The 64825-nt window shown below is 52.7% G+C and overlaps 1 protein-coding gene across 1 annotated transcript; it reads right to left on the bottom strand.

Moving 5' to 3' along the window:
* Positions 1-4679: 4679 nt before the first annotated feature.
* On the bottom strand, positions 4680-55045 carry FOXP4 (forkhead box P4). Its single transcript, XM_030465461.1, has 8 exons — positions 54982-55045; positions 33686-33905; positions 21995-22084; positions 13313-13435; positions 11323-11409; positions 5694-5841; positions 5033-5237; positions 4680-4788 (listed from the first exon to the last, which is right to left on the bottom strand). Exons 2-8 carry the CDS (start codon positions 33887-33889, stop codon positions 4680-4682), a joined length of 966 nt encoding a protein of 321 aa, XP_030321321.1. The 5' UTR covers positions 33890-33905; positions 54982-55045.
* Between the last annotated feature and the right edge of the window lie 9780 nt (positions 55046-64825).

Below are 64825 nucleotides of genomic sequence, written 5' to 3'. Positions count from 1 at the left end.
GCAAAGCAGGTGGTGAAGGGTTTGCAGAAGGGGGACTTGCTGGGCTCAGCAGGGATGGGATGCAAGCATGGGATGGGGATGCAGCCACAGGGTGGAGATACAAGCACCAGAGAGGATGGAATCTTGGGAACCAAGGGATGGGATGCAACTGGGGAAGAGGATGCATCCACAGGGGAGGATGCAGCCACCAGGATGGGATGCATTCATCACCCATCCCAGCCAGTGGAGCAGCACAGCACATCAGGACAGGGGGCATTTTGCTCTTGCTGCCTTACAGCAGCACAAGGGACCAGGCTGTGTGTGCAGGAGCAGGGTCAGGACATGCCCATCCCAGGGACCTCACCCAGCTGGGCTGTGCAAGACCGTGGTGACCACGGGCAGGGCTGTGGTGACCATGAGCAGGGCTGTGGTGACCTGGGGAGGGGGTGGCAGCCAGCAGCAAGAGGAAAGGGGAGGAAAGGGATGCACAAGGGCAGGAGGGGGATGCAGGCTTACAGGTTGGCTGAAAGGCTTTGGCTCTGAGGGTCTCATGTGAAGATGGGCCATCATTGCTTGGAGTCGCTCACTCTCCTTTGCCAGCTGCAGGAAGCAAGAAGCAGAAGGGAGCAGTCAGGCAGTGCCAGCAGTCACCACAGAGGTGCCACCTCCTGCCTGACCCCTCCAGAGAGCCCCAGCAGGACCTCTTCTAGCCTCTCACCATCTCCTGCTCGCCAGCAGCTCCCTGTCCATCCATGCATCCCTCTGTCCCTCCATCCACCCATCCACCTGGCTGTGTAACATTGCTCTAATTGTCTGCTCCCTCCTGTTTACTCCCTGGCGAGCGGAGAAGGTGAAATATTCACTGTGGCATCAGGAGAGATTTTGAGGCAGGCGGAGGTGATGGGATCTGACACCCACTCTCTTCCCATCACCTTCCCTTTCCACCACGACCCCTCAAGCTTGGGACTCGCCCGTGTCCCCGCACAGTGCCGGCTGCACCCCCCCCAGCCAAACCCCCTCCCCGGGCAGGCACTGGAGTCAGGACTTGAGAGAGGAAGGAGTTAAAGACAGGAGCTGGAGTGGAGTTTGCTGCAAGTTTGGAGCAGCTCGGATGCTTTCTGCTGTCGTGGTGCTCATTAGAGCTGACAGGTCTCCCCTCGTGATGCAGACGCTCTCCGCCGGCACAGCGGGGGCTCCGTGCTGAAAACTTTATAATTGGTAGCTCCAGTGGCAGGTTCTCTTCTCTGCACACACACTTTTCTGCTCGCCCTTCAGCTTTTTTTCTTTTTCTTTTTTTTTTTTTTTCTTTTCCCATTTCCCTCTCCTCTTTAAGCCCCAGTAATTGCTTTCAACCTCTCCCTTTAGCGAGGGCCCGGGAGCAGGATGCGATCTGCGGCTTCGCCCGGGTGGCTCTGCAGCCTCTCCAGTCGGGGGGAAAAGGGGGTTTTCTATGCCTCCCCAACCTTCCCCGCAGTCCCTGATATTGTCACTCTGTGTGAAGGGTCCTAAGGCTGCTTCATGTAGTGGCCAATTGTCCCCAGAGCTGGCATTCCCTGTGCTGGCACCCATCACCCTGCACGGGATGGGGACAAATCACTTCGAGCTCCTGCTGCAACTGAGCAGCCAAACACCACCACACCATGGGGAGGGGGGGCTTGGTGAGCAACCCCCTGCCCCATCCCACTTTCCTCCTCCACCCCTTTCAAGTCCCAAGATGAAAACTCTCAGTTTTCCTCCCGCTTTCCCTCCTCCCCTCTCTGTTAACCAAATTACACAACAAGACGCCGGGGAGTTGGAGATGCTGGGAAAGGCACTATTTAAAGAACTGGCTTTCCAAAAATAGTTGGGCTCCAAAGACCATGCTCAGCCACCAAAAGAAGTGGCCTGGTTTCCAGAGAACCCAGAAGCTCTGTGGCTCTGACTGTGGTGGCATGGCTGGGACACAAGCTCATGTTCCTCCTGCCCAGGCAGCAGGTGCCTTCCGGACCTGTGGCATCTTCTTGTATCCACAGGGACACTTTGGGCAGGAGGGATGGCTTGTCCCTTCCTTCAACCTCACCCTAATTGTGCAGGGATGCTGGTATGGGAGAGGAAACCAGTTTGAGAGTCCCACAGGTCTTGATCCCTACCAGGATGTGGCACAAGACCAGCACTTCTGGGGGGAAGGATGCTGGAAAAAGCCCTCAGAGGGGCTGGTTGTATCATCATGGTCCCCAAACTCACTAAACCCCATCAGCAGAGAGCAGCCAAGGCATGGCACATGGGTTTGGAAAGGAGATGGCTTTTTAAACCCATCTCCTTGGGGCCTGGGGTGGTACCCACCTGTATTTCCAGCTGCTGTACCACTTGCATCTGGACTCGACACTGGGCCGTGCTTCGGTCATCAAGTGCATGTTCTGTATTGAGGTGTCTGGGGAGGAGAACGGGGGGGGTTAGGCCTGGACGTGCCCAAAATGTGGCCCCTCCACTGGGGTAACACCTGGGATCAACCCTGATCAAGAGGGAGTTGCCCCTGCCAAGGATGCCCTGGCACTGCTGCCCAAAGCTTGATGAGCAGATGGGAAACTGAGGCACAAAGGTCAGCCAAAAAAACTGGGCTTTGACTCCTGCCAGGGCTGGTGGCCATAGAGAATCAGCAGTGTCTGTGGCAGCTGTGTTTAGGAGCAGACTGATGGGAAGTCCTCAAGAAGGCTGCTGGCAGGAGGTGCCCTGGAGGACCTGAGGTTTCTGGGACAAATGTGGTGTTCTGGAGGTTTACTGACACCCTCTAAGGAAACCCCCGAAGGCAAAAGGTGACATTTCCAGGGTGCTCCTCATCCCACTGATTTTGTGCCTTCTTTAAAGGCACTTTATGTTCATAAAGCACAAGAACCTCCCTCCTCAGGGAGGGGAAGGCTCCTGGCAGCCAGTGACAGGGACACCACTTACTACAGAGCCAGGGACATCCCAGCATCACCTTGTGGGGGTCCTCACCCCCAGACTCAGCAAAGCAGTAGCCTGGGGACCATCCCCAAAGCCCTCACACATTTGGGTTATGTCCTAGGTGGGCTGGGTATGAAGCCAGGGGGGTCCTCACCAGGGGTGTGAGACAGGTTGGAGGGGGGACACAAAAAACCACCCCAGTAACACCCTAAAAAAGGTGTCACCCAATGCTGGGAAACACACAGGCATCCCAAGGTCAGCACTCTGCAGGACTAAACTGGGATAGTTCTGCTCCAGGAGAAGGTGTCTCAGGAGTACCTGCCCTGGTCCGGATGTGGAAGATGTTGGGAATTTCACCTGGCTGTTTGCCAAAGACTTCCAGCCCCAACCTGCACAAACAAGTTGGGTAACTGGGCTGAGCTTCCATGCCCACGGGTGAGCAAACCCTGCTGGTGCCTCAGCCAGCACCATGGGGCTGGACCATGCCCACTCCTCTCTCCACACAGCAGCCCCCAGGCATGGCCATTTCTCCAGGGAAAAAGCTACCCAGGGTCTAAGTTGCACTGAGCTGCATGGAGAAATCTCCTGCTTCCTCTCCCAGACTTCTGTCAGCCCCTTCTCAAAGGACACGTTGCCATTTTCCACCCCAATGCTGGAGCTCCCTGAGCTTTGTGGAGGTGATGCTCAGAGGGGACTTGTGCCCAGACTCAAAGCAAGGTCCACACTGCACCTGGGCCCAAGCCTTGGGGATCTGGAAGGTTTCCATCTCTCTGTCCCACACCCTGACATGTGCTGGCATTGGCAGAGAGGGGACAGAGACCCTTCCCTGGAGCCATCGGGGAGGCTGCCCCTCAGGATGCTTCCTCCTGTGGGTACCAGGGGTGCTCACGGGGACAGGCAGGTGGGATATGGGGTGTGAGGCTCTCCCTACCCTGTGCCCCAGCCCCTGTGAGGCAGAGGAAGGAGCAGGAAGGACCCTGACTCCTTCATACACCCAGTGGCCATCAGGCAACATTCCCTCAAGCTGCCTTCGCACCTCCTCATCCTCCTCTGCGAGGCCTCTCTGCCCAGCTCCTTTCCCTGGGAACCAGGAGGCCAGGGGCAGGCTGAGGGATTTTCCCACCAGATTTGGCCCCCAGTGCCAGGCAGGGGTGGGGATCAGTTTGTAAAAACCCCAAATCTGGCTGATGGAGAGGGAAAGGAGCACCGGTGCATCCCTGCAGACAGCCGGAGAGGCGGGAAGGGAGGAAGGGGGGTGTGGGGTGGGAGGGTGAGGAAAGAGTGAGCAAGCCCGTCAGTTCCTTCTGATGTCTTTGCTAAAAATCCCGGCTACAAAGAGATCTAATTGCAAATGAACTAATTAAGTAAACCTCTGACGAAGCGTGAAAACAATTTGTTTGACCCTGACGCTAGCAGAGGGCTCCTCGACAGCGGAGTTAATCAGTCAGCGCCGGAGCCCACAAGCGGTGTCAGCGGGGCTGCCGCGCTGCCATCTGCTTCCTCCCCTCCTCTCTCACCCCCCAGGAGGGGAGCTGCAAAATCCCCTCGCCTGCTGCCTGCTCCTGCCCGCTGCTCTGGATCTCTCCTAGCAGAAATTTCTGGTGTTTTCCCCTTTGGTGTGAGCCCCCTTCCCCCCTTTCCCTTTTTCCCCCCCTTCAGCTCTGATCAGACAGACTTTGAGGGGTGTTCAGACCCATTTTGGGTGTTTCCCCCTTCCCCCTGCTGTCCCAGCTTCTCTTCTCCTCCAGGAAAATGTCCCCCTCCCAAAAGGGGAACACTTACTTGACAAACTGTCCCAAGTCCTCACAGAGGGTTTCGCAGCCGGGCCACTTGCACTCTCCGTGGCCATAAAGCGGGTGGGAGCTGGGGGTCTCTTCGTGGGAAGAGCTGCAGAGGATGGAAAAGGAATGTCAAGTGGGGCAGCCATGATGCTCCAGCCTCTCCTGTGCACAGGACCCACGGGAGAGTCCTGAGTGATGCCCTCCATGGGCAGAGCAAAACAGCAAGAGGACTGATTTATAGGGTAGGCAGAACCCCCACTCCCTCCCAAGTCCTCCCAACCCTATTTCCAGCTCCATGGGTGACAGATCCCAACCCTTTCCACCTCTCCAGGGGGTTGACCCAGCTCTACCTGTCCCTTCTCGGCGTGTGCATGGTGCTCTGTCCATTGGGCAGAGGGTGATGGGAAATGGGAGGCGAGACCTTGGCGGCCGAAAACGAGGTAGAGTTGGAGGTGTTGGTGGTGAGGTCGAGACCTTCTTGCTTAATGCTGTCCTCGACAGGCTGGGCAGCTGTGACCTCCTTCCAGAGCTGCTGGAGATCCGAGGGGCACACAGCTAAGGAGTGGGGAGAAAGGACTCGGTGTCAGCAGGGAGATGGAGCAGGACCCCCTGGCACCCAGCACCCAGCTGGATCAGGACCCCTCCTCTCCCCGCTGGGCTCCCTCCCTTGCCTGGCTGGTGCAGCTGAAACTCAGGCACTGGGAAAATCATCACCCAAAGCTGGGTCTGCTGGGTAAGGAGTCTGCAAAGCCCCATTGGGAAGCCCAAACCAACCCCACCTGCAGAGCTGCAACCCAGCAACCACCCTGCCAGAACCTGCTGGGGGCCCAATCCTGCACACCCCCCACCCCCCACTCTTCATGCGATCAGGTCCCAAACTTTAGTCAGGCTCCTAAAGAAAAGCAACACCCCAGCCCCCTCCCCAGCCTTCCATCACCCCAGAGAGGGAGAAACTGCAGCCCTGGGGGACCCCTCAAAATACACCCAGCACCCCCAAGGCAGGGTCCTTACCTTGGGGCAGGGTCTGCAGGGGGACAGTGCCCTGCCCTGGGGGGAGGCTCACCAGCCCCTGGCGTTGCAGGTTTAACAGGTGCTGCTGCTGGAGCTGCTGCATCTGCAGGAGCTGCTGCTGGAAGGCCAGCTGCTTGTTCCCTAACGGCTGCCGGGAGACAAAAGGGAGGAAAAAAAGAAAAAAAAAAAAAAGAAAAAAGAAAATAAATAATAAAAAAAAAAAAAATCAAAGCGGGTTATTTCCAGCCTCCCAGCAGAAGCCTGGCAGGCAGGGATGCTGGTGGTGGTACCACAGCCCTCTTTGCCTCTGGGCTACTGCCCGGCTGCTCCACCGGGCTGAAGCTTTGATCTACGGGAAGAGGAGGGGAAGAAAAGGAAAGGGGAAGGGAAAAATAAAGCACTGAAAAGAGAGGGAGTGGGTAGACCCAGCTCTGCCTGCCAGGCAGGCGAATCCGCAACCCTGAGCTGTGGGTTCCCAGCACCCAAAAGCATCCCGAGGCTGCCCAGATTCATAACAATCTCATCTTAAGCTGGGAAACTGCCCCTGTTTCCAAAAAGTAACCACTGCAAACCCTTTCTTAATGAGAGAAGAAAACAACCATCTGCAGGGGACTGGGTGCCCAGCGCTCCTGGCCTCAGGGCACCCACACCAGTGCCCCCACCCCAGCCAGGAGCATCCCCCAGGTAACTGATTCTCTCAGCCATCCCCAGGAGCCAGCCACGCTCTGACCAGCACAGCCAGCCCTAAACTAGTTAGGCAGGATGGGTCCCTGGGGAGGCACCAAGAAATCCATGAGAATTAACTGAAGGGGAGAGAATTCAATTAAGGATGGGGACAGGCAGCTGCTAATCCGAGCCGGCCAGGAGAAGGGAGCTGCCCCGGGTCTGCCCCGGCCTCATTAGCAGGGCAGGCATCTCTGTAACCCCTTGAACCCCTCTGTTTGCACAGACGTTGTTTGCAGGTTGTGAGGAGCCGGGCTGGCAGCAGAAGGAGCTGCCCCCACCCCTCCCCAAGCAGCAGCTCCTTTATTCCCAGCAAGAAAAATGCTGGGGTCCCCCCCTTGGCAAAGCAAGCCCCTGCCTTGGAAAAATCCATCAGCAAAGGTGCTGATCTTACTGCACTCCTGAGTGGGGGAACTTGACAGCCCCTTTGCTTCACCCAAAAAGAAGTATTTGCATGCCCATGTGCTCACTGATGAGCTCAATAAGAAATGGCCTTTTCTACTTTTTTTTTTTTTTTTTTTTTAAATCATCCCACTGAGTCTGAGCACCGTGGGGATTCAGGCTCCTGGCACACCAGGGATCCCAGGGACCTGGCACCTTTTTCTTGATGATCCCCCAAGGCTGCACCTCCAGAGGAAACAGCAGACAGACTCTCCATGGAAAACCCAGTTCATGGCTTAGCCTGGAATCAGGTCCTACTGTTGCACCCAAAGCAGCACCCTGGGCCCTGCAGGACACAGATGGGTCCCTCACAGATGGGTGAGGATGAGGAGGGGCTCCAGGCACTGCCCTGCAAAGCCCCTGGGGTCTGCATGACCGAGTCCTGTCCAGGGCACAGGGAGTTTCCACCTGGTATCTCAGACACAGAGGAATGAGCAGGATTGTTGCCCCCAGAGTCAAGTTTGGATCTTTTCTGGCTTTGCCTCAGTCCTGCAGTTCTGATGCTTGAAGATGAAGGCACAAACCAAAGCCATTTCTGCTCAGAAATCCCTGCACTGCCCCAGCAAGGTGCTGAGCCAGGAGGGCTCCAAACAACGGGACCAGAAGAGCCCACGGACTGTAGGGCCACAGAGGCAAAGAGGCTGTGAGCCCAAGGACCTTAACAGGGGCAGCAATGTCCCTCATGGTGTCCCTGTCCCTAGGGATGGACACACACACGTCCTTGCCTTGGTTAGAAACAGCAGCTGGGATGGGATGGGACGGGAAGGGTTGGGCTTCTCCTCCTTTTCCCAGTTCTGCCACCGCCCTCCCCGGAGGCCCCCGGGGCAAGCCCGGGCTCGGTGCTAACACAGCCTCATTCATGGCACTTCCAGGCTGTGGAGCAGGAGGAAATTGGGAACGGATGAAGTCATGAGGATCCCCGGGGCACAATGCCTGTGCCTCACAGCCCTGCTGGGCTCTCCTGACCTGGCCTCACCGGAGCTGGGACAGGAGCAGTGGAGCTGAACCCCCTCCCCCCAAGCTCCCCCTGGTCCCCCTGTGTTGTGGCAGAGATGCTGCTGTTCAGGTTAAACCAGCACCTGGGTCAAATCCAGATTTTCATCCTTCCAGCTTCACCAGACCATGATCACAGGGAGCAGGTCCAGGAATATGAGTCCTGGTGGCCATCAGATGGACAAAGGTCTGGGCTAAGGCAAAACAAGGACCAAATTCTCCCTGGGGATGCTGATTTCCCAGTCCCTAGAGAGCACCCACCATGCTGCAGAGCCAACAAACTACTGAGTGCAATGGGTGAAGAGATGCACCCACAGGAACACCCACCCACAGCACCCATGAGCCTGGAGGATCCAACTCAAGAGCTTGGCCAGGAGAAGGCAGGGTGGCAAAAGCCTGAATTTCAACCCATTTTACCAAAATCCTCCTTTCCCAGCCACCACCCCACGCTTGGCTCCTCTCTCCTTGGCAAACCCCAGCCTGGCAAAGCTTTGCTGATGCCTTCCCAGGGCACTCACCGGAGGAGCTCAGGAGATGTTAGGGAGCCTGTGTTTTGCCCCCCCCCACCCCAAAACATCCCAGTGCCAGGGTGGGGGCTGAGGGTCTGGAGCTTTTGCCTGGGTTGGGCGTACATTAGATGCAGCTGACTGGGTGCAGCTACCAGGGTAAGAGCCACTGTCACTTTGATTTATGAGCACATCAGGAGGAGTTTCGGCGTGACACGCGGGACTGACAGGAGCAGTTCATTAAGCTGACACCAAGGTTAGGCAGCAGGCAGCACCCCCCTACACCCCCCTCCCCCTTCTCTGCCATGTCACCCCCTCCCCTGTCATACTCAGGAGAAACCCCCCCAACCCCAGGAGCTTTGGGGGCACACAGAGACCTTGTCCCCAAAGCAAAACTGGGGTCCTTGCACCCAGACATTGCTTGCAGCTGGGCTTGGAGAGGGATGGCAGACAGCTTGGCTACCTGGAGCCACCCCAGCTCCTTGCTCCCCCAGGATGCTGCTGGGGGTTCACCCTTGCACCCTAAGGCAGAAAACACTCCAAGTTGCAGCTCAGCCCCATCCTGTCGGGATGCAGGGATCAGCCTCACTCTCCCTACTGCACCACATCTCCCAGTCACACCACACCCCCCCCCCCACATCCTCTGGGACAGGACGCTGCCACCGGGAGCTTCCCACACATTTCCATCCCTCTTTTCCTGCTCTCCCCTTCCCCATGCCTGCTGGGGAAGGGGGAAACCTCCAGCCATGCTGCTCCTCCTGGGGAGATCTGAGCTGCTCCTCCCGGAGACGCTGCTGCCGGCACAAAGCCATCCCCACCTGCTGATCCCCCCCTTCCCCGTGCTGGCAGATGAAGCCTCTGACTTACAATTACATCCAGGAGAATCCTGGAAATCCAGCAGATGGAAAGCAGTAGGCACTGGGTTTACAAACCCTTGCAGCAGGGCTGCAATTAAAGAGAGCTGTGAAGGAGAGGACGACGGCCAAGAGCAGCTCTGCGGCGGCATCCCCGGCACTTCCCCAGGCACTGGGGAGAAACCATGGCATGGCCATTCCCAGCAGGAACAAGCAGGGTTTATTAACAGCAGCTGCCCAAATTCACGGGGTGAAGCAGACCCCACAAAACCCAGCTGGGGGGTTTTGGGGAAGGGAAACATCTATGCCATCCACTCCCGGGATGGTTTTGCCGGCTGCGGGATGGTGATACTGCTGGGAGCTGGACACACACCCCCTTCCAGCAGTGTTTAATGCCCTTTCCTTCCCTCAGCAGCCACTCAGACTTTCATAGCGGATGAATTTCTCATGTCCTCTGTACCATTTAATTAAAAGTTAACATGAGCTTTTAAAACCAGGAGCTCACAAAGCGAGCCCTTTGTTAGAGCTTAATTATATCCCCGGTCGTTGCTGCAATACAACATCGTCACAGCCAAGAGGAAAAGTCCTTGAGGAAGCTCAGATTTATGCCTCCCCCATTCCTGGAGCACAAGCAGCTACTCCAGCTCCTGGAGATGGCTCTGATAAAGCCTGACCCCACACACACTGTGCAAACACCAACATCCCACAAGGAAAACCCGGGGTCAAAGTCTACAGAAAGCTCCAGTGGGTGCTGCCCTGACCCCCAGCTGCTCAAGCCACCCTGTTCCCTCAGCACTGATGCTTTAACTTTGCAATCAAGCCCCTGCTGCAGCCACCCAAAGGTGCAGTCTGGGCTTAAATGTTTCCTTCCTGGCAAGAAAGGTGAATTTTTAAGCTCTGAGGATTGGTGTCCATCAGGGCATTGGATTTCAGGGTGATTGCAATGCTCAGCCCTGCTTGCTCCCAGTGCTCAGCTGGGGACAGGGACTGGGCAGCTCAGCTCCACATCTTCATGTTGGACTCAATGATCTTATGAGATCTTTTTAAACCTTAATGATTTTATCCCTCTGTGTCTGGAGCCCAAGGGAAGCTGCCTGATCGTGATGCCAGACACACAGCAGTGTGCACAACACAAAATAACCCCCAGCAGTACCACGGGCACCCATCTAGGAAGAGAGAGGGGCAAAAATCTCTAAAAGAAAGGAAAAGAATAGTGCTATCTGCTCACTGCTAGTCAGGGATGACCTCCAGGCTCCCCTGCACATCACCAAAACACAGCACATGCCCCAAACTGATCATAGAATCATAGAATTGGCTGGGTTGGAAGGGACCTCAGAGATGCTGCTAGAGCTGCAACACCTTGGAGCACGTTCCTATGGGAAAGGACAGCAAAATCTGCTGGTGAAGGGAGTTATAAAAAAGGTTGATGCAATCACACCAGCACAAACACTCCTCCACCAGCCAACTGCCCCCCCAGCAAAAGGGCCACTACAGCTGACCTGGCCATGGGGGGTGCTGACAGCATCCCCTGCCCGAGTGTCTCTCGTGGGAAAAGCCCTTTGCTGGCCTCTGCTCTGGCACACAGTGCTGGGGTTTTGCAGAACAGCCTTTCCTGGCAGGAACAGCCCTGCTTTGGGTTCCTGTCTGCTTGCCAGGGTGCTGCTGTGCCAGCTCAACCAGAAGAGGACTGGGTTGCCTCAGCCAAACCGGGCGAGGGCTGAGCCCAACCTCTTCTGCCCCCCACTGCCAGGAGGATTTTGGGGAGCCCCTGCCCTATGCCAGGGAGGGTCTTGGTGGCTCTGCTGGAGCTGCCATCCCACCCTCTCTGACTTCACCACTCCAGAGCATCCAGATGTTCAGAGGAGGAGGTGGTGCTGAGGACAATGCAGCTCAGTGCACGTGCCAGATGAAAAATAAAGAGGAGGAACAACTTGTAACACCCAGACCAGCCACCCCCCCCACCCCAGAAGCAGAATACCCTGGAATCCCACCCCTGCTGCCTCCTAGCAGGCTGCCCTGGGTGCTGGGATTCACTCACACCCTGTTTTGTGCTGGTCCCCCTTTTATTTGCTGCCAGATCTGATGGCCCAGAACCCATCAGGGTGAGCTCACCTCTTTGGGTTGCTGCTTTCCGGCTTGCTGCTGTGTCAATAGCTGGAGGTGAAGCTGCTCCTGTTGCTTCTTGTAGTATTCCTGCAACTGGGAGGGAGAAAGCAGCCCGGATTAGAAGCAGAAACACCCTGTTCCCATCTCCCTGCCTGGCACTGCCTTGGTGCCAGCACTGGGCTTTGCCACAGCCCTGCCAGCTCCTGGCATCACGCACACCACCAGGGCAGGCTCCTGGCTGCAGGTGAAGAGGAGCAGCACCCACTGGAGGGGTCAGGGCTGCAGAGGAAACCTGGGGCAGGTGCTCTGAAGGGCTCTGCATTCCCACAGCAAATAAAATGCCCAAATGCCCCCACCCCCGGTGCCAAACTTGCAGATGGTTTTCAAGCCCAAAGGTTGCCCTGAACTTCTGCCACCCAATGATGAGGGAACCTCTGCCTTGCCCAGCCCCAGGAAGAAGGGTGGTAACCCCCAGTAATTCTTTTCTATTTTTCCCCCTCTTATCTTTTCTATCCTGGGAGTTTTGCAGCTGCACTGGGGGGGGGGTTTGGTGCTATCTGGGGGTGATATGAAACACCAGGAGGGGGATGAGCCCCTTGAGAGAAGTGGCTCCAAGCACTCTGGCCCATACCACAGTGCCCCAAGCAGTGCAGAACCCCCCTTTTGGCATGGTAGGACCCCCAAAACACCCTTGGCAAGTGTTACAAGAGCTGAGGGACTCCCACCTGCATCCCTTTTCATGGGCACCACGGGAAAGCATAGGCACCCCCCCTTTTTACAGTTGAAACAGGGGGGTATCCTGGGCCAGTCAAAGAGAGAAAAACCCCTGACCCCACAATGAGCCACCCCAGAGGGTCCCAGTCTGCAACAGGCAGAGCCTGGACCTGCTGGTGTTGACACCAGCTCTCACCCCAGCCCCTAAATAAACTGTTGGTGATGGATTTGCTGCCCAAAGGAGGGGGTAGAGGCACGGGGAGGTCAGCAAGACCCAGCAGCCCCTTCCCAGCCATCCCAGGCTGAGGAATGCCCCTTGGGATACCGGGAAGCCTTTATCAGCTCGGGGCTGACAGCACTGACAGCAGCAACTTGGGTTTTTTTCTGTCGGGGAACAGGTTTGGAAAGGCTGGGTGTTTACCCAAAAGCCAATCAAAGCCAGGTCTCTGCAACGTGGTCGAGAGAGGCTGAGGGAACATTGGGTCAGGGGTGAGAGGTGTGATGTTTGGTTTTCTGCTGGTGGAGAATGCGAGCTATTCCGGCCTGGGTTGTTTAATTTGCAGTCAAACGTGTTTCTTTATCCGGCTGCAAAGAGGCTGGGAGAAGGACCCACCCAGGGTAGTGTTTACCCTTTGTTCTTTCCCTGGGGCCAACCTTGAATCCTTATCAGCCTGTTTGGAGTAAACAGGTACTGGAGGCAGGAGGAAGGGTGTGGAGGATGCTTGTGGGATTTCTCCTTCTCTCCCTCCCGCTGGCAGGAGGTGTTTACCCAAGCAGACCTGTTTTGTTTCGGAGCTGAGGCTTGGGGTTTTTTTTTGTTGTTTTTTTTTTTTTTTTTACTTCTCCTCCTTTTTCTTCCCTTCCCTGTTCATTTTACATTTGACAGAATGCTCCAGAAAAAGCCGTGAGAAACAAACCCACACAAACTCCACTCTGGAGTCAGCCCCAGGCACCTGCCCCAAAGCCAGGGCAGTGGTCCTGGGGGATTTATTTGGGATCTGTCAGCCCAAGAGCATCCTTCCTGACCTCAGCTCTTCCCAAGAGGCCCAAACCAGCCCTTGTGTGGGAACTTTTGAGGCTTTGAAACCCTGTCTCAGGGCAGCAGCAGCACTTAGACCTGCTGCTCTTTTTATCCCTTGGTGCTGGACATGCTGGGAGACCCCAAGGAAACATGGGGGGAATGCAGGAGCCTAAGGAAGAACAGAACCATCTGCCTGTCCCCACAAAACTCCAGCATTCCTGGACACCAGTGAGAAATCCCTTAGGCCAGGACCTGCATTACCTGTTGCAGCATTATTGCCTGCTGCTGCTGCAGGAGGGCCTGGAGCTGGGGTGGTGAAAGGATCTGCTGCATCTGCTGGGGTGTGATCATCTGTGGGGACATCATGGCCACAGACACGGGGACCTGCAGAGACAAAGGAGAGGTCACCACCCCTGATTCCAATCCTGGAAAACCCTCCCCAAACACCAATAGGATTCCCACCCCCAGAAGCTCCTGGGGCATCCTCCATGCCCCTCATCCCTGGGTCACCTTTGGGTGAAGCTCTTGCCCACTGGTCTATCCTGGAGTGCTGAGGCCACCCCTGGGGACATGGTGATGGCACAGAGGTGTCCCACGGTGCAGCTGGCACTGGGGCAAAGCTTCCAAACCACCAGCTCCTTCACCCTGAGGGCAGGATGCTTTTAGCCCACTGGGTTGTCTTGAAATACCATGAGCTGGGGGAGAGGAGCAGCCACTGGCAGCCAGGTCCAAACCACAGTTCCCTCCCCTTCTGCAAGCATGGGAAAGGTGCCGGGCACCACTCCTTCCCTCGGGGTCCCAGAGGATTCAGGGAGGAGGGAAAACACCAAGGGAAGTGGGGAAGATACCAATCACCCAAATAACTTTGCAAAGCAGAGCACGGAGGAAGAGGTTACCAGGTTTCCATAGACACATCAAAGCTTTACCTCCAGTTGACACCAGTAACTCACATAATTACCATGCCAAGGGGAGGGAGGGCTAAGAAAACCTGCCAGCCCTTTGGTTGTCATACCATGGGTCCACACTCCCACGTCCAAGTGCTGGAGAAGGTGTCAGTGATGGATCCCAGCCCTGCCAGTCCTGTCCAGGTGGAGCAATCCTGCCTTCCCAACCACAGCCTTCAAGAGCTGCCTTGTCCCAGCCCTCTGCTGACCCCACCAGCCCAAAGCCCTTCCCAAGGCTGTGGCCAGGGTTAGGGTTGTGCTGGAGTTGAACAACCCTTCCTGGATGCTCCTTTTTCCTAGGAAGGGAGCTGAGCACTGCTGGTTGGGAGCAGAAGACACAGAGAGCCACCAGCAGCCTCCTGCACAATCAGGTGGCCTTGGGCTCTTCCAGGGGACCTCAGGAGGAGGGAACTCCTCAGGCACATGGGAACAGAAGAGCCTAAGCCCAACTCCTCCTCAGTGCAAGCCAAAACCCCAGTTTTAATCCAAAGCAGACATCTTCTCATCCCTTCAACTCTCAGGACCCCAGAGACCAAGGAACAGAGGAACAAAGCTCCACAGCACACAGGAATTTTAAGAACCTGGTATTTGCCAGTCCCTCCTGCCCAGGACCCTTAGGGATGTCCAACCTCCCAGTCGGGACCTGCTGCCCACCCTGGGGGGTGCAGAGGAGGGTGGGGAGCCAGGAGGAACCCCGTGCAGTCCCTCCCATCCATGCGGGCAGCCGGGCTGGAGCAGGCTGACCTTCAAGGGAGATTGCAAAAGCTTATCTGTTTACTCAGGCATTTTGCTGGAGGGAGGTGTTGCAAGCAGGCTGAGTTTCATTTGTCGCCAGTGATTCTCCCCCCCCCCCCCCCTTCCCCTCCCTCCTGGCTGCCTTCGTGTCAGAGTTATTGATTAATTGCTGCCTCTTCACACCCAAGAGCTTCTGCTGGGGATCACCGGCCGGTGGAGAGCTCAGGAGGATGCAGAAGCATCCCCAGCAAAAGAGCTGCAAAGCCCTGCGAGGGCTCTGGGTGCTCGCCAGAGAGCCTTGAGCACCCTCAAACACCGGCACAGAGCTGCTGTTTGGGTGATCAGGTGCCGGCAGCCAGCTGTGCAAAGCCCTTGCTGAACATCTGGGCTCGGAGGGAGGATGGAGAGAGGAGAGGGAGCGGGGTGGGCGCTGACTCGCAGGGAGCTGAGCGTCCTGCTAATTTCCCTTTGCCAATTCATCAGCTGGCAACGTGCTCGGAATGAGAGCCCCTAATTAATTGCTCATCCACATCCCCCCTTTCCTCCTCCTTAAACCCAATCCGGGCGGGCTCTCCCCACCCCCATCACCGCCGTGGCCCCTGCTCCACGTTTGCTGGCATTTTCAAATCGGAGGCATCCTAATTACCGGAGAGTTATAACACCTTCCATTTCTCGCCCGACGGACTGACACCCTGTCAAGAGCAAAGAGAATTGCCAGAGGTTTTGACAACACTAATTGCCCCTATAATCTAAAAACACAAAGGAGAGGCGATTAGTCGAGAGGGCCCCAGCGCTCGATCCGACACGAGGTTTTCACAACGTTACAAGAAAACAAAAGCGACGCTTTTTAGAGTTTGATGGCTGCTAACAAAAGCAGAATTATATTTTCATACAACCTTTGTCTGCATTAAATGGCTTTTTTTTTTTTTTCCTCTTATTTTTTTTTCCCCCTTCCCCGTTCACATCCAGAGCGACACAAGGGGGGGGGAGGGGGGGGGGCAGGGAAACGGTGGCGGCTTCGTGAGAGGGTGAGGTGTGAATGGGGTAAACTGGTGCTGGGGGGGGGGGTCTGGCCTTCATCCACCTCGGTGGATGCTGAAACCACACTAAGAATTTCTCCAAAGTGTGGAAAACATCTCCCTCCTGGCTAAACTATCCATGGAGGGCAGGAAATTCCCATATCCAGCAAGTTTTGCTCCTGTTGCAGCCACTCACCACGTCTGCCGGGAGCTGCAGAGCTGCTGGCAGCCAGCTCGACCCTGGTGTGACAACCCCAGCTCTGGTGACAACCCCAGATGCATCTGTTGGGGACAGTGACAGCTGCTGTCCCTGCAAAATGAGATGGGGATGGAAATGTCCACCCCTGGTTGGGCTGAGAGCCCTGTGGGGGCACCCATCAACAGCTGAGGTGCTACTGGGGAGGGGGACAGCACAGTGCAGACCCCCGGGACACTGAGGAGTGGGGTGCAGCCCCAGCACTTGGTGACAGCCACTGGGTGAGCTTCCCCATGGCAGGGGACAAGGCCAGCCTGGCATCCCTGGATAACAGGAGGCTTTGAGCAAAAAGGCTCAGATTTGGATCAATACCACAAGAGAGAGCCAAAGGGCATTGAGCAGAGCAGCATGGAGGGGCATGAGGGGTTGGCTGTGCCCCGCTGCCTCCTCTCCATCCATCTATCCATCCATCCACCAGAAGCAAAATCCATCCCTGAGCTCCAGAGCAACATGGAAGGGTATGAGGGGTTGGCTGTGCCCACCTCTCCATCCATCCACCCACCTGCCAGCAGCAAAATCCCTCCCTGAGCTCCAGAGCAGCATGGAAGGGTATGAGGTGTTGGCTGTGCCCACCCCTCCATCTCTCTATCCATCCATCCATCCATCCATCCACCCACCCACCAGTAGCAAAATCTCTCCCCAGGCACCAAAGCACCAGGGACCATCCCCGCAGGGCACCCAGGGCATCCCTGGGGACTCAGCTCCTGTCCCCAGAGCAGCTCCCAGTCCCTGGCCAGCACGTCACCAGTTGGCATCTGCCAGACACCGACTTGGGAAGGGTTTGACTCACGCCTTGGCCGGCTGCCACGCCACAAAACTGCTTACTAACAGCTCCAGCTGCCTCCCAGAAAAATCACCCCAGCACTGTGGCTCTGGCCGGCCAGAGGGCTCTGGAGGAAGGGAGAGGGAGGGGGGGGGGATTTTCCAGGAGGTCCCGGTTGTCCTCCCTCCCTGCCAAGAGGATGGGGATCATCAGGCAGAGAGGGGGGGAAAAAAAAACCCAGATGGGTGTTAGAGGGGAAACTCAGAGCTGAGTGTAAGCAGGGAGCAACTCTGCCAAAGCTGGCTGAGAGCATCAGGATTTGGCCGGGTGGAATGCAAGTGGGATGGGGAATGCTGCTCTTATTTCAGTCTTTCTTGGGTTTTTTCTATTTGATTTTTTTCTTTTTTCCTTACGGGAAGAGGATTGCAACTCCCAGCCACGAGGCAAGAGCAAGGAAAGCCATGGCCTGATGACCTGTCTTGGCTCCCAGCACCTTGGAGCTGCCATCAGAGGGATGGCCACACTTGTGACACCACCACCCCCCTCCTTGGCACAGTGCAGCAGCTGGGACATTCCCCATCAGCCTCAAGCCTGTGGTTTGCTCAGCCTCAAAGCATCCCTGCACTGCCTGTCACCTCTGGGCCAGCCTGTCACCCCTTCTGGGAGGCTGCTGTGTCCCCAGGGAGCTGGGGGCAAGAGGCCACCACTGCTATGGGAAGGAGCAGCTCCAGGTGCCCTCTGCAAACCACACATCCAAGCTCCCACGCCAGGCACAGCCCAGACCTCGTCCTCCCTGGATCCTGGGGAAGCTCCAGGGCCACCAGGATGAACAAACCTGTGGTGGGTGCAGCTTCCCAGGGTGTTCAAGGCTTCCTGCAGAACCCAAAGTGCTGCACATCCTTGTTTCTGATCTAATCTCAGGTTTTGACTCCCAATTAGAAGCAACAGCAAACTTGCTTGTGCTGTTTTTTCTTTTTTCTTTTTTTAACACCCTTCCCAATTCCAAAACCAACAGTATCAAACTAAAGAGGTTGGTGTGGGAGGCCAGGAGCAGGGAATGGGAGGGAAATAATTATCCCCAAGAGCAGCTTCAGCTCTGCTTCTTTTTAGGGGCAGGGGAAGAGCAAACCCCTCCCTGAGCACCCACTTCTTGCTGCTGCTGCAGCTGGAGGAGAAGCAAACCTTTCACTCTGAGTCCAGAGCCACATCCACACATCCCTTCCTACCCCCAAGCATCCCCAGGTGAGCTCCAGAATTCAGCTGGCTCAGAGCATCTGCAAGAGCTTCAAACACCCAAGGCCTGGCAATGATGCTTCTCACACCAGCATAACCCTAGACACGGTTTTACACCCTGATGGGTGGCACAGGGCCACCCAAACCCTGCTCTACCCCCCTCTGCACCCACCATGCTCTGCAGGGACCTTAGCAAGATGGGACAGAGACAAGGAACCAAAACCTCCCCAGGGTCAGAGAAAAAAACCAAACCCAGACCTGCCAGAGAGCTGCCCCCCAGCATCACCCACATCCCCTCCACGGGCACAGGGTGCTGGCCCAGCTCATCCCACTGATGGAACCTGCAGGGATCCCAGTGCCCCCTTTGCTTCCCCGTGGATGGCAGAGTGGGGTGGCAGCAACAGTGAGGGCACGAGGAGGAGGGGTTGGATGGGGGATGGATGGCAGCACTGCTGAGTTCAAATGGAAAACTCAAGCTCTGCACGAGCCGAGACGGACGGGCTGCTGGATTATTTTTTTTTTTTTTTTTTTTCCTGGAGAGGGAACCCAGAAGGGCTGGTATTGATCTGTCTTCATTACCCATTTCACTCAAGTTTCAAATCAACAAAATACACTTTTCCGCTCCGCTGCCCTCCCTGCCACAGCAGACAAAAGAAAAGCAATTTCCCGCACTTTGCTCCAAACTCCTCTCCCCTTCCCTCAGAGCCCTTCGGCCCCTCTCCCATTTCAGAAGGTTTTTTTTAACCTCAGCAAGTTTGCTCCAGAAGCTGGGACACCACCAGCTCCCGGGGCTGAGCTGGGGATGGGACCCCAGGGATGGCACCCAGGGATTTGTTGGGTGTCCTCAAGCCAGATGTTGCCCAGCACCAAAAATAGGAGGCACAGACTGGCACCTGCTCTTCCAAACATCCTCCAGCCCCTCGTGCCATGGGCTTTACTGGACACCAGCAGCATCTCCTCATCCCTGGGGGATCCCACTGCAGCCCAAATCCTCGAGTGCAACATTTGGTCGGCACCCACCAAGTTTTGAATAGTTTCCAAGTCATGAAACCACTGAAAAAAACCACCTCAGAGTGGGGGTTTTTTTGGCCTTTTTTCAGGTGCAGCTGTAATGGGAGCATCAGCTGTGAGGATCTGCACCCACACCTCCAGGCACTTGGGGGGCTGAGAGGGTTCATATGCCAGAAAACCCCCCCTAAAGATCTCCATCAAGCCCAGCAGCACCTTGTTTGTTTTTAAGAACATGCTGTCAGCAGCTGGCATTAATATTCCCCCTGGCTTGGTGCCCCATAAACGTCCCCTCCCCACCCACAAGGTGACAGGGTGGCCACAAAGACATGAGCCTGGTGTTGGCACATGTGGGGAATGTGCAGTACCCCTGGGTGTGTGTTTGGGGGGGGTCTCCTGCCCCCACTGCTGACCCTAGGACCCTCCTGCTCCCTTTTTGTGGGCAGTGAGCACTGAACCAGCTTCTCCCCCAAACACCCAAGTGATGGGGAAGCCCAGGGCTGGCACCTCCAGGGTCCCAAGCACCACTATGCACCCCCCACCCTTGGTTCAGCTCTGCCCCACGCTCCATCCCCAGCCAGGGGCTGCTGTGCTGGGATCCAGCCTTCCTCCTCCTCCTCTTCCAGCCGTCCTGGTGAGTCTCATCCACACTGCTCTGCCTTAGATAAACTTCCTTTCAAAGGAGTCTGCTTAATCCTCTATCTCCCCTCGGTCAGATCCCACTCCAGCTGCTCGGCGGGGTTGGGGAAGAGGAGGGGGGGGAGGAAGAGGCCGGTTGGTTGGTGGCTGCTGAGTTATGAGCTATTTCTGACTCACGTCTACAACTTTCACGAGTCCTTTTTGCAACACAAAAAAAAGGGGAGGAGGGGAGAGGAAAGCAGAGCCAGCTCACTCCAGCAAACCCGCCGGCCAGATGGGCAGGGAGGGGAGATGGGAGAAAAAAGGGGGGGGAATGGGATATGGAGGAAGCAAAAAGGTCTGGAGCTGAGCCAGGGGAAGCAGCAAAGGATGGGCAAGGGGAAAAAAAAAGTGGAGGCAAAGAGGGATGAAAGTGCAGGCAAAAGAAGTGTAGGCAGGGACAGCCACCCAGGGAGAGAGTGACATGGAGGGAGCAAAGAGCTTTGGAGCTGCTGAGCCAGGGGAAGCAGCAAGGGGAAAAAAGTGGAGGCAAAGAGGGATGAAAGTGGAGGTAAAGTGGGATGAAAGTGCAGGGAAGGGGACAAAAAGAAGTGCAGGCAGAAACAGCCACCCAGAGAGGGGAGCGACATGGAGGGAGCAAAGAGCTCTGGAGCTGCTGAGCCAGGGGAAGCAGCAAAAGATGGGCAAGGGGAAAAAGAAGTACAGGCAAAAAGGGATGAAAGTACAGGCAGAGAGGGATGAAAGTGCAGGCAAAGAGGGAGGAAAGTGCAGGCGAAGAAGGAAGAAAGTGCAGGGAGGGGGAGAAAAGAAGTGCAGGCAGGGACAGCCACCCAGGGAGGGGAGCGAGGCGCCGGTTACCGGAATCTGACTTCACCCTCGCTGCCTTTGTCCTTCGCAGACATTTTCCATGCAGTGACTGCATTTCCTTCCTGCAAGCACCACTGGAAAAAGCTGCCTGTTTGTGCAGCAAAAGCCCTGACTAATTCCTCCGGGCTCAGACCTGGCTGTTGCTTCCCAACCTGGTGGGACAGTTGAGGGGCTCCAGGCTCCCCCAACCCCCTTCCCAGCTCGGTATTGGGAGCACTGGGATGGCTCTTGCTGAGGTTTGGTTGTGCCCTGGGCACGTGGAGAGGAATCAGTGATTGCCCATCCCAGCCCCGGTACAGCCTGGCATAGGCAGGACCTCCAGCTCTGAGAGTGCTTGTGCTAATTACTGTCCTTTGTTAATTAAACCCACGTGGCTCTAATAAGGTAACCTGCTGTTCTCCAATAAATTTAATTAGCCTGAAGGGAGAGCCCCTCCACACAGCTATTTAAATTGTCACTTTCCATTGCTTGGGCTTTGCTTCTTTCTGCCTTCTCCCTCTCTCTGGGTTCACATCCCTTTTTTTCCCCCATTTTCTGCCCCTTTCCTGGGGCAGTGGAGGGCAGCAAAGGAAAGGTTCCCCCCCTCTATATGGGAGAAGGATGCCACCCATGGGTGCTGTGGCCACCCAAAGCCCTGTTTTCCTGCCAGTACCACAAAACCCCACCCTAGATGAGCCTTTGACCTGTCCCTGGACCTGCCCTGGTTCTAGCCCCAAGGGACTGTCCCTTACCCAGCCCCACGACCCCATCAATCCTGGTGTGCTCTGACACTGGGAAACTCTGCACCTCTTTATCCAAAATGCTGTCCCAAGGTACAGTGGCACACAGGGGACTTTTCTCCTTGGTCCTTACCCCACCTGGAGCCACCCTTTCCCACCCCATCAGCACCAAACAGGGACCCCAAAAACAAACAAACAAAAAATTCCAAGAAACTTCTGGAAGATTACAGGGGATTTAACTCTTGGTGTGCTTTAGCCTATCCAGAAGATGGAGGTGACACCTCCTGCACACCCAACTCTGCCATAGCAGTGGGTTACAGTCAAAACCCTCCCTGAAAAAGGGGGTAATGGGGGGTTTAGGGGGACACAGACACAGATTTGGGGGCTCACCTGCATGACTGTCTGCTTGCCCTCATTGCTGCTGGGGGAGCTGAGCCCCGTGGCTTGCTGCAGCAGGAACTGGCGAGCCAGTTCCACCTGGAACTGGTGGAGGGTACTCCACCTGGAGCCACCCTTTCCCACCCCATCAGCACAAAACAGGGACCCCAAAAAAAAAAAAAATTCCAAGAAACTTCTGGAAGATTACAGGGGATTTAACTCTTAATGAGCCCCTGGTGTGCTTTAGCCTATCCTGAAGATGGAGGTGACACCTCCTGTACACCCAACTCTGCTTCAGCAGTGGGTTACAGTCAAAACCCTTCCTGAAAAAGGGGGTAATGGGGGGGTTTAGGGGGACACAGACACAGATTTGGGGGCTCACCTGCACGGCTGGCTGCTTGCCCTCATTGCTGCTGGGGGAGCTGAGCCCCGTGGCTTGCTGCAGCAGGAACTGGCGAGCCACCTGGAGAGCCTGCAAAGAGAGACACAGTGGGGTGGGCAGGAGGAAGGCAGCCCCCTCTTCCTCCTCTCCCTCCTCCAGCTCCTGGATGGGGGGCTGCCTGGGCTGCTCTCCTCCATGGATCTGCTTCCTGGGGTATCCTGAGAGATACACAGGGAGGGCAGTGCTCCCCAGCATTCCCTCCTGCTGCACCAGTATGACCAGTCCATCCCCTTACAGACCACCACTCTCCCTACTTCCACAGGGATCTGGGAAGAAACCTGTCTTCTTCCCCTCCAAAAAAACCCCAAAAAACCAAAAAACCACCACCTCATCTTTAGCAAGTCACCAGGTCCAGCATCTTTGTGTCTCTGGCAGGTTTCACCTGGGTCATCATCCCCAGCATCATCCCCAGCATCCCAAGCATCATTCTCAGCTTCCCAAGCATCATCCCCACCATCCCAAACATCATCCCCAGCTTCCCAAGCATCAGCCCCAGCATCCCTCAGCCAGGCACAACCAGCACCCAGCCAAAGGCCTGGATTCTGCCTGATTTATCCCCCCCCTGCACGGAGCCACCCTTTCTGCTGCAGCTGACATCTCTTTTGTCTAAAGCTATATTTAATTTTGTATATTTAATTTTGCATGTGACTCTTTATGCTGGAGCACTGAAAAGTCCCACTCCCTGCCCAGATTTGGGCCAGGATGTGACACCCTGAATTAATAATCCACAAATACATCCAGGCAGAGCTTAGGGTGATGCAGGACAACTCATCCCAAGATGAAACCTGTTGATTTTGATGTGTGTTTGCCTAACATGAGCCCTGGGTTTCCTTCACTTGCTCGTGGTTGTCCTGCTGAGAAGCTGCACATAATGCAAAAGGGGGAGAAACCAAGAGAACTTGATAAAAACCACTCGTGGAAACCCACGCAGGCACCAGCAGCCCCGAGAGAGCCGTGCAGAGCAGCTCCAGCAGCTGAAGGAAGTGAAATGAAGAAAAATGCTGCAAAAAGACAAGGAGGAGAAGAGGAGACTGCAGGTCACAAGCTCAGCACCAGTGTGTGTGCATTCCAAGAAAAGGAGCTTCATTCAGCAGCCAAGAACCAGGGGAGGGAATAAAACCCTAACAAAACCAAGCCTGCAGCACCCTGCTGCTGCTCCCAGACCTGCTTCCTCGGCTGCTCCTTAGTTTTGCTTTTAAGATCATTTTCCTTTTTCTTTATTTATTTTTATTATTATTATTATTATTATTTCTTGGTTTTATTTTTTTTTTTCTGGGTGTATTTCTGAACAACCAAACCATTGTAACCCTGCTGTGGGACAGGTTTGCATTAGGGCCTGGTGGTGCTGGGTTCCCTCGGCTGTCATCACCCCAGCAGTAAATCACTGCCCTGGCTTCCAAGAGGTGGCCGAGAAAGGGCCACTTGTTAATGCTCCACATTTCCAGCTATAACAAAGAAAGCCCCCAGGCCCCTTCCTGCCTGCTCCAGCCCTCCTGGACAAATCCACTTCCACACCAGAGCAGCATCACCCACAGTGAATGCACCCTCAGCACCGCCCCAGTCCACTCGCTGCTTACTGAGCCTCTGGGAACCAAGGAGCACCCACAGCACCCTAAAACAGCTGCTCCATAGAGGACCTGTGAGGACTCATTACTCACATTTTCATCAAAAAGTCCCATTTCATGCTCCCCTCTGCAGGGGATGCTCAGGAAAATGTCCATGGTTTGAAGCAGAGGTGTGCGAGCTCTGCCACATCTTATGTGGGTAAATCCATCCCACCCACTCCTTGCACATGGACAAGCACTGGAAGTGCACTTGGAAAATGAGAGGTAATTTTAAAGTCGTTGCTGAACCTGCAGGCTGTGAACTGAGGGTTTAGCAGATGCAGCTTTCCTTCTTTCCCCCCTAAAAAACCCCATTTCCCAGCAAGGGGAAACCCAAACCCGAAAGTTGTGCCCCAGGCACAGCACTGGCACCCTCTGCCTTGTGTTTGTCACCACACGTGTGAACTAAAGAGCCTTGAGAAAGGCAAAATCCAGGAGATTCAAAGACAGAAAGGATCCTGAAATGATGCTCCTGGAACACATCACCTGGGATGCACCCAGCAGAGCTCGGGGTGCCCAGTGCAGACCCCCCCAGAGCTGCCCCATGCCTGTCACCTCTTCTTCCAAAAACTGCATGACCACTAACTTGCAAACTCACTTCCTCCATGATTAAAAACTCACTTCATCATGATTAAAAAATAAAATCCTTGAGGATGAAGGCAGTGATGTGCTGGGAACCACTGATGGTCTGCACCCAGGGTCTGAGTCCCAGAGCTGCCACACGTGGGTGTGTTTATTTCCCTCTGATTACCAGGAAAAGATGTGAATGGGTAATGTGAACACAAAAACCTTCTGACAGTTATGACAGCTCTAAGGTCTGATATTTTAATTACTTTTCCAAATGAAAACAGTAATTCCAGTTAAAAGCCAAGGGTGGAGGAAGACAAACAGCAGCTGCTCAGCACCCGCGTGCACCAAAGCCCACAGGTCCAAGGCACCCAGCTGAGGATGGGTGCTGGTCCACCACTTGCCTGAGCCTGACCTGGATCTCCAGGTGAGCATCTGACAGGAGTTTACATGGATTTGGTTTCCCCACCACATGAAATTTCACCTTGTGTTTGCAAGACCCCATCACCCAGAGGAGATCTGGGGAGGGAGGTCTCAGCCCCAACAACAAACCAGTGCAGCAGGGAGGGAAAAAAACCACAACAAGGTGGGGCAAACCAGAAGAGATGTGATGCCAGCACTCAGGTAACATGCTGTAAAGAATCTCTCTTTCTAAATCCAAATTCTGGTTGGTTTCAGGGTGCCACCAAGTCCCCAGCACCCCACCAGCTCAGCCCCCCCACCCCGCGTCGCCTCTCAGGGGGGAATTTAATTCACTCCCCGCTGGCTCTCTCACTTTGTTGTGCTCTGAAGCACGAAATTACAAGATTTACAGGGAAAAAAAAAATGACATGGCCTTACAATTGCACACAGGGGCCTCCCCAGCAGCCCCCTGGAGCTGCCCCTCTCCCTCCTCCCCCACCCAGCAGTGATTCTTGCTCAGCGCTGGTGAGGCCACACCTCGAGTACTGTGTCCAGTTCTGGGCCCCTCAGTTTAAGAAGGATGTAGAGGTCCTGGAACAGGTCCAAAGGAGGGCAACCAGGCTGGTGAAGGGACTCGAGCACAGACCCTATGAGGAGAGGCTGAGAGAGCTGGGGCTGTTCAGCCTGAAGAAGAGGAGGCTCAGGGGAGACCTCATTGCTGTCTACAACTCCCTGAAAGGAGGCTGTAGCGAGGTGGGAACTGGACTCTTTTCACAGACGACCTTCAACAAGACAAGAGGACACAGTCTTAAGTTGTGCCAGGGGAGGTTTAGGTTAGATATTAGAAAGGATTTCTTCACGGAGAGGGTGATCAGGCTATGGAATGGACTGCCCGGTGAGGTGGTAGATTCTCCGTCCCTGGAGACATTTAAAAACAGACTGGATGTGGCACTCAGTGCCATGGTCTAGCAACTGCTCCGGTGGGTCAAGGGTTGGACTAGATGATCTCTGAGGTCCCTTCCAACACGGCTAATTCTATGATTCTATTCTATGATTCTATGATTTCCATTTAAGCCCCAAGTTCAGCTCAGCTGGAACATGAAGGATGCTCCAGTTTGCACCTCCCAGGCTCTGCAAACCTGTTGCACGACTGCAGAAGTCAAGTGGAGCCCCCAGAACTGAAATGTGGGGGATGCAGAGCCCAGCACCATCTGCATGTCACCCCAGAGAGTAGGAGAACCACCCAGGTGCTGGGGGGGACCTTTCCCTAGGGCTAAGCAAGGGGGGATGTCAGCCACAACCTCTCCTTAAGGCTGAGAAGGATAAAGAAAGGCAGAAAGAATAAAGTCTCCTGTGTAGGAGTGGATGGGTTTTTAACTCCTGGCACTGCAGAGGAAAAAAAAAATGATTGAAAAAAAAAATAAAATTGTATCCTGCTGTTATTCAAGAGTCATCAGTGTGTTATTTGTAATTAGGAACGAATGGGTTGTGTCAAATTCATCATGCTCCTGGATGGCTCCCTTTGATCAGCAAATTATCCCATAAAAAAGTTTGCAATGTCTCAGCTGCTTATGTCAAGAACTGACTCGGTTTGGCTTCCCCTCCTCCAGAGCAGCAGCCACATGTTCAAGAGCTGAGGAAGAGGATGGTGACCTGGACTTTGCTTGGGGTGTCCCAAACCCACCCCAGGCTACATGGGGACACAGTGGAACAGCAGCTCAGAGCAACACCCAAAGCCCCCTGCCCCACTAGAGCCATGCCTGGGGTAGGGAAGCTTTAAACCTGGTGGGATTTTGACTGGTTTGGGCTCCTCCAGCCCACAGGGATGCTCTCTTCTACCCAGAAACACCAAATTCCTCTTGATTGATGGATAAACCAAAGCTGGATCCTCACCCTGACTTCAGGAAAAAGCATCAGCAGGGAAGCATCCTGTATCCCAGCTTGTACCAAGGGATAAGCATGAATTCTTCCCCAAAAGACTCAGGCTGCTGGGACCTCTGTACATGATGGAGATGTCCCAGCACAGCAAATCCTACAAACTTCCCTTTTTCCCACAGGGAACACCAGGTCCTGCTTGGCCCCAGGGATGGAGAAGCTGGGGAGAGGGTGGCTCCTACCCCTTGTAGGGTGGCTGCTCCAGACTGCAGCCCCTACATTAATTCCTCACCCATACCTGGCTGCTTTTTTCCCCCAAAATCCTGCTTGAGAGAAGCTTCTCTGAGGGCTCTACTGCCTGGTAAAATTGGGTAGAAAAAGGTTAAAAATAAATTGGGTGAGGATGGAGATCTGAGGGCTCTCAGTGCTGGGTAAAATTGGGTAGAAAGAGGTTAAAAAAAAAATAAATTGGTGAGGATGGAAAGAAGCAAGAGTCTTTCTAAAAGCACCAACAGCCTTCCCCAAATCAAAGAGTGCAATGGAAAATCCTGCCCAAGGTAGTTTTCTTTTTATACCACCTTATTCTAGCAGGTATTTCATTTTATGAGGTTGTAGTGTTTAATTATGCTCAGTGGTGCCCCTGATACTTGGTGTGCTGGAGCCAGAAAGCAGGAGGGAGAGGGACTGCCCAGCTCAGGATGGGAACCACTGCCCCAAAAAAGCCCAGGGATTTTCCACCTGGATGGGATCAAAGCTTTGCATGGGGTATTAAACTCCAGTGAGTTAAAAACCACCCTAAGAATGATATTAAAGCAACAAACTTGGAAGGAAGGGGATCTAAAAAGAGAGCCTGGATCTTCCCTTTAAACTTCGTTCCTTTGGGAGGGTGGAAAAAGGTTGGGAAGGGATGAAAAATGTAATAAAAAAAAGAAAAAAGGATATTTTTTTTTTTTTTACACTCATAAAAATGACATTGTCACATTCCAAAAGGAGAGGGATTAAAACAACACCCAGAGGGCTATTTTTAGATGGATATTAACAGTAAATGATGCCATATTGAGAAGCACTTCCACCCAGCCCAACCCTGCTCTTGCTTAACCAGAACCAAACAGCTCCAAGAGATCAAAATTAAGGAAAATGAAAGAATTTTCTCATAAATGGGGAAAAAAAAATAACTACTAAAAGTCCTTGTGTCCCAGCCCCAGCTGCTCTCCTTTTCATTGCACACTTTAATGCTGCTGGACTTTAATCCCTGACTCTTCCATTCTCAGAGCTGAGGGGTTAAACCTATTTGTACTAATGAAGAATATGAGGAATAAGGTCCTGACAACCACACCTCATGGAAAAAAAGGAAAAAAAAAGGAGAAAAAAAGGGAAAAAAATAAAGGAGAAAAAAAGGAAAAAATAAAGGAGAAAAATGGGAAAATAAAGGAGAAAAAAGGAAAAAAATAAAGGAGAAAAAAGGGGAAAAAAGGATAAAAAGGGGAAAAAAAGGAAAAAAAGAAAAAAAAAGGGAAAAAATAAAGGAGAAAAAAGGAAAAAATAAAGGAGAAAAAAGGGGAAAAAAGGATAAAAAGGGGAAAAAAAGAAAGGGAAAAAAGGAAAAGAAAGGAAAAAGGAAAAAAAGGGAAAAAAGGAAAAAAGGGAAAAGGAAAAAAAAGGAAAAAAAGGAAAAAAAGGAAAAAAGGAAAAAAGGAAAAAAAGGAAAAAAGGAAAAAAGGAAAAAAAGGAAAAAAAGGAAAAAAAAGGAAAAAAAAGGAAAAAAGGAAAAAGGAAAAAAAGGGGAAAAATAAAGGAAAAAAAAGGAAAAAAAGGAAAAAAAAGGGGAAAAATAAAGGAAAAAATAGGAAAAAGGGGAAAAAGGGGAAAAGGGGAAAAAGGGGAAAAAGGGAAAAAGGGGAAAAAAGGGGAAAAGGGTAAAAGGGTAAAAAGGGGAAAAAGGGGAAAAAGGGGAAAAAGGGAAAAAAAGGGAAAAGGAAAAAAAGGAAAAAAAAGGAAAAAGAAAAAAAGGAAAAAAAGGAAAAAAAAGGAAAAAAAGGAAAAAAGGGAAAAAAAAGGAAAAAAAGGAAAAAAAGGGAAAAAGGGGAAAAAGGGGAAAAAGGGGAAAAGGGGAAAAAGGGAAAAAAGGGAAAAAAGGGAAAAAAGGGGAAAAAAGGGAAAAAGGGAAAAAAGGGAAAAAGGGAAAAAGGGGAAAAAAAGGGAAAAAAGGGGAAAAAAGTAAAAAATAAAGGAAAAAAAGGAAAAAAAGGAAAAAAAGGAAAAAGGGGAAAAAAGGAAAAAATAAAGGAAAAAAAAATAGGAGAAAAAAGAAAAAAGGGAAAAAACCCAACCCAAACACCCTCCTGCTTTTGCACTCAGGAAAACAGAAAATCTAAATCAAAGAACCTAATAGAGAGCTGAGTTTCACTGAAGTGCTCCAGTCTCGTTTTTATCTTAAATGCCCTAATAATAGCAGATTACACAATACAGTGGAGATGTGATCACATGGTTTATGGGATGGGATCTTTCCTCCAGCAGAGCTCTGCCACTCCTCCCCCCACCCACACCCTGAACTACCAAAAAAAGTCTGACTTGCTTCTGCTTTTTATTTCATTTTGGGGTTTTTTTTCTTTTAAGGAAAACTCTTTATTTTTGCTTAATAACCAAACAGATCTTTGACTTGTGCCTGCAAGAGACTGCAATATTTCAATTATTATTTTTTTTTTTTTTTGCACCAGAGTGCTTGGATTTTCCAGAGAGTTCCTTTTCCAGAGGATTGGAAAGAGCTGCTCAGGCTAGGGAACAATTCCCCCAGGACACTTGCACCCCAAAATCACATCAACCCCCCCTCAGCCTCTCTGCACCCCATGGTTTTAACCCCCAGCTCAGGGCTGTGACTTGTAGACCTGGAATTTTTCCCAGAAATTGGGAAATTGGTCTCTCACCCTGGAGAGACTTAAATTATCAGGGATCAGCCCCTCTTTGGCACAGCAGCTCACCCAGGGGTCTCCCCTGCACCCTGGCACCCAATCTGGAGCATCCCCCATCCCTTTCCCATCACAGGGATCTCTCTCACCCCTGTATCCTGCCCAGGCTTCCTCCACTGTGGAATTCCAGGGATGGGGGGGTTGTATTTTTAGGCAAGAAGTGGGTGAGGGATGCTCTCTGCTACCCCCACCCCACTGCCCTCAATGGGGGCAGATGAAAATGGGAATAAAGGAGAGAGATTTAAGGTTGGGAAAAGAAAGAAAAAAAAAAAAAAAGAAAAAAAAAGGAGAATAGGATAAATAAACTAATAAACAGCAATAATAATAATGATAATTAATAATAATAATAAATAATAATAATAATAATAATAATAATAATAATAATAATAATGCTGAGGATAAATTACATCCAAGTACATATGAATATGGAAATATGGAACCACCCACCTCAACTGGAAGGGTCCCAGCAGGGGTTACAGGGAATCTTTATCCTGGTTCTCTCCAACCAGGATAAGGGGGTTGGTGAGGAGGGGGGGGGTAAAGGGTTGGCCCTCCCTGTTCTAAACTCCTGCATGCAGGGAGCTGGGGTGGAGGGGGACACAGAGCAGAGTGCTGGAGGTCTCACCCTGTTCCCACAGCAACAGCAGTAGAAACCCCCAGGGGGTGGGCAGCCCCCTCCCATGCCCCCTCCCGACCTCTCCCCTCCACCAGTCCCAGCACAAAGCCAGCCCACACTATTCAGGCTTTTCATTGAAATCCTGGGATTTAACCTGAACACCAAGGCCTGGGCTGGGGGGAGAAGGGTGGAGGGATGGAGGGGTGGAAGGATGAAAGGATGGAGGAGTGGAAGGGTGGAGGGATGGAGGGGATGGAGGGGATGGAGGGGATGGAGGGGATGGAGGGGATGGAGGGGATGGAGGGGATGGAGGAGTGGAAAGATGGAGGGGTGGAAGGATGGAGGGATGGAGAGCTGGAAGGATCAAAGGATGGAGGGGTGGAAGGATGGAGGGGATGGAGGGGATGGAGGGGATGGAGGGGACGGAGGGGACGGAGGGATGGAGGGGATGGAGGGGATGGAGGGATGGAGGGATGGAGGGATGGAGGGATGGAGGGATGGAAGGATGAAAGGATGGAGGGGATGGAACGATGGAGGGATGGAGGGGATGGAGGGGATGGAGGGGATGGAGGGATGGAGAGGTGGAAGGATGAAAGGATGGAGGGGTGGAAGGATGGAGGGGATGGAATGATGGAGGGATGGAGGGGATGGAGGGGATGGAGGGGATGGAGGGATGGAGGGGATGGAGGGATGGAGGGATGGAGAGGTGGAAGGATGAAAGGATGGAGGGGTGGAAGGATGGAGGGATGGAGGGGATGGAACGATGGAGGGATGGAGGGGATGGAGGGGATGGAGGGGATGGAGGGGATGGAGGGGATGGAGGGATGGAGGGATGGAGGGATGGAGGGATGGAGGGATAGAGAGGTGGAAGGATGGAGGGAGGGATGAAGAGGTGGAAGGATGAAATGATGGAGGGGTGGAGGGATGGAGGGATGGAAGAATGGAGAGGTGGAAGGATGAAAGGATGGAAGGATGGAAAAGTGGAAGGATGGAGATGTGGAGGATGCTCCAGCCCTGGCAGGGAGAGGGATGCTCTTCCCCCACCCCATCCCCCTGGGGTCCTGCTCTCCCTCCTTTGGATGCTCCAAAGCTACATGGATCAGGGCAGACACACCAAGCAGGCACAGGCAGGGATGGTGACAGAAAACCAGGTGGAGCAGAGCTGGTGCCATGGCTGGCAGCCCCTGTCCTGCCTGGCAAAGCCAGGTTGGTGACACAGGACACCTTGCTCTGGGGACTTCTCAGAGCCCAAAACTCCACCTGAGGGAGTCCCTGAGCACCCTATGGTGTACACCCACCTCCCCTCAAGCACCCACTCAGGGCACCCCCCCCCCCCCCTCTGGGCAGCAGCCTCAGAGAGGAACTTTAACCTGAGAAGTTTCAGCAACCCAAAGAAGCCCCAGGGCTGTTGGGGGTCTCCTCTTTCAGAAGGGTGAAACCAAAGACTGTGGGCCCCAAAGAAGGTCAAAAGCAGCTTGTTTGGCCAAAAGATGAAAAAATCAGATAAAACAGAGGGCAGAACACGTGCCCCCCAGGGAGCTGCATCACCCAAACCCCTGTGGAACACGGAGCTTTGTGGAGTGGTTGAGAGGTGGCTGCCCACCCCTTGAGGTTTCCTAATGCTCCTTGGGGTCTTCATAAAGTTAAATAAGAAAAAGGACTGAGTGCTGTCACTTCAGCAGAGCCAGGAGAGAGAAGCTGGCAGAGGGGAACAGCTTGGTGGTCCAGGAAACCTTCCTGTGACAAGGGGTGAATGCTGGATGCTCCCAAAGATGGTGTAAAGCCACCATAAAGCACCTAATTGTGCAAAACTCTCTATATGGGGACATTTATTCCTGACCCCAGCTGGTGTTCAGCCTGTTCCCTGAAGCATGAAGATTGATAGTCCTCGGGATGGGTTTATTTTGGTTTTTTTTTTTTTTTTTTCCTTCTTTTTCCTTCCCCCCAAGGTGCTGTCACTGCAGATGTCATTTGGTTTTGGAAGTTTACCAAACCCTCTGCCTTTAATGATTCCATGTGCCGGCCAGTTTCCCAGGGTAATTACACTGAGAATCCAAAATAAAGACATGCAAAAGGGAGAAATTAAACATGGGTAGGGCAAGATTCCTGGGGCTGAGCTCAGGGAGCAGCATCCATAGGGACGAGCCAACAGCAGCAGCTCCACATTGCAAAAAACCATTATTATTTTAATTTTTTTTTTATTATTTATATTTTCCTTTCTCCCCCTTGATTTTTCCAGAGGGCTTAACCCTATTTTACAACCATTCTGCCCACCTTCCAACCTGCCCCGTGTCAGAACAAGCATCTCCTGTTCACTCTTGGCTCTCGCCGGGGTAATTTCGGAGCCGTTCCCGGCGCTGGGAAAGGAGGGAACAGGAGTTCCTGGGGCAGGGGGGGGGGAGAACTTGGAGCAGCATTACACGCATGATTACCCTTCAGATCAGGGGAACAGGGGCTTTAACTGCGTGCGAAACGGCTGTTATTCAGGTAATGGATTTACAGCACTCACTACTAAAGTATCAGACACAGCAATTTTTTACAGCTTTCACGCTGGAATTTATGGCTCGGGGAGGAGATCTCCAGCCCAGGCAGGGATCATTGCCTTATTTAGTAGCCAAAGAGGAAAAATTTATGTTTTCTCCCAAGTTTGTTTTGAAAGGTAACCCGCAGGCTGGCGCACACACATCCCACCCTAGCCCAACACCCCCCAAAATCCCTCCCCAGAGCTGCCCCGGGGTGCAGGGTGCTCCCCGAGGTGCACACACGTGGGTGCTCCAGGATAGAACTGTTGCACCCACATGGCACAGTTCACACGTGTTTTCAGCCATGCGTGTGGAGTTAATTCTGCAGTTCAAAGCACCAGGAAGCCCTGGACAATGGGAGACCGACCCCCAGTCACCCACCTGGGTCACTAAATAGGGACTCAGGGAAAACCTGCTCCTTATTTTACAGTCAATGGGGTTTTTACTCTGCTCTCCCAGCCCTGCTGTCCCACACCAACGGAGGACACAGCAGGCAGATCCCACCAGCACAGGCAGGATGTCCCCTAAAATGCAGCCATCCCTGGGGCACCAGCTGCATGGATGGGTCAGAGAATCATAAAACAGTTTGGGATGGAAAACACCTTAAAACTCATCCAGTTCCAACCCCCCTGCATGGGCAGGGACACCTCCCACTAGATCAGGTTAGTCAAGACCCCATCCAACCTGACCTTCAACACTTCCAGGGATGGAGCAGCCACAACTTCCTCGGGCAACCCCTGTGCCAGTGTCTCCCCACCCTCAAATGAAAGAACTTCTTCCTAATGTCCACCCTAAATCTCCCCTCTTCAAGTTTGAGACATTTTCCCTTGTCCTCTCACTACACTCTCATTTAACAAGCCTGACCCCAGCTTTTTTGTAGCCAAGGCTCCATCACCCAGGGCTATGTGCATCCCTAAGGACTCCTTTTCGGGGCAGCACCCGCATCCCAGCTTCAACCAGGATGCCCAAGGCTGGTGTGACCCTGGGGTTGAGCAGAGCGTTCCCCCCTTCAACTCCACATCCTCGGGAGTTCCCAGGTTGCCTTCAGGGAAGAGAAGGAAGCTGGACATCCCTCCTACCTGCTGCTGCTGGAAGTGCAGGAGCTCCACGGGGCTCATCTCGCCGTTGGTCTCCCCGCTGCCGCTTCCTTCGCGCCCGCCGCCGCCTCCCCCTCCGCCTCCCCCGCCACCCCCGCTGCCATCGGGCTGCTGGCTGAGGCTGCTGACCCCGTTTTGGCCAGAGGGAGTGGACCTGATCGTCTCTGAGGCAGATTCAACCATCATGACTTGCTAGCAGGACCTGGGGAAAAGGAGAAGAGAGCAGAAGGTTGAGAAGAGAGGTTTGGAGCCCTTGGTGGCATCCCCACCTCCTCCCCACCTTCTCACCCTAAGCCTGAGCCCTGCCAGGTCCAGCAGGGAGATGCAGAGATGGGGATGTTAAACCCTGATGCAGCTTTAGTTGTGTTCATTTTACTCCAAAAAAATAAAGGAGCAGCAGAGTGAGCTCCTATGAACACAGTGCCAGCCCTGTGCAGCACTGAGGCAAAGCCATCCCTTTGGGAAAACACCACTTTCCTGCTTTCTCCCAGCCTGGTGCAAGACATCAAACCTCAGGAATCCGTGCATTTTTCACAGAATCCCCAAAGATTTCATTTTGAGCTGCTGGAGATGGCTGAATCAGAACCTTTGGGCAAGGCTGCACCCCCAGCACGTGGAGGCTTTGAAGACCCCAACGCAATGGAGACGTTTCCACAAAGTGCTTCAGCTGCAAGGAACCCAGAACTTCCCAGCAAGAAAAAACCACCCAGCAGAAAGTTTGCCACCAGGTTGAGGAAGCTCAAAGGTACCAGGGAGCTGGGATGCAGCAAAACCAGAGTGGGGCATCACTCCAGGAAACATCATGGGGAAAATCCTTCCCTTTTTCCAGTTGCCTCTGTGCTCCCCCCTCCTTCTGCTGCACCCCTTGGGTGCCTTTGAAGGAGCAAGGTGGGTGCTTCACCCTTGGACACGTGGGGCTAAAGCACCCACGGTGTTATCAGTCCTGTAAGAGCCTCCTGAAGCTCATGCACTTGACTTCATGTAATTACAGGTTTCCTTCTGCAAGGCAACAGCCAAACACTCAGCCTCCATCAATGGGTTTTACCCCTCTGAACACCCTCTGCCCATCACCCCCATCACACCCAGGGCAGGAGGGAAGATCTACAGCTCCTCCCAGGGTCCTGCTTGCAAGGTTTGTGTCAGGATAGGTGCCCATGGGTGCTGTAGTGAACCTGGAAGCAGAGCTGCAGGGTGCTGACAAAACTCTCCTTGGCCAACACCACCTCCTAAGCCATTGTCCTGAGCTGGAGAAACCCCCAGGAGGGCTGCAGGCTGGAAAAGCTCCTTGCACCCCAAAGCAAAGAGGGCTGGGTGCTCAGCACTACCCCTTCCTGCATCCCTCACCCCTCTGATTTGAAATGCTATTTAAATGAAGGCAGATGGAAGGACTCCTGAGGAGACACAAGGCTTGGTTTCAAAGCAACGAGATGAAGAATCTTTGCTCGAATGGCTTTGATGAGCAGGCAGGTCGCTGGCTGTAAAACTCCCTTTTCTGGGAGAAACTCCCTGATCTGGACTGGCATGGGAGGAAAAACAACCATCACATCGAGCATCAAATCACAGAGCAGGACTGGGGGCATTAGGAAACCTTTGGGAAGGGGGTGAGGGGCTCTTGCTCCTTCCCAACACACACTTTGCCCAGGGGAAAAGCAGAGGACACGGTGTCGGAGCAGAGTCGGAGAAGGATCCGTGTTCACTCACCACCAGCCCGTAAGTTTGAGACAGGAGAGGAATAGAAAAAGAGGGATGCAAAGAAAAATCAAGAAAGATGGAAGCAAAGACACCGTTTTTCCCTTTTTTCTTCTTCTTTTTTTTTTTTTTTTCCCCCATATCTTCCCCTCCCCACCCCAAAAGCCAGAAAGACAAACGGCGAACAACATAATTGCTGAAATGTGGCGTGTAATAATAGCTATTCAGAAGCTGATCATTCATATTAAACAGGGTGAAGCAAGCTTCTCATTTGCATGTTTGAGATTATATGCATTTCAAAAGTCATTTCCGCAGGGTATATGACTGACATTAATTCCCATGTGGAGCTCCTGGCTCCCTCCTGCCGTCCTGGCACTCCCCAACCCGTCTGTGGGGTGACACACCGGTGGCTTCAAGAGCTCAAGGTTAAAGGGATTATTGGGCTTTGGGTTTGTTTGAAGCACCCGAGCCAGGGAGAGAGCATGGGGTGGGCAGAGCAGCTTCCCAGGAAGGGATGGGAAAGGACGGGATGCTCGCCTTGGGATGCTGCGTTAGGAGCAGAAAAGCTGGAAGAAAGAAAAAAACCTTTCGCTCCTGAGAATGACATTTGCTTCTTCCCCCCCTCCAGATGTCAAACAAGAGCTTGCAGAAATAGTAAAGCACTGTTATTCCTTATTTTCTTTCCAAAACTCTGCTGCCGGCTCCGTGTTTCGCTCCGGCAGGGAACGCCGAGCTCTGCCCGTGTCCAGCAGTCACAAGGCATCACCACAGCCAGAAACACAGCAGGATTCCAAAAAAAAAAAGGATTTGACTTTTATACAGAGAACAAGAATATCCAAAGTTACAACAGGAAGTATTAAAAAAAGGCAGAAAGAAAAAAAAAAAAAAAAAAAAAGAAGTTTTTTTGGAAAGGATATAAAACTTTCCTGGCTTCGGGGCATAAATTGAAGCTGAACTATTGGGAATTGGGAGGAAATCTCTTCTGGTGGAGGAGCTGTAGCCATGGGCTTGCTCTGCACACCCTGGTCCTTGCCAGAGGCAGGATGATGCTGGAGCAGCTGAAGCAGCTGGGTGATTCCCCCAGCCCGGGACACCAGGCCAGTTGGGTTCCCTCTCCAAGTGTAGTAAAACTCAACTTCCCATTCACAAACCCTACTGGGATGTTGGTGTGTCTGGGTTCCTAACTCTGCACGGGAAGTCATAAAAGAAAGTCATAATAATAATGAAAATATTTCCATTCATATAAAACTTTTACAAAACCTTAAAGAAGAAGGAAAAAAAAAAAAAAAATGAAGCCAGTTGTCTGTAATGTTATAAAGTCGATTTAAATTAAGAACAAGACCTTTTCCAGCCAGGACTGATCCGGGATGGTTGGAAAGGAGCTGGGAAGAGGAAACCAGAGCTGCACGAGTGCTGCAGCCCAGCCGTGCAGCCCCTTGCAGCAGCCCAGCTCCAGCTTTTCATCTCCTCTAACTCAAACACATCCAGTGTTTTGGGGATTCTCCCTACCCCGATCTCCAGAGGGTTTAATCAGGATCAGACCTTCCCCCAGGCACAAAGGCCCTGGCCAGACAGTCACTGCAGAAGATTCAGCACCCAGATAAAGTGGGAAAAGCTGGTTTTACTTAAAAGAGGAGGGGAGGAGACCCTTCTAACTGCAAGGAGCAACAGAAGCTGTGCAAATGGATTGCTAATTACCATTTCAGACTCAAAATCACTTCACTGAACAAGCACTCTGCCTTTTTTTTTTTTTTTTTCCCTTCTTCCTTCCCTTTTACTTAAAACGCACACCTCGCCCAGGACAAAGAAAAGGAAACAGCATTACAAATGGAGTGAAGAATCCCCCTGCCTTTAGCAGTACCATATGGCAAGGAGAGTATACTAATTACCTTTGCTTTTTAATTAACAACTGCTTCAGCCGAGCAGCAACATTTCCTTGCCATCCCCGGACTCACCGCTCCCCTGCACGCTCCACACCAAGTCATCAATTCCTTTTTATTGACACCCCCCCCCCAAACCAGGCCCGATCCCAGGGCTTGCCAATTAACACCTCCACACTCTCTAATTAGCACAATTAACAGCCTGATGGATGCCCAGAGCTTCCCTGGGAGGGAGGGTCCGGAGCAGCTGGCTGGGCTGTCGGACGCGGCTCCTGTTGCGTGCACATGGATGTGACACACGTGTGACACGCTCCCTGGGACCACCAAAGCACCGTGTGTGTCCCTTGCCATGGAGCCTGGCACCTCCATGGAGCCTGGAATCCCTACGGAGCTTTTCCAAGCCCTGGCAGAAGGAGGAGGATGAAGAGGAGAAGCAGCAGACGGGCTCCAAGCGAAGATGCGCGCCGAAGGACCTGGAGACTTTAAGGGCAGCAATGGGAGAGGAAACGTTTTCAGAACCATTGCTCCCAAAAACCTCCCAGGGAATTTTGTGGCACCCAGAGCCACCCAAAGCACCACTGCTGCTTCACCCAACTCAGCTCCACAGACCTGGAAATGAAAAGGTGCTTCTCAGCCCCCAGGACCCACAGGCACAGCCATGAGCTCCAAAGCAGCGACTGCCTCACCACCTATTTTAGCCTTTTCTCCCATTTTTAAGCATCCCAAATCCCTGGATCCTCAAAGGCTCTGTAACTTTCTGAGCTGCCCTTCCTGGAGTTCTGGTGGGACCAGGGCCATGCTGCTGGTCCCTGGCCCTGAGCTCCTGTCCCCACACTCATGGCACTGGGTGTCCCTTGGCCTGGGTGCCCCAGAACACAAACCCAAAGAGCATCCACACCTCGAAACCACCACCTGGGAGGGATGAAGGGTGGGAAAAACAGCTGGAAAACCCCTTCCCTATATCTCCATCAGCCCAGCAAGTCCCCAGCCCCGAACTACGTTTGGCAAGGGACGACCCAGAAGAGGGAAGGACCACCACACTCTTGCAAACAGCTCACTACCATGATGCTCCCGAGGTTTTTCCCACCCTTCCCACCACATCCCAGCCCCAGAGCAGTTTTCCAAACCCTTCCACCCAGCTCCAGCCTTGCCATAAAACCAGAGGGGAGCAGAGGGCTTCCCAATGGCATGGCGAGGGCAGCGGGTGCCCAGAAGATGCAGGAATGGGGTTAAATCCCCCACCTAAAGCTGCCAGAAGTCCTGCAGGATGCTTCTCTGCAGGGCTGGGAGGAGATGAAGACTTGGGAAGCTCAGATCCCAGGCACTGGATCTGTTTTGAGCTCTGGAAATTTGAGCAACCTGCCCATCCCGACCCGGCCCCACGGAGGCTTCAGGAAGGGGCTCACTAATCTTAAAAGGCTTCAGCTTCAAGAGAAGCAGCAGCCAGGATTGCTCAGAGAGTGGCTTTTTACCCTTTAATTAACACATAAACACATGGAAATGTGGAAAGGGGATTAAAATAAAAGTCCGGAGGAGCTGAAACGAATCTGGAGCATTACTGTAAATTAGAAGAGATTTAAGGAACCAAGGACTGGCTAAGCCTGGGCACTGCTTTAATGGGCTCTCACCTCTGGGCACTTTCATCTCCCACTTTCATCTCACTCCCAGCAACTTCTTTGAGAAGCAGCAGCCTCCAGGCACTCACCTTTGCCCCCTGTGGCTCTCCTCACCTGCCCTCCCTGATGCCATCGCCATCCAGGTGACCACCAGGCACCAGAGAGCATTCCCTGCTCCACAGAAATCAAGGAAGAACAACCCCCTGGATGTTTTTCTCCCCTAAAAGGTGGGTGACCTTTTGGAGAGATCACCTGGAAGAGTGAGGAAGCCCCAAGGAAGCCCTCAGGACCTGGGCAGTGTTGGTCAGCACTCTCCAAACCACATCTCTTGGAGCATCCTTTGCCCTCCAGACCTTGGAGAGCCACATCCCAACCATGGGAGATGCTCCACACGGGATATCCCTGGGGATGACACCACTGCCTGGCTGGCACGGCTGCCATTCCCTGCCAAGCTTCAAGGAAAATCAAATCCCTTCCAGCACGGATATGGGACTGGCCAAGGGGTGCCAGGGCCAACGCTGGGCACGTGGCGGGTGCCAAGGCTGCTGCTCCATCCTCTGCTTCCCTGGCTGTGCTCTTGAAAAGATTAAAAAAAAAAAAGAGCCTCACTCCATCTCATTAAGAAAGTAAACACAAGAGCCGTCTAAGTGTCTAATTAAGCTTCTAATTAGTCCCTGCTTGTTACTAATGCAAATTAGATTACGCCGCTTAACTACAGCATGTCCACAACACCCTTGTTAATTGCGGCCTTTTGAAATTAAATTACTCCCTAATTAGCATATCAAAGCCATTGATTCGGAGCCAGGAAAGATGAGGGCAGGAGGATGCCGAACGCCAAGTTTTGTTAATCAGGGACGTCTAATTAAATAGTGACGTGGAGCAGGGGGCTCCTTCTTTGCTGCTCCAGAGCTTCACGGGTGGGCCCAAGGGGACCCCAAGCAGGGCAGCACCCATGGTGGGTACCAGGGGTCAGCACCCAGCATGGTGCAAGTGTCAGAGCATCCCACAGGGTCAGGATGCAGGGCCAGGATCTGCACCCTGAGGGATGAAGCAAAATCCAGGAAACCCCAAGGGTGGCAGCACCCATCCCCAGCAGCAGGGAGGGAGGTTAAAGCACATCCCAAGTTGTCATCCCCTCAGAATAAACTTGTTTTCCTTCCACTCAATGCACAGCAAATGGGAATTCCAAGGAAAATCAAAAACCTCAGCATCCCACAGAGGAGTCCAAGGAGAAGCAGCACTGGGAATGGGCAAGGGGAGGAGCTGGAGGATCCCAAATCCTCAGCACTAAAACCCCTTGACACAATGGGATGGGACAGCTGGGACACCCACGTGTCAAATCACCCCTTGCCCAGGGCACTGGCCCAGGGAGAAAACATCCCACCCACATCCACCCCCCATCCCACCACCCCACGAGTGTCCAGTGGGAATTAATTCTTTGGAAAAACCCAAACCCACCTGAGCAGGGACAGCCCAGCACTAACTTGAGTTCCCACCAAACTCCCCCCAACCTTCCAGCTCCAAGTTCATGATGGGACAGAAATAATGGAGGATCCAGGGATGAATCTGGATGTAAAGATAACCAGGTAGCTTCACTCCAAGGAGAGCACAAATGAAGCAAATGCCTATTTTTTGAACTTATTGAAATAACTTCCTGAATGACCCAGTTCTTCAAATGTTATAACTTTTCCTCTCTCTCTCTTTTTTTTTTTTTTTTTGTGTGTGTGTTTTTAAAGAGGTGGGAAGGAAAAAAAAAAAATAAAGGATGGAAGATTGGAAAAGTTTAATAGAGGGAGAAAAAGTCTATTAAAAAAAGAAATGCAGGCAGCCCGTCTCGGGGGAAGAGTTGAAATATTAAAGAAAGGAAAATCACTTCTCTGGCTGCCGAGACAGAGGAGGAGAATAAAGAGGCTTTAAGAGAAGGAGTTGTGCACTTTTAATTGAAAAGAGGGAGATTCAAATGAAATATCCAATATCCCCTGTTAAAGAAAGGAAGAAAGACGGACTCTGGCCGCTTTGCTACACTGAGAAATTGCTAAAGCCCCAACTTTCTTTCTCTCCCCCTGCCTCAGAAGTTATAGGAAAGAGGGATGAGAGAAAGGGAAAAAAAAAAAAGGGTATTGCATACGATAGGAACTCAAGGGGATGGGGGAGGAGGGTGGGAAGAGAGAGCAAGTTTTATTCATTTATTTTATGAGATGAGTAAAAATAACATATATATATATATATATAAAAAAAAAAAAGGCAGAGTTTTATAATGTCACAATGTTTGGAAGCAGCAGAAGGGAGAAGAGAGGGGGGGAAAGCAACGAAGAACAGAAGGGCCAGCTCCAACCACCCGCCGTACGAGCCTCTCTCCCAACGAGATTCAATTAATTGATAACAAGAGGCATCAAATTAATTTTTCAAGGATGTTAGATTTTGATGAAGGCAAAAATCTCTCTGATTTTAATCGGGGCGGCGTTTAAAAGGCATAAATGAATATCCCTTTCTAATCATCTGAGGCGCCGAGGAAGCACCAAGCGGTTAACGTCAAAATTCAAATCGTTTAATTAGGGGGGGGCTGAGGGGAGGTGGCCGTGGTGGGGGAAGGGGACTTGGGTTTTTCTTTTTAAAGAGCTTTATGAAGAAATTATTTTTTGAATTCTTTCTTTCAAGCATCTTTGCTGTCGTCCTCCTTTCCTCCCCCCCCTCTAAGACTCCTGGCCCCGAAACGCACTCGCGCTCCTAACGAGAGATTTCAGAGGTTTTTCTGGTCAATAGAGACCATTCCCCACCACAAGCTAATTAAGAAAAATGGCATTGAATAGGGTAAGGCAAAAACATTGAGAGAACAACACCACCAAGAAAAGAAAATACTCCAAAAGCCCAGGAAAAAAAAAAAAAAAAAGAACATGTGATTTCCCAACACACTCAACTTGCTGCCTGCACTTCTCCATGGGATGGGGTTTAAGATATGGGGGATTTACAGCAGGAACATCCTCCCACCCCCAAGAAAATCCTTATTAAAGTCATTTAAAGCACCTATCATCACTGGGGTGGGATGTGATGTCTTTGCAGTCAAAATGGAGCCCAAAGGCTGCAGGACCAGCACAGCAGCGTGGACCCCCCACACCCACACCTGTGTCCATCACACTCACAGCCCCAGCATCCCCCACAGCAGCACCCAGGATCATCCTCACCAGCTGCCAGATGTGGCCAGCACCTCACCAGCATTTTGCAAAGGCTCCTCCAGCATCTCCAGGGAAATCCTGACTCTGGTTTTGTTTTTTTTTTTACCCTACAGACTGCCCACTCACAGCCCCCCCCCAAGGGAACAGCCTTCTCGGGGCACAAGCACCATGAGCCCCAACCCCTTGGCATGCAGACAGCCTGGATGTGGCCTCACATTTGTGGGAATCCCCATGGAGGCACCCACCTCCCAGAGCCTCGAGCACCCAAGGGAGAGGAGGGCTCTTTTCTCTTGGATAAAGCCAGGAAGGACATTGCCCCACAGCAAGGAAAAGGAGAGATGCAGGGAAGTGTCCCTGGGAAAAAAAAAAAAAAAGCCTGTGGCACCCCTGGGAATAGCAAAGGCAGAGCTGGGATGGAGGAAGGTGCTCAGCAAGGAGGTGTGTGGGGGAAAGCTCTGAAATGAAAATAAAACCAAGCTGCAGGGGCTCCTTGGACTTCATCCCTTCCAGGGAAGCAGAGCCCGGGAGGAGGAAAATGACCTGGAGCAAGTGAGGGAGAAACTGGATGAAGAGTGATGGCAGAGCCTTGGCAAGAGGGACATCAGCTCCCATGTCATTCCCAGAGGGAAATTTTCCATCTGAGTTTGCATCAAGTCAGCCTGGAGGTTGCTAAAAGTCTCTTCTGGCCTTTAAGATAAATAATCCAGAGGGGAGGAAACAAAAGGAGTCACGGTGCCTACTGAACAAGAGGGAGGAACTCGGATGCTGCAAGTTTTCCCAGATTCCATCGTGTTTGTGCAAAACTTCATCCAGAAAACACTCTGTTTAACACCCTCCCTGCTGCACACTGATGCTTTCCACTGCAAATCCCATTTCTATGCAGAAAGAGGCCTGGTCTCCATCCAGAAATTATGCTGCTCAGAAGGAGGGAGAAGAAAAAAAGGCAGTGGCAGGGAAGAACTATCCTTGGGCATTTTCAGACTCCTGAAGTCCCCATTTTCTTGCATCCAAATCAGAGGCAAGCATGACTTGAGGCCAGCTCCATCTCTCAGCCACCACCAGAGCCCCTCTCAGGGCTTCCAGACCACCTTCCTGGTTTTATTTCTGCACAGCTCAGCTCCATCTAGCACCCACTCAACATCCCATCTAGCACCCACTCAGCATCTCCTGCTCTGCCCGAGCACCCAGCACCCCCAGGGACCAAACTGCAGCCCCCCAGACAAACACAGCTCCAGCAGCCCCAGCATCCCTGCTCAGCACCACGACTGGAACAGCACGAGGAGTTTCCCTGATGCTTTCTTAAAAGCTGAGAAGTGGCACAAAAGAGCCTGGTCTTGTTCCAGCACCCAAGCTGGGGATGGGGAAGGTGCATTTAGCATTTTAGGTGCTCAGGAAGAGGGTAAAGCTCAGCATGCAGCATCCTTCCAGGGATCACCAGGGTGCCCCATGCTCCTTCTCCAGGTGCTCTGGATGAGCCTGGATCAGCCACCACATCCTCTTCCCTCTCCAGCACCCTTCACTGAGGAGTCCAGGAGGGGAACACTTTGCCCAGTGTGCCTACAGCTCTTCTTCCCCTCTGTTCCCAGTGGGATGGCAGCAAACTCCTGGGTTTCAGCATCCCTCTGGAGCATTGCCTGGCCAGCTACATGGAAAGGTGTCCTGGTCCCACAGCATTCCCAGGTCAGGCTGATCCAGCTGGGCTCCTGAGCTTTATCCATCCCCAGAGCTCAGCTCATGGGATCACTGAACCTTCCCGAATCCAGGCAGCACATCCCTGCTTTATGGATTAGGACAGAGCTAGGGAAGGATGAAGCAAAATGACAGAGGTTGAGCAGTAGACTTGTGGCAGAGGTAATCTGCAGCTCCCAAATCTCTGCTCATCCCAGGCAGCAGGTGATGCTTCCTCCTGGGAACAACAAGGTCCCCAAGCAAGCCCAGCTGCGGGGTGCAGAGCAGCACAGGGGGGGCTGCTGGGGCTCCAGGCCAGAAGTGACCATTCTGCAGTGGCCAAGGAGGCCACCAGCACCTTCCTGCTGCTGAGGGACATCCCCTGTGGCCCCAGGGGATTACTGCTATCAGCACAGTGCCAAAATGCATCCTCGTTGCAAAGCACACTTTAAAAAATTGTGTTTCTTTCCCACTTCCATCCTTCTTCAAAAGAACCCTTAATCTTTATATGGGTTGTGATTCACTGATTGCAAACCATAACATCCCAGACCCACAGCTCCCAGGGCTGTATGAGCACCCATGGGTGCAGAAGCAAAGGGGCTCAGGGTACCTGATGGGAAACTCAGCTGCAGGAGCTCAGGCATCACACAGGGACACGGGTGACAGTGTCCACCTTGGGCTGGCTGGCTCCAGCACCAGCCCCACCACAACTCTGGGCTCCTCTGCAATGAGGTCACATCCTCATTCCACATCTCCAGCTCAGACAGGGTCACACAAACCCTCCCCCTCTATCCCTAAAGCTCAACCTCCCTCACTGGGAGGGGGGCAAAGGCTCCGTGATGGCCTTGCAGGACACAGTGCCACTCAGCCCATCACCCCAGGGATGTCCCCCTTCTTCCTGCCCAGACCAAAACTCATCACAGCAAGGTGAGGGAAGGCCAGGACACCACGATATTGCATCAGGTAAGACATGAAGCTGACACAGCCCAGGTCGCTGACCCCCCCACAAGGGACATGTCCCATCCCCCTGCCTGGCTGACAAGCCCAATACCAGCCCACACCACCAGCCCCAGCCCAGACGACAGCTCCTGCCTGCTGTCCCCAATTTTAGAACATGGATTATTATTATTTTAAACCTCCAGCTAAAACCAGCAACTCCCATCTCATTCTCAGCCCCAGGGCAACTCCCGGAGCATTTGTATCTGCCAGAGCAAGGACCAGCAGAGATCTCTGCTGCAGTAGGAACGCCCAACCCTGCAGAGATGCTTGTTCCTTCAGAGGACAGAGCTCTGTCCCTCTCCCAGATGGAGGGACACAGCTGGATCCTCCTACAGCCCCCATCTACAGCTGGAAATTCAGCAGCACCAACACTCCCCACTGCAGCATCCGGCACGGCGAGCGGCACCGACCTTCCCCAAAACCTCCATCAATCCCAAAAAACCACCATCAATCCCAAAAAACCACCATCAATCCCCCCAAAACACCACCAATCCCTCCAAAATCACCATCAATTCCCCCAAAATCACCATCAATCCCAAAAAAACACCATCAATCCCAAAAAAACACCATCAATCCCCCCCAAAACACCACCAATCCCCCCAAAATCACCATCAATTCCCCCCAAATCACCATCAATCCCAAAAACCACCATCAATCCCCCCAAATCACCACTAATCCCCCCAAAATCACCATCAATTCCCCCAAAATCACCATCAATCCCAAAAAACCACCATCAGTCCCCAAACGAGCCCCCTCCTTGCCCGGCAAACTTCATCTCTTGGCATTTCTCAAGGGACTGGCCTTTCCATCAGGGATTATTTTAAACCCACCACCTCTTTAAAGCAGAAGGGAATTGCTCCAACACGGGTGCAGGGACACAGCAGTGTTTGATGCTCTGATGGGACTGACCCCACAGCTCTGAAACCTGACCCAGATTCAGAGCCATAGCTCCATTTCCCAGGGAAAAGGCCATTTGTTCAGGGCTCGAGCCCACCAGCATCAAGGGAAAGGCTTCTGGGGTTATTCAAACAGACCCTAAAAGCAGGTTTCTGCCTTGCTAGGTATCAATAAAAACCTGGTTGAAAAGGAGAAATATTAATAACTTGAATACAGCCCCATCTGCAGAGCTCTGAGCATCCTTCAGGGCAGGCAGAACCCAGCCCTGGGGATTGTACTGTTCAGAGGAGCTGGGCCAGTCCCAATAGCACCGAACCCACGGCCAAGGTGAGTGGAGGAGCTGGGGAAACACAGACCCAAATTTCAGCACAGATCTTCTGCCTGTTACCACAGCAAAAGAAGGATGAAATGAACACTTTCCTGTGCCTCAGAAGTGGAGCTCGAGCAGAAATCTCTTGCTGGGGGTTTCTCCAGCACGCTCACACCCTCCCCTCACAGGGATGGATTTCAGGATATTTTCTTTTACCTGTTTTCTTCACGAGTGAATTGATTGACCAGCCATCTCCCCTCACCAAAATACACCACAAACCTCAATTTTGGGGAAATTTGCTCCAAGACTTTCCAGGGGCACTTTGGGGGGGTGGCATTTGCCCACCCACACAGCAGCAATGCTCAAGCTTCCCATTCCCCACGTTTCTGGGTAGAAACCCTGCAGAAGAGGAAAACCACAGCCAGGTTCCCATGCACAGGGTGCACACTGGGGATCTTTTCTCTCCCCCTTCAGACACCCCAAAACCTCCATCAGCTGGGAGTGATGTGCAAAATCACACACACATATCCCCCAGCTGATGTCACACTGGATCTGATGGAATTCTGCAGGTATTCAAGGAGCAACAAAGCACCTGATCCTGATCCCTTCCAAAAGGACAGAGGGGACCAGCAACCCCTGTGCTGGCAGCTTTGGAGCCTTTCCCAGGGCACTTTGCTCAGCGAGTGCTTTTGGGGGTTTTGCCCCCATCCATTGGGATCTGCTGCAGAAACTGGGATAGCTCCCACCATGGGTGCTGAGAGGCTGAGACAAATTGGGAATGATGGGACACCCAGCAGCACCCTCCTCCTCCTCCTCCTCCTTCCCCCAGCCCCAGATTTACCCACACAGCAGGGGACAAACGCCCCTTTTGTTTTCCAAATGAGAAATCATGATGATTTTGAAGTTTTAATTTATTAAGGGTGAAACATCTGTGCCAGGCAGTGCAGTCGCAGCCTGGCTCCCCAAACCCTGCTCCCAGCAGAGCCCCAGCCAAGCACGAGCAGGAGATGGGGGGGGACGGACCCTTCCCTGCCCATAAAACAAACCACATCCCGTTGCAGAAATGCAGCATAAAAAGCTCTGGGAAGGAAACAACTTCAGTGCAGGCATGGAAAACAGGTTGGGAAGGGGGAAATACTTTGGAAACGTCCCTGGTGAAAGGCAAAGCTGGAGACAACACCTTAGGAAAACTGTGGTTTTGCCTCCACCCAAATCCATCTTGGTAAAATAAATGGTTTTTGTTTTTTTTTTTTTATAACTACACCTGCCCCAGCACATTTTTAAAAGCCAGGTTTCCTGTCACAAAAGTTCCAGGCTGCTCACCCCCCACCCCACCTTTATTTTCTCTCTTTCTTCCATTTTTTAATAGGTCAAACAACACCGTATTTGTATTCCAGATTCAAGCTACCCCATGCTCCAGGGAATTTCCTTCCCCTTGGCAGGTCTGGCTGCATCCTGGAGGGATGAGGGGGAGATCTGGGCTCTGCAGGAAGGACCCAGGTGACACCCACCCACCAGGAAACCCCCTGGGTGGCACAAAGCATCTCCCTGCCTCCTTCTGCCCACGACAGGGCCATGGGATGTAGCACTGGGTCTCTGCTGGGGTCATGGAGCTCCCTTGGGAGAAGAGAGGAGAAGACCAAGAAAAAAAAATATTTTGAGTTCTTAAAGGGCTCCCAGTGCCATGCAGCTCTGTGGCAAGGTAGCAGCCAGGACACAGCCCCAGAGGGGATGTGACACCAGATGGGAAGCTTCAGACCATGAGACGGCTCTTCCCTCCCCATCACAAGGTCTCTGCCCTCCAGCCCTGGTCCAGTTCAGCCCAAACCTCCCAACACTCAACAAGAAATTTCTCCATCTCTGCCAGACAGCCAGTGCTGCAGTGGGTACCTTCCCCCTGCTCTGGGAGGCAGCAAGATGTCCCCTGCTGTCCCCTGCTGTCCCCTACCATCCATCACCATGGAATCGAGCCACGAAGTCATCACTGAAACCAGGAGCCAAGGTTGCCCCCAAAACCTCATGTCCCCACAGCATTCAGTGACAAGCCTTGCAGCCAGGAACATCCTCTCAGGACCGTGTGGCCATAGCAGGATGTCCCATACCAGAATCCTCATCCTGTGGTGGCCGATCCAACCCATGTGCCACAATCCTGGCATGTGCTGTGTAGCACCCAACTGAGCCACAAGCCTGCTGCAAGCTCCGTGAGCTTTTCCCGTGGGCCAGAAAGTCACTGGGCAAACACACTCCCACCAAAAGGCAGCAGCAGACAACTCAGAGGCTGAGAACCAAAGCCCAGGGTCCACCAGGAGGAGATGCTCCCGGGCAGACAGGATCCCAGCACATCCTTTGCTCACAAGCACAGGTCCTGGCTGTACATATTGTTTTAAGCATCCTACTTCAAACCTTCCTCCACTGCCTCTTTTTTCTTAGGCTAAAGACACCTCTTACCAACCCCACACCAGCTTCTCCTGGTGGTTCCCATCCACCTCTCACCACAAGCAAACAAATTCGGGACCCTCCCCAGCTCACGCGTTGACGATAAGCAGGCAAAAAGATAACACTCACCTAAAATCCAAAGCTTGTGGAATAAACAGATTTAGAGGAAGCAAGTAAGCGGTCAGAGGGGTTGGGGGTCAGGGCTTTGACATCTCCTGGCACCCCGAGGTGACTCCGTGGTGAGATGTTCAGCCCAAGCACACGGGAAGCGGTCGCTGCCCCGGCGGCACCTTTGGTGTTTTCCACCTCGGCGCAGTGAAATCCCAGCAGATAAACCCAGCTCGGCTGCTGACCCAGCAAAGGTGTCTTAAATTAAGTTGTTTCAACACCACCCGCTCCTTCTGACCCACCCCAGCCCTTCTGCACCCCCAGGTTGGTTGATGCAGGAGCATCCGTGCCCAAGCAAACACAGACACCATCCCCATCACCCCCGGGAGCTGCCCTACAGCCCCCACGACACACACAGAATGTACCCATCACATGGGGGTCTTCTCCTCACCAGCCCCAGGACCACCCCAGTGCTCCCCAGCCTCACCCATGGTTCTCCAGCCAGGGTCAGGTCCTCACTGAAGCCACCTCAGGTGGAGGAGAAGAGGACGAGGGAGAAAAAACAGCTTCTAAGTCACCTCCAAACTAGAGCCTCCCCATGGGATTTTTTTCCTCCTCTAACACCTTAATTTCTTTCTAATTTTTTTTTTTACCTTTTCACTGTTTTCATAATAATATCCCCCCCCTAAAAAAAAAAAAAAAGTTTTTTTACTGCACCTTTTGCTTCTGATAAACACACCCAGGAGCTCCCGGCAGAGCTGAGCCGTGAGGACCACAAGAAATTTCGCTCCCACAGCCACTCTCCACTCTGTTTCCCTAAAAACTAATTGTGTTTTTGCTGCTCAGCTGGCCCCAACCCCACAGGAGGAGGGTATCCACCAGAACACCCCTCGAAAGACTTGTTACCAACTTGCCAGGGCAGGAGACCTGGATGCCAAATGTCACCTGGGGCTGGCAAACCCCGACACCGGCTGTACCCGAGAGGAGCGCTCAGGAAAGCAGATTGCAAACACAAGATTGGTTTATTTATTTTTTTTTCCCCCTAAAAACCAAGAAGAGAGGCTCCCAGCTGCCTGTGCCAGGCTGGGCTGGTTTGCTGGGGGGGATCCAGGTCCCGTTACAAGCCCTGCGCTCACCTCCGTGCTGCCGGCGCAAGGCATCGTAATCCCTGCCCGACTTCCCTGCCTGCCCAGATCTAATCTCTCCTCCAGCAGGATCCAATCTTTCCTCCAGCAGGATCTAATCTCTCCTCCAGCAGGATCTTTGTAAAACAAAACGTGGCAGACGGAGGGGTTTGTGTTTTCCTCCGCAGCATCGTGCTGCCGACCTCGGAAGGGAGCAGCTCTCCTGCTCTGCAGCTTCTGCCTCCTCCTTTTCCCCTGCCCCGATGCCGTTTTGTTCACTAACTCATTTTTTTTTTATTATTATTATTTTTTTTTTGTCACCACCAGTCGGGTTATCAGCAACTTGTTTTCTCCCAGACTCACCCGTGCGACTGCCAAGAGAGGTTGAAATTAGAAGTTAAAATAAAACCCCTCGAGCGGCGTCTTTGCTGGGTTCCACACAACAAACACTTGCAGCAGAGGAGGGGGAAAAAATAAATTAGGAAGTTTTTCATGCTCTGCCCAGCCCCTTCTTGATCTACAAGTTTTATGGGACTTTAAAAGGTGCAGCAGAGCAAGCAGGGGGGTGGGGGAGAAGGTTTTGCAAGATGATAAAATGGGTGCAAGTCCTTCCCCACGCCGCTCTCCCAGCGGCTGGCAGGGCAGAGCTTCCTTGGCCAAAGACCCCGTGGCCACCATCCTGATGGCAACTCCTTGCCCTGGGTTTTATTTGCAATAAAATCTGCATCTCAGGTGCCCCCGGGGGTCTCCAGAAGTGGCACACAGAGGATTTTTCCATCTTTCAAGGCAAACACATTGCTTTCCAACCTCCAAGTGAATTTGTAGGTTTAATTTTCCTCCTTTCTCTCCTCCCTTTCCCGCTAACACAGAGCTCACCCCTCCACGGGGAAGATGCTCAGAGCTTGTGTTCCCCCCCCCCTTCCCAGCCACGTTTATGAGGTGCCCCTCATCACCCCCACGCTGGAGGAGCTGGAAATCCAAGAGGACGGGACAGGAAATTTCAAGTTTCCACTTCCAGAAGTGGCAGGTGATGGCGAGGTAGCAGCAGGGTCATTTCGGGAGCCCCGATGCAAAGCCAGGATGAAGCCAGGGTGGCCCCCAAGGAGGAGGTGGGACCCCCCCAAAAGCACACAGGGAGACTCTGGGGTGTGAGCAGTGAGAAGCATCCCCTGTGAAACCTCCCCAAACCACCTGCCAGCCACAACCTGGGAGCTCTCCTGGGCTTCCAAACCACTATGGAGATGGGGGACAAAGTGGAGATGGGGGACAAAGAGGGAAACTTCCCCTCCCCCCCCCCCCAAACCCCACTTTTCCCTTCCCTAACTTGGAGAATTTCCCTAAACACGATGCAAAGCCCCAGAAATGTGTATTAATTTTTAAACGAGCAAAAGAAAAGGCAGGGACCTCCAGGCTCTCCCGCCTTTCTCTGGGTGGAAGAAAGAGCCCCAGTCCTGGCTGGGGGGATGGCTTTGCCCCCCACCTTGCTGCCACAAAGGCAAAGCCAACCCTGCACCTCTGCTCCTCCGGCCTCGCTCCCCCCTTGCTGGAGCAACAAGAAAAGAGGGGGGAAAAAAAAAGGGAGAGGGAAAAAAAAAAAAAATTATAAAAGGAAAGTAAATCCTGAAAGCCGGTGCCTGGCCACCCCCCTTTCCCCCAGCCCCACAGCGAGACACAAACATCAGCAGACTCAAAGCATCCCCCTCTCCAGCCACAGAAAAGAAAAGCTCCCGGGATCTCCCGGCAGCAACTTCACAACTGAGTGCACTTGCATTCCTGCCGGGTTATTAGGAGAGAAAGGGCGAGGGCCCGGAGTGGATATTTTAGTGTCACTTGATTTTATACAGTGCACAGATTTCTTTTTTTTTTTTAAATGCACCCTGATCCCCCCTTGCCAAGGAGGATGTAAAACCCACGGTCACTCCTCTTCCCCAGAGGGCAGGGAGGTGACCCGTGGCTGGACACAGCATGCAGAGATATTTTTTTTTAAATATATAATTTTTTTTGCTTTGGGGCAGGGGGGGGGGTTGTCTGGGTATCAGCTCTCTCCCCACCTCCCCCCAGCAGCAACTTTAATCTGTTTTCTTTCATTTCACTGCGTTTGCTCAGCTTTCTGCCCCCCCCTCAGGCATGCAAAGCCCCAGCCCTCCCTTCACCCAGGCGCTCTCCATCCCATCCTCCTTCCCTCACCCTTTCCCCAAACCAGCGAGCAGGGGGGCACCCACAGCTGCCCCCCACCCCACGCTGGGGGCTGGGACCCTGTGGGGTGACCCATCCCTGGATTGCCCAGGTTAAAAGGGACCTGGGGAGGGGGATTTTCCACACTACTCCCCTTCTCCTGTGCTTCTCCCCCGCATCGAGTCCAACTTTGCGCTGGGTTTTTGGGAGCGGTTTTACCACGGGAGCGATGCTGGGAACAGGAGCAACCTCATCCCCACACCAAAAACCCCAAGTGAAGGAGCTTGGGGTGGGAACCCCTGAGAAAAACCAGCCACCAACTAATCAATTAAAATTAAAAAGAGCCAAGGAGCATCTCAAAGCAGAACTATTATTTAAGTGCAGGGAGCTCTTTGCTGCCTCGCCCCCAGCCCCGGCACCACAAAGGGCAGAAGAAAGGCAGGAGCCACCCAGGGCTTCACAGCCAGGACAAAAGCTCCCCAGCTTAGCACAGGAAATTTTGTCCCTTCTCCCCCTCCAGATTCCCCCTTTCCCTGTTTTATTTAATTGACCTGGAAGGGAAAGAGGGGGGGGGAAAAAAAAAAAAAAGGAAAAAAAAAAGCAAGCAGAGCAGGGGAAATTTTCCAAAGCTGATTATTTCCTCCATCCACCCACTGCTTGTTGGATTTTTTGACTGACTTTAAGGTGGGGTGGGAATTAAAAAAATAATGAAAAAAAAAATAAATAAAATAAAAGAGTTGGATTTCACAAGAGCCTGAGAGTTTGCTACATTTTAATCCAGAAGACAAGGAGGCACGGAAGGGAACATGTCCCTGCAAACACAGGAGGACCAGGGTCACCCCGCCTGGGCGAGACACATGTTGGGCTGATTTAACACCAAATTCCTGCTCCCCAGCGTAACACGTTGCTCGTGTAAATTTTTAACACACAAGAAGAAATTTGTAAAAGTAAATCCTACTTCTGGTTTGGGTTAAAAACAACCCAACCTTTTAATACAGAAACTAATAACATTTTTATTGTATGCCCCACAGCTTTACAATGCTGGCGGAAAAGTGAGGTCTTAATTCGATGCTAAGTTGGTTGTGAGTGTGGTAAAAGGCAAATCTCTGGGTATCGAAGAGTGATGGGGATGGAAGAGCTGCCTGAAGAGCCATCCCGGGAAGGAATTCAGACACAAATTCCTCTAGGACTATACTAAGAAGAGGGGGAAAAAAAAGCCCAACCTAGCCCAAGTTTTCAAAGCGAGCACTTCCCGACCACCAGCCCGAGCAAAGTGGAGTTTGCAGATGCCTGTGAATTATTCCTGCCTTCCCCTATGCACATTTTTTAGATATATTAAAAAGTGCACGGGAAGGGAGAGAGGGAGAGGGAGACAGCCCTGAACTTATTTTAATTTTTTTTTTAAAAGGGAAAGGAGAAAAAGAATCACTCCCAAATGGAAAAAGAAAAACCAATTACACTCCACTTGTTCTCTCCCCTCCACACCTTCGAAACGCTCCTGCCAACTCAAACCAGATTTCCTACCACCAAAAGAAATCTTCAGAACAACCCGCTGCTAACACACCACTTCCCCAAGTGCCTTTTCTTTTTTAGCTGGAGAGAGGGGGAGAGGGGAGAAGAGACAGAGGCACATTTGTTTATCACACAGCCGAGGGAGATGGAGAAGGGAAGAATAGAAAGAGCTGAACTTCGCCGGGAGAACATCTCGCAACGAAGGCAGACACCGGGGTGGGAATGGGATGAAAGAGGCTCCCAGTGACCCATCGCCAGCTTTGCTAAATGATATTTGCCCAGGAATTTCTCAACTCCCAGAAGACGACAGCCCCCTAATAATAATAAAAAAAACCTCTCTTTCCAAACACGTTATTATCCCTGATATTCTTAAGCAGTCGCCGCCGGCGGGGTCCCAGCCAGCCCGCCGAGACCTCCCACAGGCATAGATAGAAACCCCCCCACTCCAAAAAAAAAGAAAAAAATCATTGGAAAAAACACCCCAACCTTGCTCCCTTTTCAAACAAAGCCACAGCAAAACCTTCTCAAAACTTTGCAACCGGGTGAAGCGCAGGCAAAGAATGAAACGCGGGGCAGGAGCTCCGCCGCGCAGCCAGCTGCCCTAAACCCCCCCACTCCAGAATCCAAACCTGCGGGAATTTCTTGGGAATATCCTCCAGCTCCATCCGAAGCCTTGTACTTGTCCTCCTCTCCCCTCACCTTGCAGGTTGGGTTATTATTTTAGACCCAGTGGAGGGTTTTCCCGGGGCGCTGCTGGAGTGACGGCCGGGCTGGCTGCAGGTTGACGGCGGCTGCTGCTGCTCCTGCTTTCTCCCAGTAATTTCAAAACTTGGGAATGACTTACTGATTTCTCTCCAAGGAGGGAATGGCACCCGCTGGGCCACTCCTCAGCACTGAGCGGCGGGGCTGAGGTAAAAGGCAACGGGAGGGGGGAGAAGATGGGGAAAAAACAAAACCAAACAACCCACCCGAACCACCCCCCCCCCCAAGGCAGCTGGAATGAAAATAAAACTGCTCGGGAGAAAAGAAAGATGGAAGGAAAAATAGGAAGCATCAACAAAGAAAGCGCCAGGGTGGGCTGGGGCTGCTGTGCTCCCCCCCTCAGTACGAAACCCCCCGTCCGGGGGTGCGGGACCCCAACGAAGGCGCCGGGGCAGAGGCAGGTCTGGAGCCGGCACCGGCAGCACGGCTCTCCGGCGGCAGCACAAGTTTCCCGGTGCCCGCCCCCCCCCTCTTCCCGAGGGGGGCTGCAACCCCCCCCCCCCTTCCACCGACCGGGGAAACGCCTCGGGGTGGGGGGGTGGCGGAGACCCCCACGGCTGCCCGGGGAGCATCGAACCGAGGGAGCAGAGGGGACCGCGCACACACTAGAACCCCCCCCTCCCCGGTATGCACCCAGGCCCCGGTGTCCCCCCCGCTCACCGAGCCTCCGGCCCCTCTCCCTTTGTCCGGGCGCCGCAACAAACTTCCGAGCGCGCCGCGGCCGAGAGCGGGGGACGGAGCCACCGCACTCCCGGGAAGGGGGAAACACACGGCCAGTGCCCCCCGCCCGCCCCACACCTGCCGATGGGGATGGGGACCTGGGGGTGAGGGGGAGTTGTCCCGACCGCCCCTCCTCCCCCGGCAGCAGCTGCACCCCCGCGGCGGGGAGTGGGGACACGCACAGACCCTCCCGCCCCGCTCTCACCCACCTGGTGGCTCCGAGCGCCGGGGTCCGCGGCGGGCATGCGGGGTCCGGGTACCTCTCACCGCCTCCCCGATCCCCCAACCCCCCACCCCCACCCCCTCCACTACCTTCACTCCCCACCCCAATAAAAAAAATTAAAAAAAACCAAAAAACAACAAGAAAAAAAAAAGAAAAAAAAAAACTTCGACGGGGCGGCCGCGGCGGGGCTGCCAGGAGCTCAGGAGCGGCGCGGCATGGCGGGGGGCTGCCGGGCAGCGGGGGGGCCGCCCCCCTATGGCCCCGCGGGGCGGGCCAGGCCGGGCAGGGCCGAGCGGAGCAGCCCGGGGCCGGGGCCGGGCCGGGGCCGTACGCGCCGCGCTCAGGGTCCGGCTCGGCGGCAGCGGCGGCGCGGGCGCGGCGGCGCGGGGCGGGCACCGGCCGCCCTACCATAGTTCCTCTAAAGCAGGTGCAGCCGCTTTCCCCGCCCGGCCCCCCCCCTCTTCCTCCTCCACCTCCTCCTCCTGCTCCCCACCCGCGGGGAGGGGGACGTGACCCTCCCCCGCCTCTTTATTTTTTTAATTTTTTTCTTTTTTTTTGGGGGGTGGTGGTAGGAGGCGTGTCTGTCCCCCCGGCTCTGCATGCACACACGCACGCACACACACCCCCCCTGATCCGTGCGGTGTGCCCCGGTCTTTCCCCCTCCACGTTTTGCTCATTAACGCCTGCGCTAATTGGTTTCTGCTGCGTTTGGTCTCCCGGGTAAAGCGATGCCCTGAGGCTCGCTGGGTGTGTGTGGTGGGGGGAGTTGGGGCAGGGAAACTGAGGCACGGGGTGGTCGGGGACACACACACACATCTCCACCCACGGCGTGTAGGAGAAAGAGCTGGGACAGAGTCACTGGTACCAGTTTACTGGTGGGAACAGCAGGTCTCTGAGCTGGTGGGCCCCAGCCCAGTTCTATGACCCCATTGGTAGGGGGGGGTCCCCAGAGCCCACCTTGGGGTGCTGGACCCAAACAGCTTCTGGACAGTGAGTCCAAGCTACAGATTCTGGACCCAAACCAGTACTCAAGAGCAGGATCCAAACATTGGGATGGAGGGCCCAAACCTCCCTGTGGCTGCTGGACCCAGACCAGCACCGGGGTGCAGGACCCCAAATTATCACCCCAAATTATTGGGGTCACTTGAGAGCAAGTCGGGGAGGTGTCAGTGGCTGTAGAGGAGGGCTCAGCACTCTGGCCTTGCCTTTTGGGAGGTGACATCCCCACCTGCCACCGGGACCTGTAAGTTTGGGGATGGATGGTCTAAATCTCACGTGGAAGGAGTAAAATCAAGTTTTTTGCTGCATGCCACAGCCAGCAGGTTTCAATAGCACCAAAGTGCCACCACTCTACATCCTCCTTTTTTTTCTTTTCCACTTCAAAAGTAGCTTTTCTGAAATTTCCATTTTATGAACAGATAAAATAGCTTTAAAAAGTGAAAATGGAATAAAAAGTATTTCAAGCCACCTGGATTTTTTTCCCTTTCTGGTTTCATTTTTTTTTTTTTTTGTGGGAAAGCTATTTTAAAAACCAATAACAATCTTTTCTTGAATGAAGAGTCTGCCTCTGAGAGTTCCTGTGGGATGGGAACACTTATCCCTCACCAGCTACAAGTCCTGGTGGCTCTAGCAAAGATCCCAGCAAACCCATCATTTTTTTCCCCCCAGAAAGTCTTCCCTAAAGGTGACAAACAGCACAGGGGGGAGGGCAGGGCTGGCTGGGAGCCCTGGGCTGCTTCCTAGGCTCTGCTTAGCCTTAAATCCAGGTCCTAACCTAAGGCTTTTGGAGGCCTGGGATTTATTTGAGGGCTCAGTTTGTTTTCAGACAGCTCTGGGGCACCCATTTGCTGCAGACCCCCATCTGCAGAATGGTGACAGAGCCTGACTTTCTTGGAAGAAGCTCCCCAGGACCCTTTTCTCAGAAGCTCAGTGCAGCAGCTCCCATGCTGCAGGCAGGGGAGGGCTCTGCTTCCTCCCAGCACATTTACTTTCCTGAAGGGGCAGCTTTCCCCTTTTCCTTGTCCTGAAAGAAGAGATGTAAAGAAACCTCCAGCCATCCCTCTCCATGCTCCCAGGCTTTGGTGGTGTTTGCTCCATCAAAGGCAGGGGATTTCCTGCAAGGCTCAGCTCCCTGTGGTGGGCAGCAAACACCAGTGTGGCACAAGACTTCTGTCCCATCCCAAATGTCTTCCAGTTTCTGCTGGGGCTGTGCTGTGGGAAGGTGACCCCTGAGATCCACGACTGGGGTGGTGAAGCAGCATCCAGGAAACTCCCATGGGGATCAGCCAAGCTGGGATGCTTGCCACCTCCTGGGGCCTTGCAGCAACCATTGAGAAAGCTTTTTTCCTCTTATTCACCTATTCCAGTGGCCTTCCAGCACCTGAAGGGGCTCCAGGAAATCTGGGGAGGGTTTTCTTAGAAGGGCATGTGGCTATAGCAGGAGTGGAAAGGCTTTAAACTGGAAGAGAGGAGATTGAGGTTGGGCATCAGGGAGAAATTCTTTGGGGTGAGGGTGCTGGGCCCCTGGGTGGCCCCAGAAGCTGTGGCTGCCCCATCCCTGGCAGTGTCCAAGGTTGGATGGGGCTTGGAGCACCCTGGGCTGGGGGAGGTGTCCCTGCCCATGGCAGGGGTGGCACTGGATGAGCTTTAAGGTCCCTCCCGACCCAAACCAGTCTGGGATTTGATGATCCTATGATTTGCTCAGAAGGAAATATTCAAGAAGACATTAAAAAGGCTGAAAACACTGAGAGCCCTTCCTAAGCTCAGAATTCTGCAGGATGGGACACCCCAACCCATTTCAGGGCCAGGGACCCCATGGGAAGTGAAGCAGCTTCCATCCCCCCCAGCCCAGATCCCTCCCAGCACATTGGAAACCCCAGGGAGCTTTGGTAGCTCTGAGCTACCCTGTGCCATGAGTTTGCTCCCTCTGCCAAGCTCTGCTGCTCTCCTGTGTCCCATCAGCATTCCTAGAGGAAACCTTGACCCACCACAGGCACTGCAAGTCCCTGAGCCTGCCCCTGCCTGATTCTCTTCAGGCATTTTTGTGGGTTCAAGGAGTTTTTATTTCCTTCCCAGGTATATAAAAGCTCTTTCCCCCATTCCCCTCCCCAGTTTTGTAGTCTTAATACAGCCTGGTGTTCTAACTTTATGAGCCAAACACCAGCCTATGAAAACCAGAATATTTTGGGTTGGGTTTTTTTGGGGTTTGTTTTGGTTTTTTTTTTTATATCCCAAACTGGCACTTTTCTGAAGGAAAAATGGCTTTGAGTGACGAGCCTCATCAAACCTCTGCTTGCCCTCTTTTCTCAACATAAGAATAGCCCCTTTGAAGACATCAAATAGCAGCTGAGCAAGAAGGATTTGCACAAAAAGACATGGGCAGCTTTCCACCAAGGGGAGTTTGTGAATTCAGCGTGGCCCAAAGATCCCTTTTTGTTCAGGAAAAAGAAAATTAAATAAAACCAACCAAAAAAAGCCTAGGGATGAGCAGGAATCTGGGTGAGGAGACACAGCTTGCTTGGGTTTTGGGCAGGGTTTGCTCAGGGGGTTTTTGGTCTCCAAGGGACAACCTCACTCCTGGCATGGCCATGATGGTCATGGGGACATCAGGGATGCTGCAGGGAGATTCCCAGGAGGGTGACAGCAAAAGAGACCAAGGGTGATCGTGTTCCAGAGCTGAACAGAGAGAGAAGAGGAGGAAAAGGAAGAATTTTTTTCCTCTGGAATGGGCAAAGCTTTGGGCATCACCTCCAATGGGTGTATGAGTGGCAGTAGGATTGATAGCTCTTGGATTAACCATTTTGGTGAGAAAGTTCTAGGAAATATTCCAGCTCATCCTCACTCCTTCACCTTTACAATCAATACTCAGACTCCTATTTGTGGGAAATTGTTTTTCCTGGCAAAGTTGGTGGATTTTTTTTTTTTTTCTCTCCTCTGGAATGTGCCTGCTCTTCTCACCAGGATATTGGAAATCTGAACATTTTCAATCAAAGGTTTTCCATCCTGTGCTTGCCTGCATTGGAAACATTCTCAGGTTAATGTAAGCTTGACAGAAAGCTGAAATCTTCTGTGGAAAAGGTCAGTTTGGATTTGTCTTAAATCCCACTCAAGGCAAAGCAGCTTCAAACCAGGCAGCATCCTCATCCTTCCAGGAAAGTCCTCTCCAACCCAGAGCCATAGCCCATTTGCCACAGGTTTTGCCCATGGATTGGTTTTTGGCCATGGATTGGCCATTTCTGGCAAATGGGGAGTGGAGAACATCTGGTTTGTTTTCTGGTTTGTCTTCTATGGGAAAAGTAACTTCAAGAAGAAAACCTGACTTATCTAAAGATGCTCATGAGCATCCATAAAGATGTATCTGGTGATGTGAACAAGTCCCCTGAACTCCTCTGCTGCCTGCAAAGGATCCTTCCTTGGATTCTGTTCCTCCTCCTTTCAAGGCAAAATAAAGATAAAAACATTTGGGAAGAAGAGAAAGAGAAAATTGGGAAAATAGGGAGATCAAAGGAAGAAAGTTACTTTTTTCTTCCCAGAGCAGTATTTTGAGGAGGGAATTGATGGTTGAGCCCCCAGATTCTAAGGTCTAAATGTCAACAGAGGAGCAGAAAAGCTCTTTTCCCACCCAAAACCATACCAGCCATTTTCATTCCCTTCTTGCAGCACCCTCTGAAATTGGGGTGTTTGACACCCCCCAGAGTCCAGCCCCCCACCCTGGGGTCCCTCTCTCCAGTTGCCCCCTGAGCATCCCCGCAGGATCAGTCCTCCCAGGATAAAGCCCAGCTCTGGGTGCTGCATCCACAGATCTGGGAGAGCTGGGGGGTCCCAAGGAGACTCCCAGAGCCCCTGGGGAGGGGGGGCACCCAGCTGCCCCCTGAGCATCCCCGCAGGATGTGTCCACCCCTGGAGAAAGGAACCGGATCAATCCTCCCAGGATAAACCCCCAGCTCTGGGCGCTGCATCCACGGATCTGGAAGAGCTGGGGGGTCCCAAGGAGACCCCAGAGCCCCTGGGGAGGGGGGGCACCAAGCTGCCCGCTGAGCATCCCTGCAGGAGCGTCCACCCCTTGGAGGAGGGAACAGGATCAATCCTCCCAGGATAACCCCCAGCTCTGGGCGCTGCATCTACAAATCTGGGGGAGAGTTGGGGGGTCCAAGGAGACCCCCAGAGCCTCTGGGGAGGGGGGGAACCCAGCTACCCCTGAGCAGCATCCCGCAGGATGTGTCCACCCCTGGAGAAAGGAACTGGATCAATCCTCCCAGGATAACCCCAGCTCTGGGCGCTGCATCCACGGATCTGGAAGAGCTGGGGGGTCCCAAGGAGACCCTAGCCCTCTGGGGGAGGGGGGGGCACCCAGCTGCCCCCTGAGCATCCCCGCAGGATGCGTCACACCTTGGAGGAGGGAACAGGATCATCCTCCCCAGGATAAACCCCAAGCTCTGGGCGCTGCATCCACAGACCTGGGGGAGCTGGGGGAGACCCCCAGAACCTCCGGGGAGGGGGAGGATGTTGCTGTGGCCCGTTCAGGCCCCAGAACCCAGAGGAATCCAGCTTTGCCCGGACGTGCTGGCGAGGCCGTGGCCGCCGCGGAGCTTTTGGAGCCCGCTCGCCTCTTGCGTAAGGCGAAGAAATGATGCACGGAGTTCCTGTAAGTTGATGAGAGGCTCCTGGCTCCCTTTTAAAGCGACAGGAGCTGCCCGAGGGCCGGGATCGCTGTCACCCCCGGCCCGTGTCACCCCCACTGCCCTTGGCCAAAAAAACCCCGCGGGGTTTTCCCTCTGAGCCCCCCCACCCAGGGATGGGGGGATCTGTCTGGGGCTTTGCTTTGGAGCTGCACAAAATAGAGAATATCAGGGAAATGTTGCATCCCGAGCTCAGCTCCAGCGCTCTGGTATGGGCTCTGCAGTCCCTCTGGCTTGTGGCTGTTCCCTGCCTCAGTTTCCCCAACCTGTAGAGGTAGAGAAGGGGCTCAGCTGGGAGCTGAAGTTAAAGGAGGGACAGGGGGGAGGTGAAGCCCCCGGCAGGTCCCAGAGCCGGAGGACAGGATGCGGTGCAGGGGGCTGCAGACAGTCAGCAATCTTCCTCCGTGCCTACAAAGCCTCCGCACAGGAGGGGAAGGAGCCTGCGAGCCCCGGATCACCTTACTCGGGAGCCCACATGCCACTCCACACCGTGTCACCAGCACATGGTGACAAGAGGGACCTGGCTTATCTCTCCTTCCCCCCCCCGCTTTGATTTGTTTGGGGTTTTTTTCCCCCTTCACTTTTCAATTTTTCTTTTTTTTTTTTTTTTTCTTTTTTTTTTTTTTTTTTTTTTCTTTTATTCTTTTTTTATTTATTTATTCTTTTATTCTTTCTTTTTTCTTTTTCTTTTTTTTTTTCTTTTTCTTCTTTTTTCTTTTTTTCCTTTTTCCTTTTTCTTCTTTCTTTTTCTCTTTTCTTTCTTTCTTTTTTCCTTTTTCTTTTTTCTCTTTTTTTTCTTTTTTCTTTTTTCTTCTTCTTCTTTCTTTTTTTTTTCTTCTTCTTTTTTCTTTTTTCTTTTTCTTTGTCTTCTTTCTTCTTTCTTTTTGCTTCTTTCTTTTTCTTTTTTCTTTCTTTTTTCCTTTTCCTTTTTTCTCTTCTTCTTTCTTTTTCTTTTTATTCTTTTTCTTTTTCTTTTTTTCTTTTTTTCTTTTTGTCTTCTTTCTTTTTCTTCTTTTTCTCTTTTTTTCCTTTCTTTTTTCCTTTTCCTTCTTTCTCTTTTTTCTTCTTTTTTTTCTTTCCTTTTTTTTTTCTTTTTGATTCATCTGCTTTTCCAATAACGTTACTCATCCAGAGCAGGACGTCGGCATTCACCACCACTCACCGTGTTTGTCTGCATTGTTTCCTTCGGGGAGATGCTTCCCTGCACGCAGTGACTACTTGTCTGAGTCGTCACGGTGCCGAGCGCCGGGGATTACTCACGGTGTAAGGTTTGCGAAAGGAGGGGGGGAGGCCAGATTCGGTGCTTTGTCTGCAGTTGTTCATTTCTCCCCTTTGAATATATAATTATTTTTTTTTCCCCCTTCCTCTCTTTCTTCTCCCTGCCAACGCTCTTCCATCCTGGTGCTCTCAGCTCCCTCCTTGCTCTTACACCAGGACCACAGCACCTGGATAAATCCCTGTGGGATGTAAAATGATCTTTGCTGCTCTGCCCTGTGAGTGCAAAAAAAGTCCCAGTCCCCACGCACCCATCTGGGACAACCCTTTGGGACCCTCCTTTTTCCCACACTGTCCATCCCTGTCCCTTTCTGCTCACTCCTGGTTCAGCTTTCCTCCTGTCTTGGCCACGATGTCCCCACAAAACCACCCTTTGGGATCCAGTGCTGACCCCGAAATCCCCCCAACTGCTTCCTCCACAGAAGCCCCCAACCTGGTGGGATCTCAGCCATCACTAATAGTGTGATAAATGGGAGAGGGAAATATCTGGAAAGCCCAAGATCTTCATTCCAGCCCCGGGGGACTCCCTGGAGGGTGCCAGCCAAGGCCTGAAGTGGAATCCCCACCTTTGCACTTGCAGGGCACAACTCACTGGGTTGAGTGTCTGCTTGGGAAGACTCACCAGAAAAGCATTTGGGACATGGTCCTTCCCTTTCCCCATGCAAAACCACAGCAGATCAATGAATATTTTAACAAAGAAATATTTCATTAAAAGAGTTGATTGCTTAATGAACTGTCCCTGTGAGATGCAATGGGTTTTTTTTCTTTTTCTTTTCTTTTTTTTTTTTTTTTTTTTTCCCTCCCTTTAACGAAGGGGAAGATTCATATCACGAAGAACTGGCTTATCAAATTACCGTATTAGCCTGTGTAGACCCAGCATGTGGAGCAGCATGAGGAGGCCAGGGACTGCCCTGCACCAGGGACACAACTCCAGGTACTCCCCAGGTGTCTTTGGATGACACTGAACAAGATGGGACCAGACCAAGTCCTAGAGCACTACTGCAACATGAGCTGTAAATAACAGTGGCTGGGCTAGCACAAGACGGGTCTATTTTCCTTTAGGCTGCCAATATTTGAAGGAAAAGAGCATCCATCTGTTTTTTTCTTTTTTTTTTCCCCATCCCAAGAACATCATGATAAAGGGAGAGTCCATTAAAAGCCAGTTCTGATGTCTGAGTCCATGAATGCTCTGCTGGATTTGCACCAGGGCTCCAGCTTCATTTACCTGACTCTCACCTTGGGTGATTAAAGGAAAAGGCATCCAAAAATGGGCTCATCTCTCTCTTTTTGATGCTGTTTGCTTGTTTGTGTGCCCTGGTGCTGAGTGCTTCACGTAGCTCCTGCTCCTCACAGCTGCCAGGCAGGACGTGGGCTCATCTTCCTTGCTCCTTTCTGAAGTTTCCATCCCATCACCTTATGAAATTTTATTATTAATGAAAAGATTCCTTTTCGTTGCAGGGTTTGTAATTGCTCCACTCAGAGCTGCTGGGGCTGCTGGCTGGGCCTGGGCATGGCTGGCAGGAGAGGATTCATTAGCTGGGGGGAAATGAACAATAACCTGACAAGAAACGACCAATTTTCCATCAATTAGACCAAAGCCTCTTTTTTGTCTTTTTTTGTAAAATTAAGGTTTGCTGCCTGCTGATTACTTTGGTCTGATGAGAATTCATTCAAATTTCCACAGGGAGGATGCTAATGGTGTGGCTGGGAGGAGGGGGAGAGCTGGCCCAACCACTAGTCCTGAGCTTGAAAAGTGCTTAGATGGAAACGTGGGGCTGCAGGAAGGTTCTAGAGGTCAGGCTCTGACCTGCTTCATGCTCCAGCAGCAGGACAGGACATAGAAGAAAAGGTAAGCAGCCCCCAAAAGCAGGAGGCAGGAAGCCATTCCCTCTCCAGCAGGAGCACAAAAGTGCTTTGTTTGGGGCCAGGGTTTGAGCTTTTCAGGCAGTTTCCCCCACCAAGGGCTCCACTGCCTCCTTACTTCAAGTTAACAACACTGCAGCATCCCTGGGGCTGGCACCAGCCTGGGATCCCATCCACAGAGAGCTTGGGGACAACAGGGACAGATGCCACGAGCCCTCATGCTTGGGCTTGCTGTGGCCTTGAGCTGGCTCCTGGACCCCTACAGAGGTGTCATGGCTGGGGACAGGATGGCTGCAGGAGCAGGGATGGGCAGTGACAGAAGGAAGTTTGTCCTCCAAGACCATGTGGGAAATTTGCCACCAGCACCTTGAGCAACCAAATGCAACTGAGACCAAACTTCCATTGAAGAGGGGAAAATAGCAGCAAGTTTTGCATCTGCAGAGAGGTATAAATGGGTGTGTTTTGTATAAATGGTGCTTCAAGTCAAGCAATGGATCAGAGTCACCTCTGTCACAGGATCAGACCTCCTTGTTCCCTTCCTCATCCCAAAACCAGGCAGAAGATGCTCAGGATGCTGTTGTGCCTGCACACACCTTGTCGCTGCTTGAGAGGGCATTGAGGGGACCCAATCCCACAGGAGAGCTCCTTGGCTATCCTTTGCACTTAGAAAAACCTTCCCAGGTGAGCCCAACACCATGCTTTCACTTTTCTTTATCTGTGATTCCAAACCTTGTGCTCACCTGTGCTGGTTTTCTGCAGAACGGAGCTGCCTCTGCAGTCACTTCCCAGGGAAATGGGCAGGGATTCCATCATCAGATGGTGGCTGTGAAAAATAAGTGAGGATTTCTTGTAAGAGGGCCTTGATTCAGCAAGGCTGGTGTCTCAGAGCTAAGTCAAGGACTGGGGAATTCGTCCTTCTGGGCTGGATTCCTTCTGGAATCACAGGAGCAGCCAACCCCCCCCTGCACCCTCAGGATGAGCACCCAAATCCCCATCCTGCAGCAGGGCAGCAAT

The sequence above is a fragment of the Calypte anna genome, chromosome 26, assembly GCF_003957555.1.
Source record: "Calypte anna isolate BGI_N300 chromosome 26, bCalAnn1_v1.p, whole genome shotgun sequence".
NCBI classification, from domain to species: Eukaryota; Metazoa; Chordata; class Aves; order Apodiformes; family Trochilidae; genus Calypte; species Calypte anna.
Note: the sequence above shows the minus strand (reverse complement) of the source record. Positions and strands in the feature narration are given on the sequence as shown.

Bases quoted from the DNA above. Each gene is read 5' to 3' on its own strand.
- FOXP4 (XM_030465461.1), bottom strand. From the start codon at position 33,889: ATGATGGTTGAATCTGCCTCAGAGACGATCAGGTCCACTCCCTCTGGC. The intron at 11,410-13,312 runs GTAATGCAGGTC...TCTCCCTCCCAG, and splicing joins AGGCAATAATGCTGCAACAG to TTGCAGGAATACTACAAGAA. The intron at 5,842-11,322 runs GTGAGCTCACCC...GTCTCCCGGCAG, and splicing joins GAAAGCAGCAACCCAAAGAG to CCGTTAGGGAACAAGCAGCT.